Source organism: Erythrolamprus reginae, chromosome 4 (assembly GCF_031021105.1).
Source record: "Erythrolamprus reginae isolate rEryReg1 chromosome 4, rEryReg1.hap1, whole genome shotgun sequence".
NCBI lineage: Eukaryota > Metazoa > Chordata > Lepidosauria > Squamata > Dipsadidae > Erythrolamprus > Erythrolamprus reginae.
Genome location: NC_091953.1, coordinates 12,650,770 through 12,722,858, shown reverse-complemented (window position 1 = coordinate 12,722,858; position 72,089 = coordinate 12,650,770). Strand labels below are relative to the sequence as shown.

At 41.7% G+C, this 72,089-nt stretch overlaps 3 protein-coding genes across 3 annotated transcripts; all 3 read right to left on the bottom strand.

Annotated features, from left to right (window-relative positions):
• Nucleotides 1-3,578: 3,578 nt before the first annotated feature.
• Nucleotides 3,579-5,994, bottom strand: LOC139166274 (4-galactosyl-N-acetylglucosaminide 3-alpha-L-fucosyltransferase 9-like). Its single transcript, XM_070749622.1, has one exon. It carries the CDS (start codon nt 5,992-5,994, stop codon nt 4,582-4,584), a length of 1,413 nt encoding a protein of 470 aa, XP_070605723.1. The 3' UTR covers nt 3,579-4,581.
• Nucleotides 5,995-34,780: 28,786 nt separating this feature from the next.
• LOC139166287 (alpha-(1,3)-fucosyltransferase 4-like) lies at nt 34,781-36,132 on the bottom strand. The gene has a single exon (XM_070749641.1). The coding sequence runs from the start codon at nt 36,086-36,088 to the stop codon at nt 34,874-34,876; it is 1,215 nt and encodes a 404-aa protein (XP_070605742.1). The 5' UTR covers nt 36,089-36,132; the 3' UTR covers nt 34,781-34,873.
• Nucleotides 36,133-38,262: 2,130 nt separating this feature from the next.
• LOC139166289 (uncharacterized protein C11orf97 homolog) lies at nt 38,263-57,887 on the bottom strand. Its single transcript, XM_070749644.1, has 4 exons — nt 57,685-57,887; nt 51,427-51,531; nt 47,760-47,882; nt 38,263-41,069 (listed from the first exon to the last, which is right to left on the bottom strand). Exons 1-4 carry the CDS (start codon nt 57,854-57,856, stop codon nt 41,065-41,067), a joined length of 405 nt encoding a protein of 134 aa, XP_070605745.1. The 5' UTR covers nt 57,857-57,887; the 3' UTR covers nt 38,263-41,064.
• Nucleotides 57,888-72,089: the final 14,202 nt, after the last annotated feature.

Below are 72,089 nucleotides of genomic sequence, written 5' to 3'. Positions count from 1 at the left end.
TTCAAGATACAACGTTGTCTTTAGTGCAAGTTATTGCTCCTTATGATTGTAAAGAAAGAACACAAGCACAGCATTAAAACTTTTTGGCTCGCTGCCTTGATTTTCGTTTCTTTAAAAGATGTAGTGTGTGCAGTAGCATCTGGCCAGCAGGAAAGCAAACAAGCTTGACCCTGGTTAATACTTTGATGTGAAATTTCAAGGATATAAATTCGATCAGGAAGTTGCAAATCTTCCAGAAAAACGGCAGTTATTTTTTTCCCGTTAAAAAACCAGATCATGTTAAGGCTCCTGTCATATTTTTCAGCTTTTCCAGCAAATGATTTCAAATGGATTCATATTTCAATTTGCAAGCTTGTCTACTTGGTGTCCACTCTTCCCATCCCAGCATTTTAATTTCCACACAATTTCATAATCTTTGATGAATTATTGAACCGTCCGTAAAGATCTCCAACTACTAATGTAAACGCAAAAAAAGTTAAAATAAATTACAAGGAGATTCTGCCCGTCTCCAATCAGAAATCAGTTTATATGAAATTTATCAACGGTTGAGACTGTGGCATTTATGCTCCGTGAGCAAATCTTATTTAATTGAAATCATAACTAATTTTTCCCCATGACAAGTCAGGAAAATTCCAACATGTCCAAAAAACAAATAAACTACCCCACGGAAACTCTTGGTAATCTGGTGAAGTTGTTTACTTTGGGGTTGTTTTTTTCCCTACCACATCTCTCCTTACTTTTCTTCTGAGTGCAAATGCATTCATTTTTATTGAAATAAATCTTTCATATGCTCGACATAGAAGTCTTTTTATAACATTTTATTTTCTTCAATGTAATTCCTATCTACATGTGACCTAGCTGGAAAAAACGAGGGCCTGTTGCACCTTAGAAGACGCAGACAAAAAACATCTTTGAGACTGCTGGAATTAAAACTGTGAAAACACATCGCTTTTCAAAACCAGTTTATGTGCAACTAATACAAATAGCCCTTGAGTTCATAGTTCCCTCTAAGCTGAGCAGTGAGCAATCGCTCACTTAAAAATCATCATCAACTCAGAGTTTTCAAACCTGCCCAGAAGCCGAGAGGGAAAGAGTGAGAGGGAAGGAGAGAGAGAGGAAGAGAGGAAGAGAGAGAAACAGATAGAAAAAAGAGAGGAAGGAAAAGAGAAAGAAAAAGAATGGGAGTAAGGAAGACAGAAAGAAAATCAAAATCTAGTTTGAAACTAGCTCAACTATTTAAGTGGCATTTTGATATTGAAGAGTTGCTCTATTATGAGCTCACTGTTATAGACACACAGTACAGTATACAGTGATCCCCTGCGTTTCGCGATCCCGATCATTGCGAAAGGCTATATCGCGATTTTTCAACCCGGAAGTCAAAACACCATCTGCGCATGCGCGCCCTTTTTTCTATGGCCACGCATGCGTAGATGGCACCGGGCAGATCAGCTGCTGGGCGGCTTCCCTGGGTCTTCCCCCTCTTGCTGACGGGAGGGCGAGCGGCGGGCATCAGCGAGGAGTTTCCCCACCGCCCACGCAAACTCCTCGCTGCCGCCGCGCCTGCCGCTTGTCTTGTCCGCCCGCCGCTTGTCCGCCGCCTGCCTGCCCGCGCGCCCGCCGCTCGCCCGCCCTTCGCCCGCCCACGCCGTTCGCTCACGCCACTTCCCAGCTGAGTCCTGAAGCCAGAAGGCAAAGGCGAACTTCCGCGTTTGGCTTCGGGACTCAGCTGGGAAGCGGCGCTGGGGTTTCCCCACTGCCCACGCAAACTCCTCGCTGCCGCTCGCCCGCCCTTCGCCCGCCCACACCGTTCACTCGTGCCGCTTCCCAGCTGAGTCCTGAAGCCAAACGCGGAAGTTTTTGGGTGACCATTTGAGGTTGAAACTGCACTGAACAAAGTGACTTATGACTGAGCTTCACAAATAAAAGCAGCTTCCTCATAGTCATTGAGGAAAAATTAGGTATTTGGGAAGCAGAATGTATTTACAATGGCTTGTAGTGCCCTCAGGTTCTTTGATTGTCATTTGCAACCTTCATGGCCAGTTTCCAACAAGCAAAGGCAAACCAGTTTACCACAAGATTCTCTTCACATTTGCAGTTATTTCCTTAAACTCTAAAAATGGTCATAAAAGCAGCCATCTTGTTGTGCAATGGAAATTCTGGTCTCACCTGTAGTCATAAGTCAAAGACTACCTGTATAGTCCACGTCTTGCTATTTCTAATTAAAAATAATAATCACACATTCTCATTGCGAAAAAAACCTTAATTGGGTAAAGGTCCTCCAGCGTCAATTTGGCTGTTCAGTCAGTGGACAAAAAGCTACTAATACCTGCTTTGCCAATTCTCGTTGAACTGATAATACAGTACAGTGGTACCTCTACTTATGAACTTAGTTCATTCCGTGACCAGGTTCTTAAGTAGAAAAGTTTGTAAACAGCAATTTTTCCCATAGGAATCAATGTAAAAGCAAATAATGTGTGCGATTGGGGAAACCACAGGGAGGGGGGAGGCCCTGTTTCCTTCCAGGAGATTCCTAGAGAAGCCCCATGGAGGCTTCTCCCTGCCTTTTCTGGCCCTGTATTCTCCCAGGAGATTCCTAGAGAAGCCCCACGGAGGTTTCTCCCTGCCTTTTCTGGTTACAGTTTCAGAGGCTCAAATTTGTAAGTAGAAAATGGTTCTTGAGAAGAGGCAAAAAAATCTTGAACACCCAGTTCTTATCTAGAAAAGTTCATAAGTAGAGGAATTTGTACGTAGAGGTACCACTGTAATATAAAATTTCAGTGTTAAGAATGAATGTTTCATATACTGCTTTATTTCTTAGCATATTCTATTCCAGGACAAAAGTTCCTATGTATAAATTGTTTTTCAGGGGGAAAAAACCAATAAATTGATCTTCGGAAACTTTTCTCTCTAAATGAGCTATCTTTAAAACATATGGAAAGATTATCTAATAAAATATATGCCAAACCCCAAAGGATTAATTTTTTAAAAAGTGCAAACAGCAGATTAGTAATTAGTATCCCAGTGCATTTTCAATCGATTAAGAGGTGGTTTTCCCAAGAAACTAAACAAAAAAGTAATTCCTCTAGTTGTATAGTTTGTATCAGATCATCCAATGTGTGGAAATTATGCAAGCTGTCTCAATGGTGAGAGTTAGGAAGCTATCTTGCTTCCAAGTCTATCAATTTTAATAAAGTAGAGCTATAATTAGCATTAATAACCTGAGAATGCTAACATGGATCCAATGAATATAATTATTTTACTTGTAACAAAACTATTTTGTCTTGACATTCTCTGTCTTGCCAACGGGATATATTTTTCCAGCTCACCCTGGCAATAAAAGGTTTTAAAATACGTGTAAAACAAAAAGAGAATAAGTTATAAGTTTAAGTTGTCTGACAATGAAAGGCACATCATCAGCGAAGTTATCACAGATAACTTTCTTATTTTTTAAAAAAAATTCTCTATAAAACAGGCACATTAGTAAAAGTTGAGCTGAAGTACTGGTATTAATTAGAATTTCAGAATGGAGGACAAGGAGAAAGGGGAATGTCATATTATTTACAATTTCTTAAGTCTTATTCCCTGAAAAAAACCTTTACTGAATTTGACTTTCAAACAAGGCTAACAGCCTATTTGGACAGAAAATTCAGAGTATCACCAACCAGACATCTTTTACGCACTTGCAATAACTTATAAGTGGACGATTTGAGCCATTACTCTTTACATTGCAAACTTTAGCAGGAATTTGGTGTTCAATCAGGATGCCCTGCTTAATCCAATTGAAGAAGAAGAAAAATTGTTCTTGTCTGATGAAAACAAACATAACAAAACATTGCATTGCTTGCAATGGCTGCCAGAAAGCTACAAAAACACATCCTAACAAATAGCGCTTTTAATATCAGAGGGGTTGAATTCAATTGACATGATCAGTAGGATGTGTACTTTGCTTATGGCTTTGCTTATCTTGCTATGTCATGCTTGTTTGCTAAGGTTGGAAATAAATAAATCCAAATATATGGCAATCTGCACATTTTTGTGCTTGTTACGGTAGGTGAAGAACTGCATTGACCACATAGGCTAAAAGAGAGGAGGGGAAATAGTCCAGAAACACACACACAATATCTCCCCATGATTATTAAACCAAGCAGTGCTAGCTTCTCAATTAAGATATGGTAATTGGTAACTTTTTTAAAAAACCTGAAAAATCCCTGATTTATTTTCTTGTGCCTTGTGTGGAAACTCACTCTCTCACACACATACACACACATTTCCCCATGATTATTAAACCAAGCAGTGCTAGCTTCTCAATTAAGATATGGTAATTGGTAACTTTTTTAAAAAACCTGAAAAATCCCTGATTTATTTTCTTGTGCCTTGTGTGGAAACTCACTCTCTCACACACATACACACACATTTCCCCATGATTATTAAACCAAGCAGTGCTAGCTTCTCAATTAAGTTACGGTAATTGGTCACTTTTTTAAAAAACCTGAAAAATCCCTGATTTATTTTCTTGTGCCTTGGATGGGTAAATGCGTCCACCCAAACGTCCTGCGTGGAAACTCAGTCAATCCATGGAGGTCAACTTCTGAACCACTTGTCCAGATTCTGGATGGTCTTGGGCTGTCTCCCCACCTTTCTGATGACGTTACAAATTTTGCAACAATGTTCAGTCCAAAAGGACGACACCCTCACGTCGTACTGTTTCCTCCAGGCGAAATGCCTTCGGTACATGTTCTTGTTCTTATCTAGGAACTTCAGGTAAACTGCCAGCTCCATGGGGTCGGAGAAGTCATCGACGTGGATGAAGGCGTCGGAAGGGATGAACCGTTCGTAATTGGCCCTCGGGGGACCCAAGACGACGGGGACGGCCCACGATTCCAAGGCGTTCCTCCAGACTTTCTCCGTGATGTAGTCTTGATGCTGGGAGTTTTCGAAAGCCAAATAAAACTTGTATTCCGAGATAGTCTTCACCACATTGTTCTCTTTGAGCGACAGTCTGTGAGCGCCATAAACGTCAATGGGGAGGTATTTTTTCAGCTGGTGGTAATAACGGACCCTGGCATGGCCTTCATTCCAGTTGCTGACCACCCAGGCCACCAGCTTGGTCTTCTTGGGCAAAGGGAACTGGACCAGGGGCTCGGGGCGAAGCTTGAGGTACCCATAGGGTACAAAGACATCTGAGTCCGATTTGTAGGACAGCGTCCAGTTGAATAGGCCGCCCATGTTTTGCAGGCCCGTAGTGTGGGTGGGCGACTCCATGTTCATCCAGACCCAACGCTGGTCCGGAGGCCTCTGCCGGGGCAACTCCCCTAGGCCGTGCTGCTGCAGGTCCCGGTGATGGATGAGGACCGCCTGCGCCTCATGCTGGAGGCTGCGGTCGGTGGAGACGCGGCAGGCGCTGATGTTGAACTGGCCGCAGCCGCCGGAGACGTAGCCGCGGCCAAAAGGCGCCCACCACACCAGCACCGTCACCGCCTCAGTCGTCGTCGCCCCCGCCGCCGCCTTAGTAGTCGCCTCAGTCGTCGCCTCGGGGTCTATTTCGACCAGCCGGGGGTCTTCATGCGCCGCGGCTTCCCTCACGCTGCTGGCCGTGTACCAGCCGAGTAAAGTGCAGCAGGTCAAGCAGGCCACCAGGACAGGCCACTGCCGGCCGCTCGGAGCTTTCCACAAGGCTCGGCGGGCGCGCGGCTGCTCCTCCGAAGCCGGCTCGGGGGGTTCCATGAAGAGGCGGCGCCTGCGCCACGGAGGCAGCTGGGCTTGGGCCAAAGAGCCCGAGTGGCCCGCGGCCGCAGCGGCTTGAATTGAGGGGAAAAGTCTGGCGGCGGCAGCTGCGGCCCGAGTGGATGAACGCCGCGCCGGGAATGCATGCTGCTGCTGATGGGGACTGCGTGGCTGTTGGCACCGTCTCCGCCCGGCGACCTGCCCCTCAGGCGGCGGCGCCCCCGGGAGGTGCCGCTCGACCTGTTCGAAAGAGCCGTCCCGCCCCGCCATTCTGCCCACCGCCCCCCTGGAGCCGGAGCCGACCGGGCCGGCCTAGCTGTAGCCCTGCCCCTCTACGCTCAACCCACCCCCCGCTCCCTCCTGCGCGCATCCCCGACGGAGCTTTCCCTCATTTGCTCTCCTGCCCGTCAAAGGGGCTCCCGGGCAGAGATTCTTCCAGCCGGCTTCTTTTCTTTCTTCTTACCTCTCCTCAGTGGAGAAAGAGGCTGCGAGGCAGGGCGGGAAGCGAACGCCGCCTTCCCATCTAAGAAAGGCCCCCGGCTGGGATGGGGGCGCAGGCCGTCGCTAAACCTTATATCTCTTGTAACTATTCCGCTTGGTGAAGCGACTCGGGACGGGAGCGACTCTCCCGACTCCTGAGCAAAAGAAATACGTTGTTTGTTTTGTCAGGTTTGTTTTGTGCCTTTCGTCCCTGTCCAATTGTCTTTCCTTTCTTTCACCTATCATATATATTCCCTTCCTTTCATATATCCTCTCTAAGTTCACTTTTACCCTCATATATATTACCACACGTCTATTTTTCTTCCTATGTATTTGTGTATTGGACAAATGAATAAATGAATAAATGAAATGAAGTAAGCATTGGTGGTATACAAAGATATAGAGTAGAATAGAATAGAATAGAATAGAATTTTATTAGCCGAGTGTGATTGGACACACACAAGATTTTACCCTCAGACTATCCACAGTTGACCTCTCCAGATTCCTTCTTTAAATTTTTTTTTAATTTTTAATTTTTTTTAAAAAAATATAATCTTTATTACAAATAAATGGGGGAAGGGAAAAAACAAAAGGCCTATTTAGTCATTGGTATAAATTTGTGCAGTTTTAAAGTATGCAATTCTAAAATAGTATACATACTTACATCGGGAAGAAAAGGGGAAATAAAAAGTAAGAGCATGGAAAAGGAAAAAAGGGGTAGAAAGAGAAAGAGAGAAGAGAAAAGCAAAAGGCAAGAAAAGAAGAAGAGAAAGAAATAAAACAGCTAAGTAAAAGAAGAGAGAGCATATAGAGAGAAGATGGAGAATAGGGCCAGCAAACGGCTGGTGTAATATCCTTAGCACGTAAAGTTCATATTTATCGTTGGAGTGTCGTTCCCTAATTGTAAATTACTATTGGTTAGATTAGGACTATATTTTAAAAAAATTTCCCATGTTATACTGTATATCTATATATGTGTGTGTGTATGCGGCAAAGTGTCTACAGGGATTTGTATACAAAAATTAGGTTATTTTGTTGGATTACTATCATTTTGTATTAAATGAAGGATTTTCCTTTTTTTCAGCCAGTCATACCATTTGCCCCAGACTTGGTAAAATACTGTATCTTGTCTATTTTGTAATTCCATAGTTAATTTTGCCATTTCTGCGTATTCCATTATTTTAATTACAATGTTTAATATGGTATGTGTTTGCTTCTGTTTCCAGGTCTGGGCATATAAGGTTCTTGCTGCGGTTATAATTTGAATTATAATATAATAGTCATCTTTGTTGATCTTTTGTCTAATTATTCCTAGTAAAAACAACTCTGGTTTTAAGGATATAGTTGTGGAAATAATTTGTTCTATAATTTTTTTTATTTTTAGCCAATAAATATTTGCAACGTCACATGTCCACATATGATAGTAGGTGCCAATTTTTTCATCGCATTTCCAGCATTTTGGAGATATATTTGGGTAAATTTTTGCGAGTCTCGCTGGAGCAAGGTGCCATCTGTAAAACATTTTGTATTGGTTTTCTTTCTGTGTTGTGGCTATTGTATATTTATAGTTTTTTGTCCATATTCTTTCCCATTTGTTAAGTTAAATGTTATATCCAAAATTTTGTCCCCAGGCTATCATGTTTGTTTTTACAGTTTCTTCTATTGTATATTGTTGTAGAAGACTATTATATACATTGGAAATTAATTTCTTTTTTGGGCCGAAAAGAATTTTGTCTAACATTATATTTTTTTGAAATCCAAATTGTTTTTTATGTTTGTGATAAGTATTCTGTAGCTGGATATATTGATACCAATCTAGATTTATACCCTTATCTGCAAGTGTTAGTTTGGGGAATAGTTGATCATTTGAATCAAGCAGTTGTTCGTAGGTTATTATCATGTTTGTTGAAAATAAATTTGGATGGAAAAATAGTTCAATCGGTGAAATCCACTTTGGGGTCGCTAAATAATAATTCTTTTTGATAAACTGCCAGACTTGGATTAGTATGTTACGAATATAGTGATGCTTAATATAGGATGCTATTTTGTTTGTATCTGTTAATAAAATAGCATGCCATCCAGTGAGGAGGTCAAAGCCTTCTAGTGTTAATAACCTTCTGTTTTTTAGAATTATCCATTCCTTAATTAGATTAAGCATTGAAGCCTTATAACACAACTCCATATTAGGGAGACCAAATCCTCCTCTTGTACGGTGATCGTACATACACTTAATTTTTATCCTTGCTTTCTTTTTTGCCCAGATAAACTTAGAGAATTTTCTATGTAGTGATTCAAAAAATGTTTTAGTTAGTTTCACTGGAGCTGTTTGGAATAGATATAGTTATCTTGGAAGGATATTTGATTTAATTGTGGTTATCCTTCCCATTAGGGAAAGAAGGAGCTTTGTCCATTTTTTAAGATTTTTATCTACTTCATCAGAAAGTTTGTCATAGTTATCTTTCTTGATTGTTGCACAGCTCGCAGTAATCCATAAACCTAAGTATTTAGGGTTTTTTGTGGATTTAAGTGTTGCTAATTCTTCTAATTTATTTATCTGGGTTTGAGTCATATTTTTAATTATCATTTTAGTTTTTTCTTTGTTAATATTTAATCCGGAGACAGCACCAAATCTCTCCATTTCCTTGTTAAAACTTGTTATTGATTTTAATGGATCCTGCAAGATGAAAACCACGTCATCAGCGAACGCTTGTAGTTTAAAATGTTCTTTTTTTATTTTAAGGCCTTGCATTTGTGCATTTGCTCTTATATTATTTAATAAGGTTTCTAATGCCAAAATAAAAAGTAGAGGAGCTAGTGGACATCCTTGTCTGATACCTTTACCTATATATATCTTGTCTGTAGTATCGTTATTAACTAGTATCTTCGCTGTTGGTGCATTATATAAAGCTCTAATTAAATTAATAAAATGGTCCCCCATGTTCATAATTTCAAGTTGTGATATAAGAAATTGCCAATGTAAACTGTCAAAGGCCTTATATAGGTCAACAAATATAAATGCAACAGGCTTATCAATATTTTTGTTATAATATTCTATAGAATCAAGTACAATTCTAGTGTTCATTCCAATGTTTCTCGTCGGAAGGAAACCATTTTGGTCTGCGTGTATTATATTATTTAAGATCCTTTTTAGTCTATTGGCAATAATTGTAGTGAAAATTTTATAATCTGAATTTAATAGCGATATGGGGCAGGGTATGTCTGTCTATGGGACCTATTTTTGTCATCCTTTGGAACTAAGGTTATATATGCCTTGTTCCATGTGTCGGGAATTTTGGCTTGCTCTAAAACTTCATTAAATAATTCAAGAAGTATCGGGTTCAAGTTTTCTGAGGTTTGTTTGTACAGTTCTGCAGGGATACCATCCGGCCCTGGGGTTTTGTTGTTTTTTTTATTAGTAATTGCGTGTGTTATTTCCAGAGCAGTTATCTTTTTGTTCAAGACTTCTTGATATTCTTCCTTTATTTTAATTTGATTTGAATGTTGCAGTAATTCTGCAATCAATTGTTCATCAATCTCTTCTTTTTTGTATAATTTATTGAAAAACAATTGAATTATTTATTTTTCATGAGAATGAGAGGTTTTAAGGACTCCTTGTTCGTCATATAAGGCTTCAATATTTTTATCTTTCTTCTGCTGAGCAAGTTGGAATGATAACCATCTACCGGGTTTGTTAGCACTTTCAAATTGTGTTTGTCTGGACCTTCTCAATTGCTGCGATATTTCATTTTGTGATTTTATATTTATTTCGTGTTTAACCATTTTTATTTCTGCTATAATTTTATGATTATTAGGGTTTGTTTGTAATTTTTCTTCTAGGTTTTTTACTTTTGCATTTAATATATCAAATTGAATCTTATTTTGTTTTTTGTTTTTTGTTGTATAGGAAATATAGATACCTCTTATGTAAGCTTTTAGGGCGTCCCATAAGTTTTGTGGTGTTGTTGTTCCATCGTGATTTATTTCAAGAAAAATCTGGATTTCATTTTGGATTAAATTTTGAAAGTCTTTCTCATTGAGCACTGCTTGATTCATAGACCATCTACGAAAGTGGAAATTTGTTAGTGATCTTAATTTCAACAGTATGGGGTTGTGATCTGCCCATGTATTGGGAAGTATCTGAATCTGTGTAGTTTTATTAATAATTTCTGGAGTAGACCAAATTATGTCAATACGTGACCACGATTTGTGAGGATTGGAGAAAAATGTATAATCTGAACGATCTGGGTTATAATAACGCCAGATATCTTGAAGTGCAAATTCTGTGCATAAGTCTTCGAAAGTTGATGGAAATTTTTTCTAGATTTGGCTTTAGAGCCTTTGTAGTCTAGTTTTTTATTAATTATCGCGTTATAATCACCAACAATCATTATATTTAGTGAATTTTTATATGAAGATTGAGAAAAAAATTGGGTTGTCGAATCGAGGGGGCATATATTGTAATTATATTGACTGTTTTTATACCTAGAGAAATTTGTATAATTAAAATCTGTCCGATATTATCAGAATATATTAATTTTGGAGCAAGATTTGGTTTAACATAGACAACTATTCCTCTTTTTTTTACATTTGCAAGGGAGGTGAATTTTTTACCAAGTTTGGGGCAAAATAGTATCTCAGCATCTTGGAGCTTATTATGTGTTTCTTGTAAACTAATTATGTCATAATCTTGTATTTTTATTTTATGGAATGTTTTCTTTCTCTTAGAAGGGGAATTTAACCCATTAATGTTGGCTGAAAATAGTTTTATTACTTCATACTGGTCATCCGTTTTGGTAGTCTTATCACTTCTCCTTTCTTGCTTCTGACTGCGCTCGTCGTTGGACCGTCTCTGCCAGGTTGGTTTTTTTTAACAAGTTCTGTCGTGTCTTTGTCTGAGAGGGCATCCTCAGAGCTTAGATAGTCAGTACTGGCCTTTTCCTTGGATTCTTGTACTGGAGGGTAGTGCTCTTCAACTATCTTGATAACATGCTCATGAAATTCTTTTGCCTCTTCTACCGTTATAATCTTGTGTTTCTTTTCGCTGAGTGATATGAGCATGCCTTCCGGTACAAGCCATCTAAAGGATATTTTGTTTTTATTGAGTTTTTGTGCCAGGTTTCCTTTTTTCCCTTACACGTCGAGGTATTTGACGAAGTGTTATAATCTCTTTCTGGTTAAAGGAAACGGAGTTTTCTTTGGAAGCATTGTAGATTTCATCTCGAAAAGTTCTTTTAAGGAAGCGAATATGTACCTCTCTGGGCAGTCTGTTTCTTCTTGCAAATGATGTAGATATCCTATAAATCTCATCTATTTGTTGTAAAATTTCTTGAGTAGGTTTGTTTGTCATTTTAGCTAAAATTTCTGCCATAACTTGAGGTAGATCTTCTTTCGCTTCAATTATATTTTGGAATCTAAGATAAAAGGCTGCTTTTTCCAGATCAAGGTTTATTATGGCTTCTTCGAGGTCTCTATTAATGTACTCTGTTCGCTCCTCCGCGTATTGAATACGTGTTTCCATTTTTTCATTGGCTTCCTCAATTTTTTGTATTTTTTGGTCATTTTTTGTGAGGAATTCATGCACCATTTCTATTCTTCCGTCAAGGCGTCCGACCCAGTCATCAATTTTCTTTATATCGTCCTTCATTGTCCCCATGGTGTCCGTCATTGCTGAGTAGTTTCTATCTATAGATTCTTGCATCCTAAGCATTATTTCTTGGATGGCAGTTAGTGTTGTAGCTATAGCCTGGTCAGCAGGGTTTTTTTCATTTGGTGGATTTGGCGGATTAGGCGGATTGTCAGAGCCACGTTGGTTGGACGGTTTTGAGGGTTGAGGTGCAGCCTTTCTCCAAACTTTCGTTATTGTGTTGGTATTTGAGGTAGACATTTTAAATTTATTTCTGATGTATATCGAAATAGTTGTTAAAATAATCAGTAGAGTAAATAGGTATAGTATAATTCACTGCCTGGGGAGGGCAAAAACAGCTTCCCCTGTCCCCCGGAGGCCCTCTGGAGGCTGGAAATGGCCTGTTTCCCAACTAATGGTGGGTCCAGTAGGCTCATGTTTCGCCCTCCCCAGGCTCTCTGGAAGCCAAAAATGTCCTCCCAGAGCCTCTGTGTGAACCAAAAATAAGCTGGCTGGCACACACATGCACTTTGGAGCTGAGCTAGGGCAATGGCTCGCGTTTCAGCAGATATAGCTCTACGTGCCACCTGTGGCACCCGTGCCATAGGTTCGCCATCACTGTCATAGGGGTTAAATAAGCAATGAGGAAACCATCAATATTAATAAAAATCTTAACGATCCAAGCAGCAAGTTAGTGATACAGTCATAAGTGGGAAGAAATGGGTGATAGGAATGATGAGAAAAAACTAGTAATAGTAGTGCAGACAGTGAATAGTTTGACAGTGTTGAGGGAATTATTTGTTTAGCAGAGTGATGGCATTCGGGGGGGAAACTGTTCTTGTATCTAGTTGTCTTGGTGTGCAGTATTCTGTAGCGACGTTTTGAGGGTAGGAGTTGAAACAGTTTATGTCCAGGATGCAAGGGGTCAGTAAATATTTTCACTGCCCTCTTTTTGACTCGTGCAGTATACAGGTCCTCAATGGAAGGCAGGTTGACAGCAATTGCTTTTTCTGCAATTCTGATTATCCTCTGAAGTCTATGTTGGTCTTGTCAAATTGCAGAACTAAACCAGACATATAGAGGTGCAGATGACAGACTCAGTGATTCCTCTGTAGAACTATATCAGCAGCTCCTTGGGCAGTTTGAGCTTCCTGAGCTGGCACAGAAAGAACATTCTTTGTTATGCTTTTTTGATAATGTTTTTGATGTTAGGTACTATTTTAGGTCTTGAGACATGATAGAACCTAGAAATTTGAAGGTCTCTACTGTTAATCCGGTGTTGTCTAGTTTTGTGAGAGCAATATACAGTAATACCTCATGATACGAACTTAATTGGTGCAAGGAGGAGGTTCGTAAGACGAAAGGTTCGTAAGACGAAACATTGTTTCCCATAGGAAACAATGTAAAGTCAATTAATCCGTGCAACCAAAAAACCCCCCGCAAAAAAACGGCTTTCGGCGACTGCTGGGAAGCCGCGCGGCTGTTTTAAAAGGTGACAGCCGGCCTGGGGGGCTTCCCAGCACCCCCCCAAGCCGCGCCGCTTCCCATCTGTCTCCTGAAGCCGAACGCTAAAGCCTAACTTCCGCGTTCGGCTTCAGGAGACAGATGGGAAGCGGCGCGGCTCTTTTAAAAGGTCGCAACCGGCCTGGGGGGCTTGCCAGCACCCTCCCGAACCCGGGTTCTGAGTTCGGGGGGGTGCTGGCAAGCCCCCCAGGCCGGCTGCGACCTTTTAAAACACCCGCGCCGCTTCGCAGCTGTCTCCTGAAGCCGAACGCGGAAGTTCGGCTTTAGCGTTCGGCTTCAGGAGACAGATGGGAAGCGGCGCGGCTCTTTTAAAAGGTCGCAGCCGGCCTGGGGGGCTTGCCAGCACCCCCCTCCGAACCCCAAACCCGGAAGTTCGGCAAAGGTTCGGGGTTCGGGGGGTGCTGGCAAGCCCCCCAGGCCGGCTGCGACCTTTTAAAAGAGCCGCGCCACTTCCCAGCTGTCTCCTGAAGCCGAACGCTAAAGCCGAACTTCCGCGTTCGGCTTCGGGAGACAGCTGCAAAGCGGCGCGGGTGTTTTAAAAGGTCGCAGCCAGCCTGGGGGGCTTCCCAGCACCCCCCCGAACCCCGAACCCGGAAGTTTGACAAAAGTTCGGGGTTCGGGAGGGTGCTGGCAATCCCCCCAGGCCGGCTGTGACCTTTTAAAACACCGGCGCGGCTTCCCAGCTGTCTCCTGAAGCCGAACGCTAAAGCCGAACTTCCGCGTTCGGCTTCGGGAGACAGCTGTGAAGCGGCGCGGGTGTTTTAAAAGGTTGCAGCCGGCCCTGCGACCTTTTAAAACACCCGCGCCGCTTCGCAGCTGTCTCCTGAAGCCGAACGCTAAAGCCGAACTTCCACGTTCGGCTTTGGGAGACAGCTGAGAAGCGGCGTGGGTGTTTTAAAAGGTCGCAGCCGGCCCTGCGACCTTTTAAAACACCCGCGCCGCTTCGCAGCTGTCTCCTGAAGCCGAACGCTAAAGCCGAACTTCCGCGTTCGGCTTCAGGAGACAGCTGCGAAGCGGCGCAGGTGTTTTAAAAGGTCGCAGCCGGCCTGGGGGGCTTCCCAGCAACCTCCCGAACCGAACCCGGGGTTCAGCAAAATTTTGCCTTTTCTTACGAACTTTGTTCGAGTTACGAACCGGTGTTTGGGAGGCTTCTGGGAAGCCCCGCCACCCGGCTGTTACCTTTTAAAACAGCCGTGCGGCTTCCCAGCAGTCTCCGAACGCCGGTTCGTAACTCGAAAAAAGTTCGTAAGAAGAGGCAAAATTTTTCTGAACCCCGGGTTCGTATCACGAGTTGTTCGTAAGATGAGGTGTTCGTATCTTGAGGTACCACTGTATATATATAGCAGTGGTTCTCAACCTTTCTAATGCGTGACCCCTTAAGACCATTCCTCATGTTGTGGGGAACCCCAACCATAAGTCTAGCGCCAATTCTCCCAAACAGAGCTTTAAACTGATTGGCAGGAAGGTCAGAGGGACACACCCACTGTAAACACCTGTTTGGTCAGATTGTAAAGATAGGTTCCGAGGTGCCAGAATAGAAGCTTTAGTTCCTAACACCATGGGAAATTTGTCTTTTCCCATGGTCTTAGGTGGTCCTGACCCCCCAGGCTGAGAACCACTGATATATAGGTGTTCTGTTGAACTCTCTGGTAGAATCCTCCCAAAAATGCACAGATACAATTTCAGACACACACACGTTTGAAAATTCAAAACAATGTTCTTTATACCGAAAATGCAAATAAACAGAGCACTCTTTTTGTATAGCAAAGAGCACTTGTCTCCAAACAAATTGGTAATTTGTACAAGTCCCTTATCAGTTCTGTGATACTTAGCTTGCAGCTGTGAGGCAATTCACAGTCCTTCTTCTTTCACAAAGTGAAACACACTTTGCTCTGAATTAGTTTCAAAGCGGGGGAAAATCAGCACACAAAGATCAAAGTCAGCAAAGCAGTCATGAAACACAACGATCAGATAATCCTCCACAATGGCCAAACCCACAGGCTGCTATTTATAGCAGCCTCACTAATTACCACAGCCCCACCCAACCACAGGTGGCCTCACTTTCTTTGATAATAATCCCTCAGTTGTTGTTGCCTATGCATCGCTCTCCTCACGCGTGGTTATATCATTAACTCTTGTTCCGAATCCAAGGAGGAGCTAGATAATTGATCTCCTTCTGAGCTGTCTGCCACACTCTCCTCCTCCCTCATGTCACTCATGTCTTCTTGGTCAGAGGAGCCTTCATCAGCAGATTCCACCGGGGGGGGGGGCAAAACAGGCCTGCAGCATGTGGATGTCTCCCCCACATCCACAGTCCTTGTGGCAGGAGCAGGGCCAGAGCTAACCACAACATATAGGATAGTATAAACATAACTAAAAAGTAACAATAAAAGAGGATAATAGGGCAGTCGGGCAGGGACGGTAGGCACAGTGGTGCTCTTATGCACGCCCCTTACAGACCTCTTAGAAATAGGGAGCGGTCGACTGTAGACAATATGGCTCTGTGTGCTACCTAGGACATGCATGCCATAGGTTCAATATAACCGGCTTAATCACTTTGAAGAACACTCGAATCATAGAGGGTAAGATTAGAACATTAGCTTTTGTCCAAGATTTGGGCATGGATGAAAAATGTTATTAGCTTTTGGATATTTGCTTTTTCATTTTGTAGCAAAGTATATATAACAATTGATAAGGGCGCTTGGTGATTGCCTCGCCTCTTTTATCTTTCTGTTAGCTATTTCAAATGCTGTTGATAATAGGTATGTTATGTGCAAAGCGAGGTGTTTTGTGACTCCCTCCTGCTGGCACCTGGTAGAGAGCTCCATGGCTCATTGGAAAAATGTCCAATAAGGTATACTTCTGCTCTTTCTATCACCTAATGGTTTAATGTTTAGAACATAGAATAACAGAGCTGAAAGGGATCTTGGAGGGTTTCTATTCTAACCCATTTCTTGAATAAGAGATACTATTTTAAATTTAATTTTATTTTAACAGCTTCTTTCAAGTCAGCATGCTTTTTTCTCACAAAACCCATTAAATATTTTAAGGATTTTCTTAAAGAACTCATGTGCTAAAGGTAATTCTAATAAATTAGATAATTTTTTTTGTAGTTTGAACAGGTAAAAGGTGCAGATTCTTTTTTTAATTAACTGTGAAACCTCATACTTTTGTAAAATCTTGCAACTTCTTTTTATTTTAAAAAGAATGTACTGTATTGCATTTGAATGAGCCCAAATTGTATATCTTCTAAATTAATAGAATATTTCCCCCTTATCATTTACCCATGTAGCTTTATCATTCATTCATTCATTCATTCATTCATTCATAAGACAGTCACTTATCTGAAATAGTGTAGGTGAAGACAATTATGCAAACAATGATTTAAACAGTTCTGCTTTTCTCCCTGATACCGGTCACTTTCTTGCTGTCTTTTCCAATGGGATCATTTCCTTGACCTTTTTCCTTGTTTGTTTATTGTATTTATTTATTTATTGGATTTATATGCCGCCCCTCTCCGAGGACTTTGTTACTTGTTAAAATATTTGTTTAAAAAATTAGTTTTGACATTTGTTGCAAGTTATAGTTCATTCTGAGCTTTAGCTCTAACTTCATCTTTGCAAATTCCGGCTATTTTCTGGTATTCTGTTTTAGTTGTATGTCTCTTCTTCCATTTTCTCTGCTTGTCTTTTTTTTTTTTTCTCTTTCTCAGTTTATGAGAGAGTTCTTTATGCAACTATGCTGGTTTCATCTGGGGTCTCTGTTTTTCTTTCTCTGTTGGATTGTGTTAGATTGGGCTTTTTCAATCTCATTTTTCAGAGTTTTCTGTTGTGTTCTAGCCCCATACCCTCCAGAAATCAAATGCAGACTACCGGGATTAAATAATAAGGGATTTACTATTTACAAGAATTATTTGCAGTTCAAGTTTGTTGAATTAAAACTAAAGTCTTTCAACTGGCTTCACCGAAATGTTTAAAGTGTCTTATCAGCTAGCTACAGTCCCAGTAGTAGATAAGTAGGAGAATAATTACCCAGCTGAAAATAATATTCAGAAGCAGAGTCGTTTTTAGAGAATGAGCTTCAATTCTGGAGATCTTCAAAAAGCTAAAAACGCAAATTGAAATAACATGAACTAGCTGCTAGAGTGAAACACGTTGTTTTCTGCAAATAGGCAGAGCTCTGCTCACTCTTAAATACCATGAGGACATGAGCCATTACCCAGCAGTACTACTCATGAGTGAATCTTCTCTTAGCCAACCATTCCTGCCTTCTGGATGTCCTCTGAACTCTTGCATTCCTGACAGGAAGTGCGGACTCAATCATGCCAGGAATTGCAGAAGGCCCTGCTTTTTCTGACTCTGACCCCTCATCACTTTCACTGTCACTCTCAGGTGCCAGGAATACAGTACGTCCACAGTCTCTGGATCCTCTGAGTCCATAACTGTTTCCACAGGACGCAAGTGAACTATCACACCTTGAGTTGTTTTTCCCTTTAGGATTTCCATCCATGGAATCCTTCCTAAACTTAGTTTATTGAAGTCAGGTCTCATAAGACCTAAGACAGTAGTTTGACTTTGTTTGGTTACTTCTGCCTGTATTGTGTTGAATTTCAATGAGTATGTCCCCCAAAGTTCTGCAACTTCATCCTCTTCTATCATTTTATCTGTGTTAATAAGAATTAAGTCCAGTACAACTGATTATCTAGTCTCCTGTATCTTTTCAGTGACAAAATTGTCATCTAGGCTCATTGAGAACCTTTTTGATCTCTACTTGGTGCAAAGTTTGTCTCCCAGTTGATATCATAATAATTAGTCCCCCATTACTACTGTGGTGTTTCTTGTATAACTTATTCAACTAATTAGCAAAAAGTTCGTCTATTTTGTCTGCTTGGTTCAGTGGCCTGAAGTATACACGAGGTAAGATCCAACAGGTTCTGACAGGTTCTGGAGAACCAGTAGCAGAAATTTTGAGTAGTTTGGAGAACCCGCAAATACCACTTCTGGCTGGCCCCAGAGTGGGGTGGAAATGGAGATTGTGCAATATCCTTCCCCCAGGAGTGGGGTGGGAATGGAGATTTTTGCAGTATCCTTCTCCGAGGACTGGGGAGGGAAAGAAGATTTTGCAATATCCTTCCCCCAGGAGTGACCTGAGAATAAAGATTTTGCAGTATCCTTCCCCTGGAGTGGGGTGGGAATGGAGATTTTAGCAATATCCTTCCCCCAGGAGTGAGCTGAGAATGGAGATTTTGCAGTATCCTTTCCCTGGAGTGAGGTGTTAATGGAGATTTTACAGTATCCTTCTCCCAGAAATGGGGAGGGAATGGGGATTTTGTAGTATCCTTCTCCCAAGAGTGGAGAGGGAATGGAGATTTTGCAGTATGCTTCCCCTGGAGTGGAGAGGGAATGGAGATTTTGCAGTAGCCTTTCACTGGAGTGATCTGGGAATGGAGATTTTCCAATATCCTTTCCCCAGGAGTGAGGAGGGAATGGGAATTTTGCAGTATCTTTTCCCGTCTTTCCCACCAAGCCATGCCCACCGAACCGGTAGGGGAAAATTTTGCATTTCACTCCTGAGTATACTTATGGAAATGTCTTTCCCCCCCTCCTTTTATATTAACCCGTATGCATTTAAGATGACTTTCATCTCTATAGTTTTCTACATTTCTATAAAGGTATCATGATTTCTTATTATAATGCAACTCCACTTTCTCATTTGTTGAGCCTTTTTCTTTAGAACAATTCATATCGTTGCAGCTGTACATTTCAACTTTGGGCAGTATATCAGCAACTTTCAATAATGTCAATATTCTATTTGCTCTCCTAGGTTAGAAAATTGCCCTTCTTTTTTCTTCATTCTTTGAGCATTAGGCACCTGAGTTCCTTATGGCTGACTCTGCTTTCTACATCTTCACTTTGTATCTGATCTCCTCTTCCTTCACACCACTCCCTATATCATTGTTTAATTTGTTGTTTTAGGGATTATGCTCATCAGTTAAGTTAACTATGGCTTTAAGCCCTTCAGTTAAGCCAAGCCTATCAGTCACTTCCAAATTGCTCTCATTCAACCAAGTCAACAATCATCAATCAACAGACAGAATTTTTTTTAAGCCTCACCCCAGCCGCTATGCCGTCCAAGAAAAAAACCCAAGTAAATCAAGTAAATGATTCTGTTAACATTTGCTTTATATGCAACAACACTATTAATATACAAGAAGGATTTATAAAATGTAACTCTTGCAAAAAATCAGCTCAACATACCTGCCTTAACCTAAATAAACATGTCGCCACTTTTCTTCAAGATACTCCTTCATTCTACTATTTCTGACAATCCTGAACTCCCAAACCAGACTCCCTTGGCAATTTGTCCAATGTAATCCAATCAGCAGTCTCTAAAACTCAACAATCATACACAGAAAGCATGGAACCATGGCTTGCCTCCATAGAAAAAAACATCCAAGATCTGATACATGCTAAAACACCAAAACAAGTACCCTACACCACCCCACCACCACCACCACTTTATACTCCACCTAGGCCACCACAGCCTCTATCTCTAAACCCTACTACTGACATCGCCACCCTGATGCAAGATGCCATGGAACGGGGACAAAAACGCCATAACGCCATACTCTTTGGCCTAGAGGAAAATGGGGAAACCGATCTATCAAATATTCGTAGTATCATCCACAACCATCATCCTCAATCAATCGCCCCTGACGATATCTTAGCGGTTTCTAGAAGCGGCTCTGTACTAAAGTACAGTGATGGATCAATGGCACCCCGGTTGTGCAGAATAGTCTGCAAAAATGAAACTACCAAACAACAGTTCATCAAGACCATGAACTCCATCACCAGAAATAACGCAAAATACAACAAACTCAGATCCAGACCAGACCTAACACTACTCCAACGCATCCGATCTCGAGAACTATGGGCCGAACTCCGGAGACGATGTGACCAAGGTGAATCCAACTTCTACATTGACTACCGCTCTGATTGCATCAGGACCAAAGCTCAAAACCCTCCCTTCATCTCCAAACCCACTGTCCCTTCTCAACCATCCCACACTTCTCCACCCACCATCCCTCATCTACAAACGGACCCCCCCAGCACTTCAAGCAATGAATAGGATAGCACGCCTCTTACTACCTCATTTCAATCCAATTTCAACTCAACTCAATCCAATCTCACCCTTGATCACAAACTCAATCTCAAATGTAAACTACCGTATTTTTCGCTCTATAAGACGCACCTGCTGATAAGACGCACCTAGATTTTAGAGGAGGAAAATAGAAAAAAAATATTTTGAGCCAAAAAGGGGAGAGGAAGAGAGGAAGGAGTGAAAGAAGGGAGTGAAGCAAGAAATGGAGGGAGGAAAGGAAGGAAGGAAGGAAAGAAAGAAAGGGGGAAGGGACAGGAACAGAGAAAGGAAGCAAGGAAACTTATGAAAGGGGAGAGTAAGAGAGGAAGGACTGAAGGGAGGGAGGGAGGGAAGAAGGTAGGAAGGAGAAAGAAAAGAAGAAATAGAGGAAGGGAAGGTAAAAGAGAGAAGGAAAAAGAGCAAGAAAGAAAGAAAGAAAGAGAAAGAAAGAAAATGAAAGAGAAATAAAAATAGAGAGGGGGAATGAAAGAAATGGAATGAGGGAAGGAAGGAGAGAAAGCAAGAGAAAGAAAGAAAGCAAGAGAAAGAAAAAAGAATGAAAGAGCAAGAGAAAGAAAGAAAGAAAGGCAACTTCAAAGAAAGGCTCACTGAGCATCTCTCACTCTCTCTTTCTATCCCTCTTTCTTTCTTTCTCTTCCTTTCTCTCTCTCCTCTTCCTTTATTTCCTCTCTCTCCCTCCCTCTCTCTTTCTCTCCCCCCTCTCTCCCTCTTTCCCTCTCTCTTTCCCTCTCTCCCTCTCTTGCTATCTCTCCCCCCTCTCCCACTCTCTTTCTCCCTCCCCCTCTCTTTCTCTCTCTCCCCCTCTCTCTTTCTCTCTCTCTCCCCCTCTTTCTCTCTCTTCTTCTCACTTTCTCTCTCTTGTTTTCTTTCTGTCTCTTTCTGTCCCGGGCTCTCAGCAAGGGGGTTGCAGGAGAGGCGGGGCCGGCGAAGGTGATATTCAATGTCGGGGGTGCTCGGGCGGTTGCGCACGCTCCCTATCTCCCTGCTAGCCCACTCGGAATATTCAAAATAAGAAAAACCTTCGCCGGCAAAGGCTTTTCTTATTTTGAATATTCCGAGTGGGCTAGCAGGGAGATAGGGAGCGCGCGCAACCGCCCGTGCGCCCCCGACGTTGAAGACCTCCGCTGAGAAAAACCTTTGCCGGCATTTCCTCTCGGCGTCAAGGAGGCGCAGCGGCGGGCGGAGAGAGGGAGGGGGGGGCAGCGGCATCCCTCCTGGCCTTGGCGGGCCGCCCGACCCTCCCCACCTCCTGCAAATGCGGCGGGCGGCGGGGGGAGAGCGAGGAGCCGGTTCTGGCGGGTGCGGGGCTTGGCTGGCTGGCTGGCTGGCGGGGGGAGCGCCGCTGGTGGTGCGGAGGGAGACCCTCCTCTGGGAGGGAGGGGGCCAGGCAGCAGCTAGCCAGCCAGCCGGCGGGATGGCGCTTCCGAGTTTGCAGCCTCCCCCCCCCCCCTGCCTGCATCTTCGCTCCATAAGACGGGGCTGATTTTTCTTCCTACTTTGGGAGGAAAAAAACTGCGTCTTATGGAGCGAAAAATACGGTAATCAATGCAAGAAGCATAATCAACAAGTCTGAATTCCTCATCCTACTTGACACAAACATATTTGACTTAATCTTTGTTTGTGAAACATGGCTGAATTCTTCCTATCCTGACTCCATCAACACACAAAGTAACTACCTGGTCTTCCGGTCTGACCGCGAATCCCGCAGAGGGGGTGGTGTAGCCATATTCTACAAAAGCTCACTCAATCTAAAAAACATTCAAGTTGCACAAGATCTTATCCTCCCTGAAAGCCTAGTTTGTGACCTTTCCCTCAATACTACACTCCGTTTCCTACTGTGCTACAGAGCTCCAAACTACGACATTACCCATGCAACTAAACTAACCTCCCTCCTAACTTGGGCAACCTCCTGCCCCCATCCCATTATCTTCCTTGGTGACCTCAACCTACCACACATCAACTGGTCACTAAACGAATGCTCCACTGAACCTATACATACCGCCATCTATAACACCGTCACCAGCCTAGGACTAGAACAATTAGTATCAAACAACACCAGACTCAACAACTGTCTCGACCTCATATTCTGCAACAGCAAAAGTGCTATCTATGGACTGCACACAAAAGAACCCTTCTCCAACAGTGACCACAGTACGATCAACTTCAACCTCAACCTACATCATCTAAACACTCACCAGAAGAATGTGCCGCCTAAGTACAATTTCAGGAAAGCCAACTATGATCTCATAGATGCCAATCTCTCAGTCCTTAACTGGCAATCCTTGTTCTCTAACTGCATCACCACTGATGATCACTACAATATGTTTTTACTCCAAATCAAAAGGCTTATCGAACTACATGTGCCACTCACTTCTTCCAGAGGTAAACGAAAAAATAACATACCTGTCTCGATAAAGAAACTACAAACCAAAAAAAAAATCCCTCTGGCGTAGAAACAAAAAAAGCCCAGGAACCAACTTTAAAGTCCGCTACAAAAGCATATGCCAAAGAATAAGAGCAGAATGCCTCAACTATCACAGCAAACAAGAGGAAAGCCTCCTTCGCACCAAGTCTAACCGTGCTTTCTATAACTTTGTCAACAACAAACTCAATGACTCCAGACCTATTCCACCACTCGTAGGACCCAATAACAAAGAATACCATGATGACCAATCCAAAGCCAACCTCTTCAACTCTTTTTTTGGCTCTGTTTTTGTTAACAGCAATGGCTCTCCTCCCATCTTCGCAAATCGCACCTCAAACCCACTAAAAAACCTAACCCAAATCTTCTTCACTGTAGACAGTGTAGAAAAAGCAATCCGAGACCTCAAACCTTCCCTATCTACTGGACCAGACGGTCTCTGTGCATAATTCCTAAGGAAACTTTCTTCTGCTCTTGCTGAACCCCTAAGCATTATCTTCCAAAAATCCTTCAGGACCAGCACGCTCCCCAAGCTGTGGTCAAAAGCAATAATCATCCCCATCTTCAAAAAAGGAGACCCTTCACTAGTGGACAACTACAGACCAATATCTCTCTGTTGCGTCCCTTGTAAAATCATGGAATCAATTATAAATCGATCAATCACCCTCTACTTAGAATCTAATAACCTACTCTCAAACAAACAATTTGGATTCAGAAAGAAATTATCCTGCAACCTACAGCTACTTCACTGCAAAAACATTTGGACTACCCTCCTCGACCAAGGAAAATCCATTGATGCAATTTATATAGACTTTTGCAAATGGGGAAGGAATGGGGATTTTGTAGTATCCTTCTCCCAAGAATGGAGAGGGAATGGAGATTTTGCAGTATCCTTTCGCTGGAGTGATCTGGGAATGGAGATTTTCCAATATCCTTTCCCCAGGAGTGAGGAGGGAATGGGAATTTTGCAGTATCTTTTGCCCTGTCATGCCCACCAAGCCATGCCCACAGAACTGGTAGGGAAAAAATTTGAATTTCACTCCTGAGTATACTTATGGAAATGTCTTCCCCCCCCCTTTTATATTAACCCGTATGCATTAAAGATGACTTTCATCTCTATAGTTTTCTACATTTCTATAAAGGTATCATGATTTCTTATTATAATGTAACTCAAGTTCCTCATTTGCTGAGCCTTTTTCTTTCGAACAATTTATATCATTACGAAAATAGACTAACTATCCTGGATCTTGAAAGCTTAGAACTGCGACGCCTAAAACACGATTTAAGTATTGCCCACAAGATCATATGCTGCAACGTCCTTCCAGTCAATGACTACTTCAGCTTCAACAGCAACAACACAAGAGCACGCAACAGATTCAAACTTAACATCAACCGCTCCAAACTTGACTGTGAAAAATATGACTTTAACAATCGAGTTGTTGAAGCGTGGAACTCATTGCCAGACTCAGTGGTGTCAGCCCCCAGCCCCAAACACTTCTCCCTAAGACTCTCCACGATTGACCTCTCCAAGTTCCTAAGAGGCCAGTAAGGGGCGTACATAAGTGCACTGATGTGCCTATCATCCCCTGTCCAATCTTCTTTCCTTATCTCATATATCATACATTTTCTCTCCTCCAACCTCTCTTTTTTCTTACTTTCTATCATTATATATATTACTTAATGTCTATTCTCCTTCATATGTATTGTATATTGGACAAAGAATAAATAATAAATAATAATAATAATCATTGCAGCTGTACATTCCAACTGTGGGCAGTATATCAGCAACTTTCAATAATGTCAATATTCTATTTGCTCTCCTAGGTTAGAAAGTTTCCCTTCTTTTTTCTTCATACTTTGAGCATTAGGCACCTGAGTTCCTTATGGCTGACTCTGCTTTCTACATCTTCATTTTGTATCTGATCTCCTCTTTTTCACATCACTCCCTATATCATTGTTTGATTCGTTGTTTTAGGGATTATGCTCATCAGTTAAGTTAACATTGGCTTTAAGCCCTTCAGTTAAGCCAAGCCAATCATTTTCCAAACCGGTTTTCTCAATTTGCATAAGGAGAAATCTATTCTCTGCCAGAAGTCCTTCATGTACTCATTTCCAATGACCTAAGTGCCAGCATTGCAAAAAAAAGCAATAAGAGTCACAAACTTAATTCTACGCAGCTTCTTCTCTAGAAACACCGAGCTACTAACCAGAGCATAACAAAACATTTGTCAGACCAATTCTTGAATACAGCCCACCTGTATGAAATTCACACTGCATAACAGACATTAATACAATTGGAGGAGTCCAGAAATACTTCACAAGAAGAGTCCTCCACTTCTCCTCACGCAACAAACTACCTTACTCCTCCAGACTTCAATTACAGTGATACCTCGTCTTACAAACGCCTCATCATACAAACTTTTCAAGATACAAACCCGGTGTTTAAGATTTTTTTGCCTCTTCTTACAAACTATTTTCACCTTACAAACCCACCGCTGCCGCTGGGATGCCCCGCCTCCGGACTTCCATTGCCAGCGAAGCACCCATTTTTGCGCTGCTGGGATTCCCCTGAGGCTCCCCTCTATGGGAAACCCCACCTCCAGACTTCCATGTTTTTGTGATGCTGCAGGGGAATCCCAGCAGCACAAAAACGGGCGCTTCGCTGGCAATGGAAGTCCGGAGGTAGGGTTTCCCAGCGAGGGGAGTCTCAGTGAATTCGCAGCATCGCAAAAGCACAGAGGTCCGGAGGTGGGGTTTCGAAGCGCTCATTTTTGCAATGCTGGGATTCCCCTGCAGCATTGCAAAAACACAGAAGTCCGGAGGTGGGGTTTCCCATGGAGGGGAGCTTCAGGAGAATCCCAGCAGCAGAAAAACGGGCACTTCAGCTGGCAAAAGGGGTGAATTTTGAGCTTGCACGCATTAATCGCTTTTCCATTGATTCCTATGGGAAACACTGTTTCATCTTACAAACTTTTCACCTTAAGAACCTCATCCCAGAACCAATTAAGTTTGTAAGACAAGGTATCACTGTACTATGTTTAGAAAATTTACAGCTATGCCGCCTCCGAACTGATTTAACTGTTATGAACTGTTGTTCATAAAATCATACATCACAATGTACTCCCTGTTGCTGTGATATCAGTCCAGCATTTATAACCTTTATAAAAATTTACAGCATTGCTTTGTGATTAGTGGGGGGGAAATCATTGATTTTCAGTTATATTGACATTCAGACTTTGGGCCTCATAAATTTATGAACTCACTTTATAGCCAGTGTAAACAAAGATTATAATCAGAACCAAAGAATCATTCAGTTCACCAAAAGACAAATGTTATAGATACAGCCACAGAGAAGAGGGGGTCAAATTATTCTACAAAGCACCAAAGGGAATAGAATAGAATAGAATTTTTATTGGCCAAATGTGATTGGACACACAAGGAATTTGTCTTGGTGCACATGCTCTCAGTGTACATAAAAGAAAAAGATACATTTGTCAAGAATCATGTGGTACAACACTTAATGATTGTCATAGGGGTCAAATAAGCAATGAAGAAACAATCAATATTAATAAAGATCTTAGGATACAAGCAACAAGTTACAGTCATACAGTCCTAAGTGGGAGGAAAAGGATGATAGGAATGATGAGAAAAACTAGTAGTAATAGAAGTGCAGATTTAGTAAAAAAAGTCTTGACAGTGTTGAGGGAATTATTGGTTTAGTAAAGTGATGGCGTTCGGGAGAAAACTGTTCTTGTGTCTAGTTGTCTTGATGTGCAGTGCTCTGTAGTGACATTTTGAGAGCAGGAGTTGAAACAGTTTGTGTCCAGGATGCGAGGGGTCAGTAAATATTTTCCCCGCCCTCTTTTTGACTTGTGCAATATACAGGTCCTCAATGGAAAGCAGGTTGGCAGCAATTGTTTTTTCTGCAGTTCTGATTATCCTCTGAAGTCTGTGTTGGTCTTGTTGGGTTGCAGCACCAAACCAGACAGTTATAGAGGTGCAGATGACAGACTCAATGATTCCTCTGTAGAACTGTATCAGCAGCTCCTTGGGCAGTTTGAGCTTCCTGAGCTGGCTCAGAAAGAACATTCTTTGTTGTGCTTTTTTGATGATGTTTCAAAATCATACATCACAATGTACAGTACTCCCTTTTAGCGACTACTTCACCTTTAACAACAACAACACAAGAGCATGCAAGAGATACAAACTAAACGTAAATCGCTCCAAACTAGACTGCAGAAAATACGATTTCAGCAATAGAGTGGTCAACGCCTGGAATTCACTACCGGACTCTGTTGTTTCTTCCCCCAATCCCAAAATCTTCATCCTTACATTATCTACAATAGACCTCTCCCCTTTTCTAAGAGGTCTGTAAGGGGCATGCATAAGTGCACCGTTGTGCCTACTGTTCCTGTCCTAATGTCTTTTTTATCTTTTCTATCTCTATACTTATATTATGTTAAACATACAATACTATATTTGTATGGCAAATGGACCGGGACTCATTGCTCACAGTCACTCATGCCCTTATCACCTCGAGGTTCGACTACTGTAATGCTCTCTACATGGGGCTACCTTTGAAAAGTGTTCGGAAACTTCAGATCGTGCAGAACGCAGCTGCGACAGCAGTCATGGGCTTACCTAGGTATGCCCATGTTTCACCATCACTCCGCAGTCCGCATTGGCTGCCGATCAATTTCCTGTCACAATTCAAAGTGTTGGTTATGACCTTTAAAGCCCTTCATGGCATTGGGCCAGAATATCTCCGAGACCGCCTCCTGCCGCACGAATCCCAGCGACCGATTAGGTCCCACAGAGTGGGCCTTCTCTGGGTCCGGTCAACTAAACAATGTCGGTTGGCGGGCCCCAGGGGAAGAGCCTTCTCTGTGGCGGCACCGGCTCTCTGGAACCAACTCCCCCCGGAGATTAGAACTGCCCCTACTCTTCCTGCCTTCCGTAAGCTCCTCAAAACCCACCTTTGCCGTCAGGCATGGGGGAATTGAATCATCTCCCCCCAGGCATGTTTAATTTATACATGGTATGCTTGTGTGTGTGTCTGTTAGTATATGGGGGTGTTTTTTTTTAAAGCTTTAAATATTTTAACTGATTGGATTATTTATGATTTGTATTACTTGCTGTGAGCCGCCCCGACTCTTCGGAGAGGGGCGGCATACAAATCCTTGAATGAATGAATGAATGAATGAATGAATGTAGTTAATATAGACCAGTGATGGAGGACCTATGGCATGGGTGCCACAGGTGGCAAGCGGAACTGGCACACGAGCCATTGCCTTAACTCATCTCTAACCTGCATGTATGTGCCAGCCAGCTGATTTTTGGCTCACACAGAGGCTCCAGGAGGGCGTCTCTGTCTTCCAGAGAGCATCCAGAGGGATGGGGGAGAATGTTTTTACCCTCCCCCAACTCCTGGGAAGCCTTTGGAGCATGGGGAGAATGGGGGGCATGGGGAGAACAAAACATGAGCCTACTGGGCTCACCAGAAGTTGGGAAGGAGGCCGTTTCTGGCCTCCAGAGGGCCTCCAGGGGGTGGGGGAAGCTGTTTTTGCCCTCCCCAGATATTGAATTATGGGTGTGGGCACTCGCGCACGCATGATAGCGCATGCTCACTCTCTTTCGGCACCTGAGGAAAGAAAGGTTAGCCATCAGTGATATAGACTATGGTTGAGAACTTTGAGGTTCTCTGGATGGCACCATCACTAAGCTAGTGGTTTTTTTTGCCTCTGTACAAATCGATGGTGAGACCACACTTGGAGTACTGTGTACAGTTCTGGTCACCGCACATCAAGAAGGATATAATGGAACTGGAAAAGGTGCAAAAAAGGGCAACAAGAATGATCAAGGAAAGGGAGCACCTGCCTTATGATACCAGGTTGCAACGCCTTGGTCTCTTCAGCCTTGAAAGATGGCGTTTAAGAGGTGACTTGATCAAAGTGTATAAAATCATGCATGGGATAGAAAAGGTGGATAGAGAAAAAATATTGTCTCACTCACACAATACTAGGAGGAAGGAGCACTCCCTAAAGCTCATAGGTAAGAAAGTGAGGACAAATAAAAGGATATATTTCTTCACCCAGAGGGTCGTTGATTTATGGAATTTACTTCCAGAAGAGGTTGTGAACGCTGTCAGCCTTGGTAGCTTCAAAGCAGGATTAGACAGATTCATGGATGCCAAGTGTATCGGTGGTTATTGAAACGGATGTCCATGTGCCGCCTCTATGTTGGTTGAGGCAGGCAGGATTGCCTTGGGTACCATTTGTTGGGGGTCAAGGGAAAAGGGAGAGTCTTGCCTTCTCTTTCTGCTCAAGATCCCCATGGACAATTGGTGGGCCACTGTGTGACACAGAATGCTGGACTTGATGGGCTTTGGCCTGATTCAGCATGGCTCTTCTTATGTTCTTAGTTTAAGGTTCTCATGGCACCATCCCTTAAGCTAATGGCTTACTTCTAAAATCTCCTATTTCTTCATTCATACAGTTATTAATTTTTTTGGTTTTTTTATTAAAATCTTTCCAATACTGTATCCTCTGGGTTCCTTCCCTTTAAAACAATGATCCTACTCCCTCTGGTAGTTAGCATTGAAATGATACTTTAAATTTAATTTAAATTTAACACTTAGGCCCTGTCTAATGAGTAGTGCCGAAATAAGATTTAAATGCAAATCAGGTCAGCCACAGGATAAGTTTGTAATCTACACGGGGAAGACAAGAAATAGAAATCTTTTGCTCCAGAATCATACAGTCTTCTGTCAAAGATTACTCTTTTCCTCATGAGGAAACTAGCGTGAGATATACATTCATATTTAGTGCTAGCCCAAATTCTGCATTTCTTAAGCCTTGACCTATGCCCCACATATATAGTTATGCTTGACATTTAGAGTACAAAAGTACATTTTGTGTTTATAATCTATGCCTTGCATCTGGTAGAACATAGCTGTGCTACAGGAAAAGGACATGGCTTTGATAGTGCAGAGATAGATCTGACACCTGCTCTCAAGGCACATAGCTTCATGCATGAACCCACATACTAACTGCAAGTTGTACATCCTGCACCTTCTACATTGTATAACCCCTTTTTTTACTTTCTGTATAAGGAAACGTTGACAACTAGTATCTGATTGGCTGATATTGTGTGTTTTTTGTACTCCTTTGGAAATGTATAAAGAGCCCTGAAAAACAATCCACATTGTTCAGACATTGCTTTTATATCTTCTGAACCTGATGCATGCATCAAATAAACCTGAGTTAAGCAATTTCCTTGTGGTCTCCATTCCCTTGATGGCAACTGAGTTTTGCCGCAACATTTCTGGTGGCCCGTACGGGGAATCGAGGGGCCCTGAGGCCCTCTGGATGCCCACCGTGGTGTTAGTTGCCCTGTGATGTGAGAGAGGAATTGTCCAGGCGCCATCGGAGATTTTATCCGAGGACCTTCCGGCTGACACGGGGGCGGCGGCACCACCGGTTTGTATTCCAAGAACCATCGAGTGGGAGATCAAAGACCAGGACATCTGTTCGCCGGCTGGAAGAGTAACCGAGTCTCCAAGATAAAACGCAAGTCCTCAGTTATAGGCACTTTTTAGAGACTGGTGCGAGTCTATCTCTCCCTGCAGTAAGGGACAGAGGCAAAGAATGATCACCTTCGTTTTGGCTCGTTATTGGGTAAAGGGCTCCAAAGAATCATTCAGTTCTCCAAAAGAGAAATGTTATAGATACAGCCACAGAGAAGAGGGGGTCAAATTATTCTACAAAGCACCAAAGGAAAGGATGAGAAACAATGGTTAGAAAGTGTTCTTTCGAGCTCTCTGGTAGAATCCTCCCAAAAATGCACAGATACAATTTCAGACACACACACGTTTGAAAATTCAAAACAATGTTCTTTATACCGAAAATGCAAATAAACAGAGCACTCTTTTTGTATAGCAAAGAGCACTTGTCTCCAAACAAATTGGTAATTTGTACAAGTCCCTTATCAGTTCTGTGATACTTAGCTTGCAGCTGTGAGGCAATTCAAAGTCCTTCTTTCACAAAGTGAAACACACTTTGCTCTGGTTTAGTTTCAAAGTGGGAAAAAATCAGCACACAAAAGGTCAAAGTCAGTAAAGCAGTCACGAAACACAACGATCAGATAATCCTCCGCAATGGCCAAACCCACAGGCTGCTATTTATAGCAGCCTCACTAATTACCACAGCCCCACCCAACCACAGGTGGCATCATTTTCTTTGATAATAATCTCTCAGTTGTTGTTGCCTATGCATCGCTCTCCACATGCGTGGCTGTATCATTAACTCTTGTTCTGAATCCAAGGAGGAGCTAGATAATTGATCTCCTTCTGAGCTGTCTGCCACACTCTCCTCCTCCCTGTCACTCATGTCTTCTTGGTCAGAGGAGCCTTCATCAGCAGATTCCATGGGGGGGGGCAAAACAGGCCTGCAGCATGTGGATGTCTCCCCCACATCCAGTCCTTGGGGCAGGAGCTGGGCCAGAGCTAACCACAACAGAAAGTAATAAGCGAGAGAAGCAACCTTCATATCTTTACATACCTCCAATATATACTTGACAAAACAAACAAATAAATAAATTAAATAAATAAACATGTTCTGCTACTTGTGCAGTGGGCTACACCGGAAGACCTCAACGGTCCCTTCTTGTTCTGTTCTGCTCTATTCTATTAGTCTATTCTTATTATCCGCAGTTGATATAAAGAGTAGACAGTAAATTCTAACTTGTGGTCTCATAATACCACTTCACAGATTATGGTCTTCAAGTTTCTTATCTGTTATTCCCTGAGAAAAGCCTTTAAAGAATTTCACTTTCAAACAAGGCTAACAGCCTTTTTGGATGGAAAACACAAGAGGATTACCAACTACACACTTTTTACGCACTTGCAATAACTTATAGGTGGAAGATTTGACCCATTACTCATTACACATTGCAAACTTTAGGAGGAATTTGGTGTTCATTCATGATAGCCTGCTTAATCCAATTGAAACCATCTAAATTAGAAAAATTGTTTTCTATTGTTTGGCGAAGACAAACATGTAACAAAACATTTGCATTGTTTGCAATGGCTGCAAGGAAGCTACAAAACTACATCCTGACAAATAATGCAAATACAAATAATGTATTCAATTGATATGATTGCTATAATTTTATATGCCTTTTGCTAATGGTTTTGCTTATTTTGCTCTATTATGCTTGTTTGCTAAGGCTGCAAATAAACATTTAAATACAAATATGTAGCAGCCTGCACATTTCTGTGCTTGTTTGATAAACTATCGATCAAAGAGGCCAAAAGAGAGGAGGGAATATAGTCTATAAATACACACACACACACGAACACACACACTGGTGAATCTCCCCATGATTATTTGTGCTACAGTTTGGTGCGACTACCATGATCACTGGGGAACAATTTGTAACACAATTTCTGTAGAGTTTGATTTTTGAGCTTTTTAATAGTTAATTAGGCATGCTAGTTTCAAAACTGTAATTAGTTTTCTTCTACCATGTCAAGTTTTTTCTCTACCCCTTATATATATATAATATAGTTAATTAGGCGACATGAGCATCAAATTGCATAGCCATCTTGCTAACTTTCCAGAAAATCTGGGTGCAGTCAGTGATGAGCAGAATGAGCGATTCTACCAAGGTTTGAAGGTCATGGAGGCACAGTATCAAAGTAGATGGGATGTACATAGGATGGCTGCCTATTGTAGCATCAAGCGAGAATGTCCACAGACTAAACAGTCCAGAAAAAGCTAAAAGTGAAAAAAATTACCTTAATATGTATAATTGTTTGATTTAAAAAAATTGTATGAACACAATTTAACTTGTAGTAACTATTGTAGCCTTTGTATGAATAAAATTATTCTTTGTAAACAGTATATTCGTAAAGTTTTTACACTTTACTTTCCCTTATATCAGTGTTTTTCAACCAGTGTGCCGCGGCACACTAGTGTGCCGCGAGACATGGTCAGGTGTGCCGCGAAGCTCAGAAAGAAAGCAAGAGAGAGAGAAAGCAAGAGAGAAAGAAAGCAAGAGAGAGAGAAAGCAAGAGAGAAAGAAAGCAAGGGAGAGAAAGAAAGAAAGAGAGAGAAAGAGCGCGAGAGAAAGAGAACAAGAGAGAGAGCAAGAGAGAGCAAGAAAACAAGAGAGAGAGAGAAAGAGAGGGAGGTAAGGAGGGAGAGAGAAAGATATAGAGGGAGGGAGGGAGGAAGAGAGAAAGAGCAAAATAGGAAGGAAGGAAGATAAAGAAAGAGGGATGGAGAGAAAGAAAGAGGGAGGAAGGGAGAGAAAGAGGGAGGGAGAAAGAAACAGCAAAGGGGAGGAAGAGAGAGAGATAATTTTTTTGCCCAAACTTTTTTTAGCCCCCCCCCCCCCCCGCTCAATGTGCCCCAGAGTTTCATAAATGTAAAAAATGTGCCGCGGCTCAAAAAAGGTTGAAAATCACTGCCTTATATGCACAATTTGTATGACTTTTGAGGGTATCCTGTAGCTTAAAAAGTTGACGTGATAGACAAAACCAGAATATCTCCGAGACCGCCTTTTGCTGCACGAATCCCAGCGACCAATTAAGTCCCACAGAGTGGGCCTTCTCCGGGTCCCGTCAACTAAACAATGTCGGTTGGCAGGCCCCAGGGAAAGAGCCTTCTCTGTGGTGGCCCCGACTCTCTGGAACCTGCTCCCCCCAGAGATTAGAACTGCCCCTACCCTCCTTACCTTTCGTAAACTCCTCAAAACCCACCTTTGTCGTCAGGCATGGGGGAATTGAAATATCTCACCCGGGCCTATACAATTTATGTATGGTATGTTTGTATGTATGTCTGCTTAATAATGGGGTTTTTAAAAATATTTTAAATTGTAAATCATTAGATTTGTTATGAACTGTTTTATTGTGTTGTGAGCCGCCCCGAGTCTACCGAGAGGGGCGGCATACAAATCTAATAAATAATAATATAATAATAATAATAATTTTTGGATCCAGAGGCCAAAAGTTAATTGAAATCCAGTCACAGATTTAAGACAATGAAATTGCTCTTCCCCAGTGATTTGTGCTTCAGTTTGCTGAACAATTGTATTGACCTGAGACTTTAGAAAAAGTGCAAAGAGCAACAAAGATGATTAGGGGACTGGAGGCTAAAACATATGTAGAACACTTGCAGGAACTGGGCATGGCTAGTTTAATGAAAAGAAGAATCAGGGGAGACATGATAGCAGTATTCCAATATCTCAGTGGTAGCCACACAGAAGAGGGAGTCAACCTATTCTCTAGAGCAGTGTTTCCCAACCTTGGCCACTTGAAGATATCTGGATTTCAAATCCCAGAATTCCCCAGCCAGCATTCGCTGGACCCTGTCCTACCAGACGGACTCGGATGTCTTCGTCCCCTATAGGTACCTCAGGATAGAACAATAAACAATGGGTGCAAACTAAACAAGGAGAGAAGTAAATTAGAACTAAGGAGAAATTTCCTGAGGGTCAGAATGGTTGATCAGTGGAACAGCTTGCCTCCAGAAGTTGTGTATGCTCTAACACTGGAAGTTTTTAAGCAGATGTTGGCTAACCATCTGTCTGAAGTGGTGCAGGTTTCCTGCCTAAGCAGAGGGTCGTCGTCTTCTTCTTCTTCTTCTTCCTCCTCCTCCTCTTCTCCTCCTTCTATTTCTCCTCCTCACCATCATCATCATTATTTCTGTGACCAGAGGCCAAAAGAGAGAAAAAATAGTCCATACATAACACACACATACACACACACACCACCCCATGATTATTAAACCAAGCAATGTTAACTTATCAATTAAATTAATTGATAACTATTTTTAAAAACCCTCTGAAATACCCCTGATTTATTTTTCTTGTGCCTTGGTTGTGTAAATGTGACAACCCAACCATGCTGCGTGGAAACTCAAGTCAATCCGTGGAAGTCAACTTCTAAACCACTTGTCCAGATTCTGGATGGTCTTGGGCTGTCTCCCCACCTTTCTGATGACCTTACAAAGCTCGCAACAATGTTCGGTCCAAAAGGACGACCTCCTCACATCATACTGTTTCCTCCAGGTGAAATGCCTTCGGTACAGGTTCTTGTTCTTATCTAGGAATTTCAGGTAAATGGCCAACTCCATGGGGTCAGAGAAGTCATCGACGTGGACGAAGGCGTCGGAAGGGATGAACCGTTCGTAGTTGGCCCTTGGGGGACCCAAGACGACGGGGACAGCCCATGACTCCAAGGCATTCCTCCACAATTTCTCCGTGATGTAGTCCTGATGCTGGGAGTTTTCGAAAGCCAAATAAAACTTGTATTCCGAGACGGTCTTCACCACTTTGTCCTCTTTGAGCGACAGTCCACAAGCACCATAAACGTCAATGGGGAGGTATTTTTTCAGCTGGTGGTAATAACGGACCCTGGCGTGGCCTTCATCCCAGTTGCTGATCACCCAGGCCACCAGCTTGGTCTTCTTGGGCAAAGGGAGATGGACCAGGGGCTCAGGGCGAAGCCTGAGGTACCCATAGGGGACGAAGACATCCGAGTCCGTCCGGTAGGACAAGGTCCAGTTGAATAGGCCGGCCAGGCCTCGCAGGCCTTTGATATAGCTGGGCGACTCCATGTTCATCCAGATCCAACGCTGGTCCGGAGGCCAATGCCGGAGCTGCCGGCCGAGGCGATAACCCTGCAGTTCCCGCTGATGGAAGACGACGGCGTGCGCCTCAGACTGTAGGCCTCGGTCGGTGGAGACGCGGCAGGCGCTGACGTTGAATTGCCCGCAGCCGCCGGAGTGGCCGGGGAGGCCAAAGGGCTCCCACCACATCAGCACCGTCACCGCCTCGGGGCCTTTCTCCTCCCGCGGGACGTCTTCAAGCGCCGCAGATTCCCTCACGCTGCCGGCTATCTTCCCGCCGAGCAAGGCGCAGCAGGCCAAGCAGGCCGCCAGGACGGCCCACTGCCGCCCGCCCGGGGCTTCCCACGAGCCTCGGCGGGCGCGCGGCTGCTCCGAAGCCGGCTTGGGGGCTTCCATGAATTGGCAGCTGGTCTTCGGCTCAAAGAGCCCAAGCCATAGTTTGGTGGCCCGCGACAGCGGTGGCGACTGAGGGGGAAAGCCTCGCGCGGGGGGGCCCAGGCCAGAGTCCCCCGTCCAAGTCATAAAGGGGTAAGGTTATAACATCAACTATTGTCACAGGGGTGCCTGACTTTATTTGGGGACGGAAGAAAAAAAAATGCAACAGCTTTTGGATATCTGCTTTTTTCATTTTGCCATATTTTTAATTGATTTAAAAAAACAACAACAATTGCTGCCAACCTGCCTTCCATTGAGGCGTTGTATACTGCACGAGTCAAAAAGAGGCCTGTGAAAATACACTGTTCAAAAAAAAAATAAAGAGAACACTTAAACAACAGAATATAACTACAAGTAAATCAAATTTCTTGATTGACAATTAATTTCACATGCTACTATGCAAATGGAATAGTTGTGCAAATGAAATATTCAACGAGAATATTTCATTCATTCAGATATAGATTATTATTTGAGTGTTCCTTTTATTTATTTTTAACAATATATTTTGAGCAATACCCTTGCATTCTGGACATAAACTGTTTCAATGCCTACCCTCAAACATCAAGACTACTAGACACAAGAACAGTTTCCCCCCCCTCTGAACGCCATCACTCTGCTAACAAATAATTCCCTCAACGCTGTCAAACTGTTTACTAAGTCTGCACTACTATTACTACTAAGTTTTTCTCATCATTCCTATCACCCATTTCCTCCCACTTATGACTGCATGACTGTAACTTTGTATTGTATCCTTAATATTTTTATTAATATTGTTTCTTCATTGCTGTTTTACCCCTATGACAAATGAATGTCATGATTCATGATTCTTGACAAATGTATATTTTCTTCTATGCACACTGAGGGCATATGTACCAATGACAAATTCCTTGTGTGTCCAATCACACTTGGCCAATAAAGAATTCTATTTTATTCTATTCCATTCCATTCCAATATTTACATCTTAATATTTTCAGGTGGGTCGACATCCACCTGGTCGATATCTGCTTTTTCATTAGGTACCAAAAGTCAAAAAGTACCAAAAAGTGCCAAAAGTAAATATTTGATAAGGGTGATTAGGTGATTCATTAGGTATCAAAAGTAAAAAAGTACCAAAAAGGGCCAAAAGTAAATAAGGATGATTAGATAATTCATTAGGTACCAAAAGTAAAAAAGTACCAAAAAGGGCCAAAAGTAAATAATAAGGATGATTAGATAATTCATTAGGTATCAAAAGTAAAAAAGTACCAAAAAGGGCCAAACCCTCTGGAACAGCTCCCCCCAGAGATCAGAATTGCCCCCACCCTCGTTGCCTTTCATAAGCTCCTTAAAACCCACCTCTGTCGTCAGGCATGGGGGAATTGAGATATTCCTTTCCCCCTAGGCCTATACAATATATGCATGGTATATTTGTGTGTATGTCTGGTTTTTTAATTATTTTAAAAATTAGATCTGTCATATGCTGTTTTATTATTGTTGCTAGCTGCCCGAGTCTATGGAGAGGGGCGGCATACAAATCTGATAGATAGATAGATAGATAGATAGATAGATAGATAGATAGATAGATAGATAGATAACACTGATTGACAATAAGTGCATAAGTACAGCAGAGTGCCTCCAGTCCCCTGTCCAAATGTCACTTTATGTTTTACTTGCATCATGGTTACGGTATGTATTCCATTATTTTAATGTTCATTCTCTTCTCTATTATCCCATTATATTATTATGCTTTTCTATTGCTATTTCTACTCATTATGTACTAGACAAAACAAATTAAAAAAAAAATCACATGCTGTTGTGCACATTCAACTTTGTACAGAACAAAGTATTCAATGAGAATATTTCATTCAGATCTAGGATGTGTCATTTGAGTGTTCCCTTTATTTTTTTGAGCAGCATAGTTAGTGCTCTGGGGTAGAAGCTGTTTTTCAGCCTATTTGTCCTTGTCTTCATTTTCCTGTACTGGCTGCCAAAGTGATAGTTCAAAAAAAGGGTGCCCAGGATGAGATAGATCTTTAAGAATGTTTTGAACTTTCTTAAGGCAGTGGGAACTATAAAGCCCTTTCAAGTAGTGGGAGGGCAACCATTGATCCTCTGGGCAATGATGTTAACCCTCTGGAAGTCTGTCCCATCTGCCACTGTGCAATTGGCAAACTAGGCACAGGTGCAGTAAGTTTAGATTAGGTTGAATGTGCTGTTTTAATACTGTTTTAATCTACTGCTTTTTGGCATAAGCATTAGATTCTCCCATAATAGTCAGCATATCAGGCAGCAAAACAATTGTTTATTTACAATATTTTTATTTACATTCACTTATTGTACCCTGCTTCAATATTTCTAATAATAGAAAGTGGTGTAGCATACAGTCATATGAAAGAAATAACGAATGTTTGTATGTTGAAATATTTCAGTACTTGCCACAGAATTTGAATTTCTGTAGAACATTTGTGTTGATTTTTTAGCAATTGTTTTCGCCAATTCCAACCCTTCCATTTATAAGTATGAATTGTTGGCAAGTCCTGTACCAAACTATGAGTTGGGGACAAAATCTCTTTTGTAGTAATTTGAAGACCAAAAAATGTGTCATGAAGCAATCACAAAGAAATAAGGAATTATTTACTATTTGTTGTTTTGTGTGTGTGCATATATATAGATATATATACACAAATATATATGACAGTCTTGGCATATTCGGGTTTCTTCCCGTGTAGGATTTGGAAATTTCTGGCGACGTTTCGACAAGGTCTGCGGAGAGGGGCAGCATACAAATCCAATAAATAAATAAATAAAATAAAATAAGGTCCCACTCATCATCTTCAGGCTGGTGCTTCTGTCCTTGTTCTAGGGCAAACACGGACAGAAGCACCAGCCTGAAGATGACGAGTGGGACCTCGTCGAAACGTCGCCAGAAATTTCCAAATCCTACATGGGAAGAAACCCAAATATGCCAAGACCATCATACCTGTACCTGTGAAAATCTACGAAAACAAATATATATATACCGGTATATATATATATCTTTTGTTCTAATATGAGGACAAAAATATGTAGTAAAGCACTCATGAAGAAATAAGGGATTATTTACTGTTTGTTTTTATGTATGTGCATATGTATACATTATACACACACATATATATATATATGCTTGCCCTTTTAGAATAATTGTCTCCCCACCCACAAAACAGTTTCTAAGTTATTATATTTCAAGACACATCAAAATACATACAAAATTATAAACTTGGTTTAGAAAGATAACAATAAATACAACATGCATTGCTACTCTGGGTTTGTTAAAAACACAGTTGTGAGATGTTATGAATAAATGAAATACATACCTATAAAAGTAATAGTAACAGATGGAAGATATATTCAGATAAACAAAATTAACTTATAAACAGGGATAGACGTAGGAGATATTTTGATCTTTTCTACATGGTAACAGACATGTGAAATATATATTTTTTAAAACCACAATTAGTTTTGCTGCTCAAAAAGGAAAATTTGTTCCATTCCCCCAAATTTATTTATTTGAAAAGGGACAGCCATCACAAATATGAAAGTACAATAATAAAAGTGTTACCTTTTTCCATCTGTCTTTTGCAAGGTGCATTCAACTGAAGGATATCGCCCTTTGAATAAATAGGGCTGTGTATATCTATGGTATCCACTCATTTATTTTTCTAAGTGTGGCAGGGATTTAATATGTCCTCTTCTGCAAGCAGTTGTTCTATGCCAGAGATTTTTCATTTCCATATTTTTTAAAAAACGTGATGTGAAAAAAAAATCCCCTTTCTCTTAATAGAATGCTTTTTGGAATGTTATTGAATTTTTTCACCAGCAAGGGGAAAATTGTGATTGGGAAAGTCTACTATCCATTCTCAGACTGGAGTGGAATTAAACATTCCTCTGACATGGAGCCAAAAATGAGATCTAGTAAAAGGGACAATTTTCATTCTGTTGTAATGGTGGATATTATGAGGCAGAAGTAAACCAATTCTAGAATTTCAGTCAGACTTTGAGATGGCCCTACAAAATCTATTCTTTTTAGAAATAGATATTGATTTCCAATCCCTTATAGGCAGGGATTGTAACCACAATTAGGGAGCAGAATTTCAGTTACTAAGCTAGGCAGTCGTTCAGCGAGACATGCATTTTCCATCACAGTTGTTAAATGAATGGCTACAGTTGTTAAGCAAACAACATGGTCATTATGTCCAGCTGACTTCTTCCCCCATTGATTTCGCTTGTTAAAAACCAGCTGGGAAAGTTGCAAATGTCAATTAAATGAACGCTGCAATTTGTCCTTGCCTGAAATTTGATCATGTGACCATGTGATCATGTGACCATGCAAAGGTCATAAGTGGAAGGACCAGTTGTAAGTCACTTTTTCCTGTGCTGTTGTAACTTCAGACAGTTGCTAAATAAATGATTGTAGGTCAAACACTACCAGTGCTACTGATTGCTACTATCTAAGAAATCTTTTGCCTCAAATGGCCTGGAGGACTGAGTGTCTTTTTACACCCAGGATGGAAAATACACAACAGGATGGAAAAAACCATTGATTTCCCCTCTCCTATCTCTATGGCCTTAAGCAATTTCTTCTTTCTCACCCCTGCACAGTTTAATCAATCAATAGTGTTTGAAAAAGCAGCAGGATTGTTCTCAGATCAAAACTGGATTCAATGAAGGCCAGTCACACAAAAAAATAGGACCATGAGAATTGAGCTCAAAGCTGACTTGTCTTTTTACCATTTGTTCAAGCTCCCAGAGCGGTTTAACAACTTTTGAGGACCTTACAAATATAAAACATCAACTTCAAATTCACTCTGAATGATCTAGATGGGACTTTTTGTTGTTGTTACAAAGTAGTGAATTATTTAGTAGTGAGCTAAGTCATAGATGATCACCTTAGATACAGTGGTTGGCAGGTGCATAGCTTCAAACTTTATTTTATAAGCAACTTTATAAATACTAAAATATAGTTGTCTATGTTCAGATAAATGTGACAGCCATAGTTTTGCTTTTCTTCTGTGACTTCCATCAGAGCAGATATTTTTTCAGAATGACTATCCTAGAAAAGAGAAAGTATCAAAATGGAGATATAAATATAAATTTAATAAATAAAATTTAATATAAATTTGTTAAATAATAATAATAATAATAATTCATAAGTATTGTATTTGTGGAACAGTTCTGTGCCTTGTTTTAAACAAATAAATTTCATCAGGAGTGGAAGGCAATCAAGTAATTCTTCTTAAATGTAAAGTGGAAATCTGCTTAAGTTGTCATAGACATTCCTACTCAACCAGAGTCTTTTCCGTCAAGGAGATAATTTTAAGTCATAGAACCTGTTAGCAAAAACTTCAGAAGAGAAGGATTTAGGGGTAGTGATTTCTGACAGTCTCAAAATGGGTGAGCAGTGCAGTCAGGCGGTAGGGAAAGCAAGTAGGATGCTTGGCTGCATAGCTAGAGGTATAACAAGCAGGAAGAGGGAGATTGTGATCCCCTTATATAGAGCGCTGGTGAGACCACATTTGGAGTACTGTGTTCAGTTCTGGAAACCTCACCTACAAAAAAATATTGACAAAATTGAACGGGTCCAAAGATGGGCTACAAGAATGGTGGAAGGTCTTAAGTATAAAACGTATCAGGAAAGACTTAATGAACTCCATCTGTATAGTCTGGAGGACAGAAGGAAAAGGGGAGACATGATCGAAACATTTAAATATGTTAAAGGGTTAAATAAGGTTCAGGAGGGAAGTGTTTTTAATAGGAAAGTGAACACAAGAACAAGGGGACACAATCTGAAGTTAGTTGGGGGAAAGATCAAAAGCAACATGAGAAAATATTCTTTTACTAAAAGAATAGTAGATCCTTGGAACAAACTTCCAGCAGACGTGGTTGGTAAATCCACAGTAACTGAATTTAAACATGCCTGGGATAAACATATATCCATCCTAAGATAAAATACAGGAAATAGTAGAAGGACAGACTAGATGGACCATGAGGTCTTTTTCTGGTCAGTCTTCTATGTTTCTATGTTTCTAACCTCAGTGGTTCAGTGGTTAGAGAGTGTAGTACTGCAAGCTACTTCTGCTAATCACCACCTGCCAGCAGTTTGGCAGATTGAATCTCAGTAGGCTCAAGGTTGACTCAGCCTTCCTTCTTTTCAAGGTTGGTAAAATGAGGACCCAGATTGTTGGGGGAAATATGCTTACTCTCTGTAAACTATTTAGAGAGGGCTGTAAAGCACTGTGAAGCGGTATATAAGTTTAAATGCTATTCAATGAAATATATATTAGGGTCCCAACAACGTATATTTTTGGTAAATAAAATATGCAGTTGTTCCCTTCATAAATCTGAGAAAACTGAACATGATTGTGCAAAGCAGAATTGCCCAAATTGAAAACTCATAAACCTGATGCAATGAAAAAGTAAGCGCCCCTAAACATAAATACTTCAAAGTAAGTTGCAGGGAGCTTTATTCCAAGATATGTCAGTTAAATTATTCAATTAAAAGTGGGAAGACTAGGCCCAAAGGTGTTTTCTTTTAAAGGGCAACTGGACTTCCTTTTTTGCTTAAAATTGTTTTATACCTTATCCAAGAAGCTTCTTCAGTTCCGACTGAGAAGGGAAGGATTTATATTCCTTGCAACATGTGGTCATTAGCCCTCATTCTGAGAGTCCTTGGGGCCATTGGGAGCTTTATCTGTGCCCTCTTGGTCACCTGAAAGTTTGAAATTTTGTTTCTGGAAATCCTGTTGCACAATTTGAAGGGTATTCATCCCAAACAGCATAGCTAAATTTCTACAGATTCTTAGTCATCCAGGTCATGTTAAATTATTCAATGATGTGCCGGTGCCTGGAGGCTGTTGGGGCCTGGATGGGTGTCAACAAACTCAAACTCAATCCAGACAAGACGGAGTGGCTGTGGGTCTTGCCTCCCAAGGACAATTCTATCTGTCCATCCATTACCCTGGGGGGGGGGAATTATTGACCCCCTCAGAGAGGGTCCGCAACTTGGGCGTCCTCCTCGATCCACAGCTCACATTAGAGAAACATCTTTCAGCTGTGGCGAGGGGGGCGTTTGCCCAAGTTCACCTGGTGCGCCAGTTGCGGCCCTATTTGGACCGGGAGTCATTGCTCACAGTCACTCATGTCCTCATCACCTCAAGGCTCGACTACTGTAACGCTCTCTACACGGGGCTACCTTTGAAAAGTGTTCGGAAACTTCAGATCGTGCAGAATGCAGCTGCGAGAGCAATTATGGGCTTCTCTAAGTATGCCCATATTACTCCAACACTCCGCAGTCTACATTGGTTGCCGATCAGTTTCCAGTCACAATTCAAAGTGTTGGGTATGACCTATAAAGCCCTTCATGGCACCGGACCAGAATACCTTCGGGACCGCCTTCTGCGGCACGAATCCCAGCGACCGGTTCGGTCCCACAGAGTTGGCCTTCTTCAGGTCCCGTCGACTAAACAATGGTCATCTGGCGGGACCCAGGGGAAGAGCTTTCTCTGTGGCGGCTCCGACCCTCTGGAACCAGCTCCCCCTGGAGATTAGGATTGCCCCCACCCTCCTTGCCTTTCGCAAACTCCTTAAAACCCACCTCTGTTGTCAGGCATGGGGGAACTGAAACATCTCCCCCTTGCTCATGTTGTTTTGGTGTTTGATTGATTGTGTGCTTGTTTTTTATATATTCTGGGGTTGTTTTTATGAATTTTTAGCTTAAAATTGTAATTGGATTGGTGGGTATTGGATTTGTCACTATGTACTGTTTTGCCATTGTTGTGAGTCGCCCCGAGTCTGCGGAGAGGGGCAGTATATAAATCCAATAAATCTAATCTAATCTAATCTAATTATAAGTGGGAAGAGTAGTCCCAAAGGTGTTTTTCTTTCAAAAGGTAACCGGATTTTCTTCAAGCAAAACAAGAAATCCGGGTTGTGTTTTAAAAGGAAACACCTATAAGACACCATGACTTGGACAACTGAGAATCTCAATAGACATTGGGAAGAGTAGTGCTCATATCTCAGCTCAACCTTGAAGGTCACTGAATGGAAAGGTCAGCTGGATCAGCTACTGTACATCAACCCTGAATATCAATGGGGAGATAGATGTGGGAATCAGGATTGGTCTAACATCTTATAGGACAATATTTCTGTGGGCTATAATCAGTGATGGTCTCCTACGGGTAAGGTCAGGTATACAGAATTTTGGTCAGGTACACAGAACTGGTAGAAAATTTTTTCCTTTTTTCCTTTTTTCCCATTTTAGGCTCTGGGTATATTTTTCCTATCACAGTAAATGTGTGCAATTTTAGAAAAGCTGTGTGTATGTGTGTATCTACACATACAGTTTATATAGTAGATAATATATATTTTTGCATGCCTGTATTTAATATGTATGTACACACATGGCATATATACATAGAATTAAATAGTATATTTTGGATGTTCAGTAATAGTAAGGGAAATTGTATCTCTTTGAGGCGAGGAAAGGCCAGGCACCCTAACCCATGAGTGACGTCAATGTGGCCTTTTTTAAACCAGTCGCATGACCTTTAAGCCACTGTTTCCCAACCTTGGCAACTTGAAGTCCAGATATCTTCAGGTTGCCAAGGTTGGGAAACACTGCTTTAAGCCACCCCGTCACATGATTGTCAAGCCACTCCCACCTGTTCACATGGCTAGCAAGCCACACCCACAAATATAAGCCATGCCATAATGTAGCAGTAAAAATTTTTTGCAGTCCTTCACTGGCTATAATCTTCCATTAGCAGAGTTCACACATGAACTGGCTTCTAGTAATCAGGAATTAAAACTTCTAAAGGTCTCTATCAAAAGGAAATGTTTCCCTAAACCACACAAGACAATCTAAAACTAGCCATGAATCTCTTTATAAGGCATTCAAAATAATTTGTATGATATAATTGGGAAACGTGAATTAAACAGTCTTTCTGTTCCAGCTAATCCACCTTCAAAAAATTATTCAGAATTATTTAAATTCTTAAAACAGATGTAATCCATTGGGGTGATAATAGAAGGCAAAACCCAGTTGTGAATATAGGCCACAGGTCTAACTTTTAAAAAAAAATTGAATATAACATAAGTTGGAAAACTATCTTTGGTATCTGGAATTTCTGAATGCTGCTTTGTGATTCAAAATTGCAGGCAACTATTCTAAGTAGACATTGCATGGGGGAAAATGTATTAAGCCAAAACCCAGAAACAATGTAATAACAATTTTTAGATTAACATTTTTTTTAAAAAAATAACCACTATCCTGAGTTATATAGAAATAGGGTTTTCCTCCTATCTCTTTATGGCTATCTGGTAGCTTTTTAAATTTATGTACAGTAGTTTAGAGAAAGTAGCTCTCTTCTACTCATTTATCTAGTGTATGGAATAGAAAATATGGATAACAGTAGTAAAAATACATAAAAGGAACATATGATACAATGATATACATATAATGCAAATATGTAGTCAATTTTGTAAGGTATGAGGAATTCAAGAAATGAATCAATGTAATTCAAAATGTAACTTGTAACATATATAAGTTATAGGTTACATTTTGAAATACATTGTACATTTTGAAATATATTGGGTTTTTAAAAATATTTTTTATTAATTTTTAACAAGTTTAATACACACAATATAAAACAGTGCATAGTGAACTGTGCCCACCACCCAGATACACACACATACTCCACCACCCATCGGGGGTGTTTCTTATATAATCCACTTTGACCCAATTCCAATTTATTTCTTATAGCTTGGTCTCGGATTCTACTCATCATATATCGTCTTACCTTGTCCCACCGTCCCATCAGTTGTCTCAATTCAGTTTCATTATCCAAATTTATCCTTTTATCCATAATTTCAAATTGAATATGGTCTACCATGTACCTATACCATACCATACAATATACCTATATTGTTGGTTCATAACAGTACAATAAATGTTCTATATAACTAGGTCATTTATCCAATTTCGCACAAAATTTGTTAGTTGGAGAAAATATTTTTTCTCCCAGATAAGCTGTCAAATTGCAGTTAGTCCCTATATCAGTGATGGCGAACCCTTTTTTTCCTTGGATGCCGAAAAAGTGTATGCACATGCTATCACTCAGGCAGGAGTGCCCACACCCATAATTCAATGCCTGGGGAGGGCAAAAAATGCTTCTCCCACTCCTTGGAGGCCCTCTGGAGGTTGGAAACGGACTGTTTCCCAACTTCTAGTGTGCCCAGTGGGCTCCTGTTTCGCCCTCCCCAGGCTCCAAAGGCTTCTTTGAATCAGGGAAGGTAAAACACCCTCCCCCATCCCTCTGGAGGCTATTTGGAAGCCAAAAACGCCTTCCCAGAGCCTCTGTGCAGGCCAAAAATAAGCTGGCTGGCACACACATGCACGCTGGAGCTGAGCTGGGGCAACGCCTCTTGTGCCAGGAGATAATGGCTCCGCATGCCATATTTTCAGCTTCAGCCACAACAACACACGTACACATAACAGATACAAACTTAATGTAGATTTGTTCTTACATTGTCTTTGTTATTGTTGTGAGCTGCCCCGAGTCTACGGAGAGGGGCGGCATACAAATCTAATTAATAATAATAATAATAATAATAATAATAATAATAATAATAATAATGTAAACCACTCCAAAACTTGACTGCAGGAAATACGATTTTAGTATCCGAGTAGTTGATGCATGGAACTCACTACCTGACTCTGTAGTATCATCTCCTAACCCCCAAAACTTTATCCTTAGACCAGTGTTTCCCAACCTTGGCAACTTGAAAGATATCTGGACTTCAACTCCCAGAATTCCCCAGCCAGCATTCGCTGGCTGGGGGATTCTGGGAGTTGAAGTCCAAATATCTCCAAGTTGCCAAGGTTGGGAAACACTGCCTTAGACTATCCACTGTTGACCTCTCCCTATTCCTAAGAGGTCAGTAAGGGGTGTGTATAAGTGCACCAGCGTGCCTTCCGTCCCCTGTCCTAATATTTATTTTTATTTTTTCTAGTACAAGATCAGTAAGGGGCGTGTATAAGTGCACTAGAGTGCCATCTGACCCCTGTCCTATTGTCTCTCTTATATCCCATATATCTTCTCTTCTATCCCTTTATCTTTCTTCTATTCTCTCATTGATTTATTTTATCCTATACTCTCTCTTCTATTCCTTCTCTAATTTTATTTCCTGGAAGGTGTCCTCTACTACCTTCATTGTGTATTATTGTCTATTGGACAAAATTAAATAAATTAAATAAAAAATAAATACCATGCATATGAATACTTTTATATCTAATGTTTCTTATTTTTTTTCTTATTACTGGTATCATGTATATGAATATTATTATATCTTTACATACCTCCAATATGTACTTGACAAAATAAATAAATAAATAAATGCCACCTCTATTTTTTTATTCTATTTTTTATTCTATTTTTAAATTTACCTATTCTAATTTCTATGTATGGTTGGACTGGTCTCTGGGTGTCACATGACTTTCGTTGCCAATGACAATTCGTTGTTTTGACAATGACAATATTATTATTATTATTATTATTATTATTATTATTATTATTATTATTATTATTATTGGTTCGCCATCACTGCCCTATATGATCCAGTGTCTCTCTTCTATGTAAAGTAAATGAATGCAACAAATGTTAGCAATCACAATGTCATTTTGCTGTTTTACATGCGCACTTTTGATTTTGGGGAGCAGAAATGAAAAGAGATACTACATTCTTACTTCTTATGACTGCATGCCTGGAATAATAAGGTTGAGGAAGGAAGCAGCTTTGATTCTGTGATGCTGGGTTGAAGGCTCCCACGGGAAAATTTCTTTTCAAGCTCCAAATTCTTTCCAGAGCCACTGTCCATAAGATACAGAAGAGCATTATTATAATTGTGTTGCAACCACAGCGGAGACCTGGAATTTAATCGACGCAATCGCTAAGTGGAACATCACAATTTTATGATCTTACTTCAGACTTTTTAATTTTTTATTTTACAGAGCCATAAACAAATGGATTGCTTTGAAATTTACTGGAACACTGTAGGCAATAAGGAAAAGCTGAAGGGTCCCATTTAGGAACTATAATGTTTCATTGCTCAGGGACAGGAAGTGGTTTATTTATTTATTCAACTTCTGTGCTGCCCAATCCCAAAGGACTCAGGGCGGCTTACAATAATAATATAAATAGAATACAAATAGATACAAAAAATTAAAAAGAAGTCAAATATACAGTGGTACCTCTACTTAAGAACTTAATTAGTTCCTTGACCAGGTTCTTAAGTAAAAAAGTTTGTAAGTAGAAGCAATTGTTCCCATAGGAATCAATGTAAAAGCAAATAATGCGTGCAAACCCATTAGGAAAGAAATAAAAGCTTGGAATTTTTGTGGGAGGAGGAGGAGGAAGAAGAGGAGTAGGACAGTCGCAGCCCAGAGCAAAAGAAGCGTTTCTTTTCTTTGGACGCTGGCAGAGGTCTATTCCCTCTCCAAGCGCCCAGAGAAAGGAAACTCTTTGTTCACTCTGGACTGCCAAAGCCTCTTTGAGCACCACCTTAAGCACCACCGAAAGGCTCCTCTGGCAGCCCAGAAAAGCCCGAGATGGCCGGGATTAAAGGGGGAATGGCGGGAAACTGGCTGGGCCTTCGTGCCGCTATCAAAGTTCCTGGGAAATTTTTCCATTCTTAAGTCGAAAATGGTTCTTAAGAAGAGGCAAAAAAAATCTTGAACACCTGGTTCTTATCTAGAAAAGTTCTTAAGTAGAGGAGTTCTTAAGTAGAGATGCCACTGTAATCTAAAACTATAAAACCCCGTATTAAAAAAAGAAACCCATTAATTATAAAGCAGTCATAATCCCATACATACATACCATTCATACAGCGTGGCCTTGTCAGTTGTTAGTTCATGGCCCCCCCAGGCCTGCTGGCAAAGCCAGGTCTTCATGGCCTTAAGGAAGGCCAGTAGGGTGGGAGCAGTATGGACATCCCGGGGGAGTTGGTTCCATAGAACTATAGGTAGTTGGTTCCATGTAGATTGTAGTCCATGATTTAAGTAAATGTGCAGTGATGGCAAACCTGTGGCACGAGGAGCCATTACCTGTCAGCATGCAAGCCCTTGCCCTAGCTTGGCACCAACACGCATGTGTGCACCAGGTAGCTGATTTTCAGCTCATGTGGAGGCTCTGGGAGTGTGTTTTCAGCTTCTGGAGGGCCTTTGGCGTTTTCTCTCTCCCCAGGCACTAGGGAAGCCTACTTGGCCTACCAGAAGTTGGGAAATGGGGCATTTCCGGTTTCCAAAGGATCTCCAGAGGGGTGGGGAGGCCGCAGGGGCCTTCTCTGTGGCTGCCCCGGCTCTATGAAACCAACTCCCCTCCCCCAATGTCTGTACTGCTCTCACCCTACTGGCCTTCCAAAAAGCTACAAAGACCTGGCTTTGCTGGCAGGCCTGGGGGCCATGAAACTGACATCTGTGTGTTGTTGTTGTTGTTGTTGTTGTTGTTATTATTATTATTATTATTATTATTATTATTATTATTATGTCAATACAACACAGCAAACGAGATCACTAGGCTGGATTTCGTATTTCATCACCAGTCGGGCACTTCCCAAGCACCTAGGACTGCGTGATGTAGCAGTGAATTATGTTTGCCGATCCCAGTAAAGCGGCCTTTTGCAATTGACAGATGGAGATTTTGTCAATTCCGATGGTTTTCAAATGTCCGCTGAGATCCTTTGGCACTGCGCCCAGCGTGCCAAGTACCACTGGGACCACTTTCACTGGCTTATGCCAGAGTCGTTGCAGCTCGATTTTTAGATCTTCATATTTTTATTGCATTATTATTATTATTATTATTATTATTATTATTATTATTATTACTAATTATTATTATTTAGATTTGTATGCCGCCCTTCTCCGAAAACCCAGGGTGGCTCACAGAGTAAATATAAAAATACAACATGCAATACAAATCTAATACGTTAAAAAAACTATAGCTAAAAACCCTATGTATTACTCAATCAAACGGTACAATCACACCATGTTACCTGGATTGACTGAGTTATGGGTTTTTAACTAGGGTTTCTAGTGTTAGATTTTCATATTTGACTTCTTTTTTATTGTACAGTACTGTATTTGTGTTTTTTATATTGTTGTAAGCCACCCTGAGTCCTTCGGCGTTGAGCGGCATAGAAGTGGAATAAAATAAATGTTGCCACGGTTCTGCTCAATCAGGAACCCCTGTGCCAAAGGTTTTCCTTCAAAACTTTGGAGCAGCCACAACATCTGGAGGCCAGCTGTTCCACTGATTGATTGCTTCAACTTTTTTTTCCTTTTGGATTGATGTTTGGAATATAAACATTGTACTCCAAAGTACAAAGGTTTCAAATCTTTCCACTGTAAGCACTTCCAAATTTGAATTTCATAGAAACATAGAAACATAGAAGGCTGACGGCAGAAAAAGACCTCATGGTCCATGTAGTCTGCCCTTATGCTATTTCCTGTATTTTATCTTAGGATGGGTCTATGTTTATTCCAGGCATGTTTAAATTCAGTTACTGTGGATTTACCTACCACGTCTGCTGGAAGTTTGTTCCAAGGATCTACTACTCTTTCAGTGAAATAATATTTTCTCACGTTGCTTTTGATCTTTCCCCCAACTAACTTCAGATTGTGTCCCCTTGTTTTTTGTGTTCACTTTCCTATTAAAAACACTTCCCTCCTGGACCTTATTTAACCCTTTAACATATTTAAATGTTTCGATCATGTCCCCCCTTTTCCTTCTGTCCTCCAGACTATACAGATTGAGTTCATTAAGTCTTTGGATTTACCAACTACATCTGCTGGAAGTTTGTTCCAAGCATCTACTACTCTTTCAGTGAAATAATATTTTCTCACATTGCTTTTGATCATTCCCCCAACTAACTTCAGATTGTGTCCCCTTGTTCTTGTGTTCACTTTCCTATTAAAAACACTTCCCTCCTGAACCTTATTTAACCCTTTAACATATTTAAATGTTTCGATCATGTCCCCCCTTTTCCTTCTGTCCTCCAGACTATACAGATTGAGTTCATTAAGTCTTTGGATTTACCAACTACGTCTGCTGGAAGTTTGTTCCAAGCATCTACTACTCTTTCAGTGAAATAATATTTTCTCACATTGCTTTTGATCATTCCCCCAACTAACTTCAGATTGTGTCCCCTTGTTCTTGTGTTCACTTTCCTATTAAAAACACTTCCCTCCTGAACCTTATTTAACCCTTTAACATATTTAAATGTTTCGATCATGTCCCCCCTTTTCCTTCTGTCCTCCAGATGATACAGATTGAGTTCATTAAGTCTTTCCTGATAGGTTTTATGCTTAAGACCTTCCACCATTTCCTCCCAGTCATCTCATTTTTTGCAAAGCTTACCTTCTGAAGGGTGTCTGATTCTGCACTCGTCTCTCTGGAAATACAGCTCTTCCTCCAGGACTTCCCTAACTCTCCTTGGTGGTTCAACATACACAAACTTCTTCCCTGTTTTAGAAAAAGACCATTTCAATTGATGAGCTGATAAATTTGCAAATGGTATGCCATGTTATATCAAAATAAAATATTCAATAAACCATATTCTGAGGCCAGACTAGGAATAATGGATGGAAGCTGACCAAAAAGAGATTCAATCTTTTCCAGTCAACAATGCAGTGTAGGTGATGTGCCGGTGTCTGGAGGCTGTTGGGGTCTGGATGGGTGTCAACAGACTCAAACTCAACCCTGATAAGACGGAGTGGCTGTGGGTTTTGCCTCCCAAGGACAATTCTATCTGTCTGCCCATCACCCTGGGGGGGGGGGGGATTTATTGACCCCCTCAGAGAGGGTCCGCAACTTGGGCGTCCTCCTCGATCCACAGCTCACATTAGAGAAACATCTTTCAGCTGTGGAGAGGGGGGCGTTTGCCCAGGTTCGCCTGGTGCACCAGTTGCGGCCTTATCGGGACTCACTGCTCACAGTCACTAATGCCCTCATCACCTCGAGGTTCGACTACTGCAATGCTCTCTACATAGGGCTACCTTTGAAAAGTGTTCGGAAACTTCAGATCGTGCAGAATGCAGCTGCGAGAGCAATCATGGGCTTCCCAAGGTATGCCCATGTTACACCAACACTCCGCAGTCTGCATTGGTTGCCGATCAGTTTCCGCTGTTGGTTATGACCTATAAAGCCCTTCATGGCACCGGACCAGATTATCTCAGGGATCGCCTTCTGCTGCACGAATCCCAGCGACCAGTTAGGTCCCACAGAGTGGGTCTTCTCCGGGTCCCGTCAACTAAACAATGCCGCTTGGTGGGACCCAGGGGAAGAGCCTTCTCTGTGGCGGCCCCAGCCCTCTGGAACCAACTCCCCCCAGAAATTGGAATTGCCCCCACCCTCCTTGCCTTTCGTAAGCTACTTAAAACCCACCTCTGCCACCAGGCATGGGGGAATTGAGATACTCTTTCCCCCTTGGCTTTTACAATTTTATGCATGGTATGTCTGTATGTATGTTTGGTTTTTATATTAATGGGTTTTTAATCATTTTTAATATTGGATTATTATTGTACGCTGTCTTGTTATTGCTGTTATAGCCACAAAGAAGAGGGGGTCAAATTATTCTCCAAAGCACCAGAGGTAACGACAAGAAACAATGGTCGGAAACTAATAAAAGAGAGAAGTAACCTGGATTAAAGACAACCTTCCTAACATTGAGGACAATTAACTAGTAGAACAGCTTGCCTTCAGAAATTGTGGGGCGCTCCATCCCTGGAGGTTTTTATGAAGAGATGTATCTCAAATGGTACAGTCAGTAATGGCGAACCTTTTTTGGGTGTGCGTGTGTGTGTGCTAGCATGCGTGCATGTGCCCACCCCACTTCCCTTCCCCCCACGCATGTGCACCCCCCACGCATGGACACAACCCCCCCTCGTCCCCGTACATGCGCACAGGCCTCACTGAAGCCTGGGCTGTGAACAAAATGGCCGAACAAGCAAACAGGAAGTTCAGAAAAACGTACTTCCTGTTTGCTCATTGTGCCTTTTTTTTTGCACTCCGAGGCTTCCGGAAGCTTTCCTGAACCCTCTGGAGTGGAAAAAACAGCACAACAGCAAACCAGAAGTGTGTTTTTCGGAACTTCCAATTTGTCTGTTGGATTGGGGGTGGGGTTTGCCTCCAGGACTTCAGGGGAAGCTTCTCTGAAGAGTCCAGAGGGCGAAATGGTCTCTCCCAAGGTCGAAAATCAGCTGGCGGGTTTAAATATGTGGAGAGGGGTGGCATACAAATCTAAATAATAAAAATAAATAAATAAATAAATAAATAAACAAATAAGGTTCAGGAGGGAAGTGTTTTTAATAGGGAAGTGAACACAAGAACAAGGGGGCACAATCTGAGGTTAGTTGGGGGAAAGATCAGAAGCAACATGAGAACATATTATTTGACCGAAAGAGAAGTAGATGCTTGGAATAAACTGCCAGCAGACGTGGTTGGTAAATCCACAGTAACTGAATTTAAACATGCCTGGGATAAACATATATCCACCCTAAGATAAAATACAAAAAATAGTATAAGGGCGGACTAGATGGATCATGAGGTTTTTTTCTGCCGTCAGTCTTCTATGTTTCTATGTTCTGGAGACCTCACCTACAAAAAGATATTGACAAAATTGAACGGGTCCAAAGACAGGCTACAAGAATGGTGGAAGGTCTTAAGCATAAAACGTATCAGGAAAGACTTAATGAACTCAATCTGTATAGTTTGGAGGACAGAATGAAAAGGGGGGACATGATCAAAACATTTAAATATGTGAAAGGGTTAAATAAGGTTCAGGAGGGAAGTGTTTTTAATAGGAAAGTGAACACAAGAACAAGGGGACACAATCTGAAGTTAGTTGGGGGAAAAGATCAGAAGCAACATGAGAAAATATTATTTGACCGAAAGAGTAGTAGATGCTTGGAACAAACTTCCAGCAGACGTGGTTGGTCAATCCACAGTAACTGAATTTAAACATGTCTGGGATAAACATAGCCACCCTAAGATAAAATACAGGAAATGGTATAAGGGCAGACTAGATAGACCATGAGGTCTTTTTCTGCCTTCCGTCTTCTATATTTCTATGTTTCTCTGACTAGACGATCTCCAAGGTCCCTTCCAGCTCTATTCTATTTTATTTTATTTTACTCTGCCGCCCACTTCCCCTACAAGGAAACTCTGGGCAGCATGTGTGTCTTTACCACCTTGAGTTGCTTATAAAAGTAAGGTGTGGTTCACGATAAAACATTAACCTAACATCATATATAGTTCTTGGGTAACCTTGGCTGATCTCAAAAAGCTCGGAAGAATAGATCTTAATATTGGGAAATCTGAGGGATATTGGTTGGGAAGTGGGGAAAAATAAAAACCGTAAAGCATGTCATTAAATGGATTTGACCTAGGTTCACTGTAGCCCTGAAACGATAGATGATGAATCAGAGAATTCACCAGGTAAACCTAGATTATTCCATGTTCTGTTGCTAGTCAGCAAAGGGCTTACTAAAATGTTGATTGGAATCCATGGTCCCTACAGTGGACATGATGATAAATCACGCGAAGCGACTTTTTCACACAGAATGACTGGAAGCAGAAAGATCCAAGAGTAAATTTACAGTCCCCTTCTTTGGAAAACGGAGACGGGTTTTGAAGATACTCTTTACTCAAGCAGAACTAGACACTGTGATGGGCGCATTCACATTGACAGAATGGTATTTGCTAGAGAAGCTAAAAGGTTCCTTGGGGGTGCTACAAATCGACTAAAGTGCAGTTAGAAAGGAGGAAGACAAAGATGAATCATATTACTACGATATTTAGAAAGAATTTTACATATGGGTTGATAATAGGAGAAAGAATAGCTGTAAATACTGTAATATATACTATGTGTTGTGGTTAGCTCTGGCCCAGCTCCTGCCCCAAGGACTGTGGATGTGGGGGAGACATCCACATGCTGCAGGCCTGTTTTGCCCCCCACCCCGGTGGAATCTGCTGATGAAGGCTCCTCTGACCAAGAAGACATAAGTGACAGGGAGGAGGAGAGTGTGGCAGAGAAGCTCAGAAGGAGATCAATTATCTAGCTCCTCCTTGGATTCAGAACAAGAGTTAATGATACAGCCACGCATGCGGAGAGCAATGCATAGGCAACAACAACTGAGAGATTATTATCAAAGAAAACGAGGCCACCTGTGGTTGGGTGGGGCTGTGGTAATTAGTGAGGCTGCTATAAATAGCAGCCTGTGGATTTGGCCATTGTGGAGGATTATCTGATCTTTGTGTTTCGTGACTGCTTTACTGACTTTGACCTTTTGTGTGCTGATTTTCCCCCGCTTTGCAACTAAACCAGAGCAAAGTGTGTTTTACTTTGTGAAAGAAGAAGGACTGTGAATTGCCTCACAGCTGCAAGCTAAGTATCACAGAACTGATAAGGGACTTGTATAAATTACCAGTTTGTTTGGAGACAAATGGTCTTTGCTATACCAAAAGAGGGCTTAGTTTAAGTGAATTTTCATTATAAAGAACATTGTTTTGAATTTTCAAACATGTGTGTGTCTGAAATTTGTACCTGTGAATTTTTGGGAGAAGTCTACCAGAGAGCCCGACAGAACACTATGGTATTAAATCTTAGAATTTCTATATAAAATAAGATTCAGAATTGATTATAATTTTAATTATCATTGTACTGCTTATATAGAAAAACAGAACCTAACCGCAGTTGCTACAGGCCGTAAAAACATACAAAGAAAGAACTGATTTGATTTACAGTTCGGGTGGTGGGAGGGTTAGGGTTATGTTATGTTGTTTTGTGTTGTTTTGTAGTTTAAGACATAAGTATATTCAAAATATGTAAACACACAACAAAGTCTGTAATGTCTTTTTTAATAGTTACATACTCAATAAAAATTATTTAAAAAAAAAGAAAGGAGGAAGACAACATAGTAGATTAGTTGAGCAGAGTTAAAGTTTATATTTATTTTATATATTTTGTATGCTCACATAAATATGTGAATGTCCATTCCGGATATGGATAAGAATATTTTATAAGGGCCTGTGCTCTTGTTTACTCTTCATAGATTAAATGGCATACGAAACAAAAAACCATCGACGGAATAATGAAGTAGTGAAATGTATGTTTGCTGTCTTAATGTTCTGTCATATTTCTTGTTTTTTGTATTACAAAACTTGAAAATACATTTAAAAAATTGAAAAAAACACCACATCCAGGTGTAAGTGAATGAGCAAACTGCTTCTGTGCTGTTGCCAAGGCAACGATAGGGGCATGCCCATGATGTCACCAGCAGTCCCATTTAAAGAAGCAGGAGGGAATTTTCCAATCACTGGCCACAGCCCTGCTGGGTGCATGGGTGCAACGGATCCATAGCAGAATGGGATGTATCACAGCAGACTGCATTTATCCCTGAATTCTGCAAACCGATCAGGGAGTGGTTTCCACCCAACCGCTCTCACCAGAAAGGGGTATTCCAGAGCCCATCACCCACAGAGACAAACTTTACTCCCATTCGGTTTACACCCAACCTGGGTTACCTATTAACTTCCAGTTGCTGGAGTGGAAGCCATACCTCCTCACCACCACCATCACCCACCAAAATAAAACCTGGAGAATTTCTGCTCTCGGTGGATAAAAACAGAGTGGGAAAGAAAGCCTGGGTTGATCATTAACTCCCATTAACGGCCTCTGACGTCCCTCCCCCCCAAAAAACCTGAAGATCTCAGAGCCAGCATGGTGCAGTGGTTAGAGCACAGCACTGCAGGCTACTTCAGCTAATTGCTAGCTGTAGTTCAGCAGTTCAAATCTCACCACCGGCTCAAGGTTGACTCAGCCTTATATCCTTCCGAAGTGGGTAGAATGGATGGATGGATGGTTGGATGGATGTCTAAATGCTAACTTCCAATTTCTGCTCCAGAAACCCTCAGCCCCCCCAGCCCCACCCGCTCATAAAAACCCCTGGAGATATTCTCCACTCCATTAACTTGCATTTTCTGGAGCTGAAGCCCTCAGCCCCCAACCTGCCCCCCAACCAACCAAAAAGCCCCCTGAAGATATTCTCCACTCCATTAACTTGCATTTTCTGGAGCTGAAGTCCTCAGTCTCCCCCCGCCCCCCACCCAAAAAACCCCTGAAGATCTCCTCCACTCCATTAACTTCCAATCTCTGGAGCTGAAGCCCTCAGCGCCCAACCTGCCCCCAACACAACCAAAAAAACCCCTGAAGATCTCCACTCCATTAACTTGCAATTTCTGGTGCTGAAGCCCTCAGCCCCCCACCCGCCCCCCACCCAAAAACCCCCTGAAGATCTCCTCCACTCCATTCACTTTCAATTTCTGGAGCTCAAATCCTCAGCACCCAACCTGCCCTCCCCACCCCAAAACCTCCCAAAGATCTTCTCCACTCCATTAACTTCCAATCTCTGGAGCTGAAGCCCCCTCCCCAATAAACGCCCCCCCCCAACAACCCTGAAAAATCTCTCCCCTCATTCCGTGGATAAAAAGCAACCTGGAGGGGAAAGTATCGCTGCTCCAGGCATTTCGGCGGGGGACTCCCTGGTTGCAACCTGGCCGGGGTGGGTGGGGAACCTTCCACCCTCGCCGCTCCCCCCCCCCCCCACTCTCACTCACGGGGTTGACCCCCATCGTTGCTCTCGCCGTAGATCCGGCTCCCGGCGGAGTCGCCCGCCTTGGTCTCCGGCGGTTCCCCGGCGGACGCCCGCATGTCTCGTCCTCGGCGGCCGCCCCGGCTTGCTCCTGCCAGCCGCGCCCAGGCGAGCGGCACGCGCAGGCTGGTTGCCATAGGAGCCTAAGGTTGCTGCTGCTGCTGAAGGGAGGAGTGGCGGAGGAGGAGGAGGAGGAAGAGGATGGCGAAGCTGGGGGCTTTTTTGGAGGGCCGCGCACCCGGCAGAGCGATGGGGCACAAGCCGGCCGGAGCTAAGAGGGAAGCGCCCTGGTCCCTTCGGAGTCGCGGGATAACCGAGCGCAGCCGCTTCTAGCGGGGGCGATGGCAGGTTGTCTTGGCGACGCCCGAAGCCCACCTGAGTGGTTTGACCCAAGGTCTTCCTCCCCCGCCCCTAAGCTGGCTCCCTCTGATTCTGGGGATGACCACCGTCCTCTGCTTCCACCCAGCAGCTCCTCTTAGATGGGTGTGTGTGTGTGTGTGTGTGGAGAGACCAGGCTTGCTGAAAAGATTATAGATAGATTAGGGTGATGTTAGATTAGGGTAGTGTTAGAAGAGAGAGGGAGGGAGACAGAAAGGGATGAAGGGAGGGAAGAGGAGACAGACAGACAGACGGGTAGGTAGGTAGATGATGGATGGAAGGATGGTAAATGATATACTGTACATATAGAGATGGATAGATGGATGGATGGATGATGAGTACATAATATGCATATAGAGATAGATAGGTAGATAGATAGATAGGTAGGTGGATAGATGGGCAGGTGGGCAGGGCAGGTAGATGGATGGATGATAGGTAGAGATGACATAGAGATGGATGGATGGATGGATGGATGGACCAATGAATGATAGGTAGATGATATACATATAGAGAGATACATGGATGGATGGATGGATGGATGGATGGATGGATGGATGGATGGATGGATGGACGATAGGTAGAAACATAGAAACATAGAAGTCTGACGGCAGAAAAAGACCCCATGGTCCATCTAGTCTGCCCTTATACTATTTTCTGTATTTTATCTTAGGATGGATATATGTTTATCCCAGGCATGTTTACATTCAGTTACTGTGGATTTATCTACCACGTCTGCTGGAAGTTTGTTCCAAGGATCTACTACTCTTTCAGTAAAATAATATTTTCTCATGTTGCTTTTGATTTCCCCCCCAACTAACCTCAGATTGTGTCCCCTTGTTCTTGTGTTCACTTTCCTATTAAAAACACTTCCCTCCTGGACCTTATTTAACCCTTTAATATATTTAAATGTTTCGATCATGTCCCCCCTTTTCCTTCTGTCCTCCAGACTATACAGATTGAGTTCATTAAGTCTTTCCTGATACGTTTTATACTTAAGACCTTCCACCATTCTTGTAGCCCGTCTTTGGACCCGTTCAATTTTGTCAATATCTTTTTGTAGGTGAGGTCTCCAGAACTGAACACAGTATTCCAAATGTGGTCTCACCAGCATTCTATATAGCGGGATCATAATCTCCCTCTTCCTGCTTGTTATACCTCTAGCTATGCAGCCAAGCATCCTACTTGCTTTCCCTACTGCCTGACTGCACTGTTCACCCATTTTGAGACTGTCAGAAATCACTACGCCTAAATCCTTTTCTTTTGAAGTATTTGCTAACACAGAACTGCCAATACAATAGTCAGATTGAGGATTCCTTTTCCCCAAGTGCATTATTTTACATTTGGAAACATTAAACTGCAGTTTCCATTGCTTTGACCATTTATCTAGTAAAGCTAAATCATTTACCATATTGCCGACGCCTCCAGGAATATCAACCCTATTGCATACTTTAGAGTCATCGGCAAATAGGCAAACCTTCCCTACCAGACCTTCCCCTATGTCACTCACAAACATATTAAAAAGAATAGGACCCAGAACAGACCCTTGTGGCACACCGCTTGTAACCTGACTCTGCTCAGAATACTCGCCATTCACAACAACCCTCTGGTGTCTATGCTTCAGCCAGCTGCAAATCCATTGAACTATCCAGGGATTAAGTCCAATCTTCACTAATTTATCTATCAGCTCTTTATGTGGAACCGTATCAAAGGCTTTGCTGAAGTCCAGGTAGGCAATATCCACGGCACCACCTTCATCCAACACCTTTGTGACATAGTCAAAGAAATCAATGAGATTAGTCTGACACGATTTGCCTTCAGTAAAGCCATGCTGATTTGGGTCCAATAAGTTATTGTTTTTTAGGTGCTGATTTATCTTCTTTTTCAGTAGAGTCTCCATCATTTTAACGACAACTGATGTCAAGCTAACTGGCCTGTAGTTACCAGCTTCTTCTCTACTGCCCTTCTTGTGGATAAGCACAACACTTGCCATTCTCCAATCCTCAGGAACATCTCCTGTTAACAAGGATTGGTTAAACAAATCAGTCAGGGGGGTAGCAATGACAGATCTGAGTTCTTTAAGAACTCTGGGGTGGATGCCATCTGGACCCATTGCCTTATTTATCTTTAATCGTTCAAGTTCTTCTAAGACATCGGCTTCTAAGATCACTGGAGCTGAATCCGTACAGTTGGAGGCAATGCTATATCCCTCTATAGTATTATTTTGTAAGGTGTCTTTTGAGAAAACTGAACAGAAGTAGCTATTGAAATGGTCAGCGATCTCCTTATTCCCATTAATGCATGTATTTTTCCCGGTACTAAGCTTCGTGATGCCGCAGTTTTTCTTCTTCTTATCACTAATATATCTGAAGAAGGTTTTATCCCCCTTCTTTAGAGATTTGGCAATTTCTTCCTCTTTTGAGGCTTTAGCAGCATATATTATCTGTTTCGCCTCCTTCTGTACATGATATACATTTAGAAATAACATGGATGGATGATAAAATGCATATATAGATAGATAGATCGATAGATAGATGGAGAGAGGGAGGGATGATAGTGGTTATTGGTAGTGATAGGTGTCCAGAATTAATTTGTTGTACAGTCAACTATGAAACCCCTTGATAATTTTCTGACTACATTAGAAATAATGTAAATAAATACATAGTTCTGCTCATTGTGACAAATTCCACAATTCTTATCTATACAATAATGAAACAAAGTGCTGCTCATTTTTGTATTCCACTATGATTCTATACATGTTTATCCAAAATATGTGTTGCTGATATTGTTATTAAGTGAATATTATCCCATTTTACTGCCTTTCTTGCTACGGTTGTTAAGTTAATCGCTACAGTTAGTTTATGCATTTGTAAAATCAATCTGGCTTTCCTGTTGACTTCGCTGGTCAGGTGGTCACAAAAAGTTATCACATGACCCCAGGACCCCGCAAATCATAAATATGAGTGTGTCAATGGCCAAATGTCTGAAGTTAGAATAGGATCATCTTTGGCCTGCAGGTAGTTTTAAAGTTAATGGTTGGAGAAGATAATTGCCAGATTGTGTGTTCATCGTTCGATCTCTTCATCAACCAAGCTGGTTGGGTACCCAGAAAATGTGTTTGGAGGTCTTGAAGCCTCATCGGCCTGAAGTTTATTTTAGGCGATATTAGAATAGTTTGCAGACATAAACATTTTGTTCTGCCAGGCAGGGACAAAGGGAGCATCACCTGCAGAATACGGATGAGAATATTAGGGAGCTAACTGTGCTTGAAGGAAAAGTATTTGGTCACAGGCCAATGAAGTAAAAAGTATTTTGGGAAGAATGAGCCAATGAGATAGAAAACAAGCTATATTTCTGCTCCAGACAATGTGCACTGGAAGCCAGCCAGAAGGTGACATCAAAAGAAGGATCGTGGGTTTTTTGCTTGATTCCTCTTAGATAGGGAGATCTCTATAAATAATAAATTGATTACAGTGATCCCTCTATTATCGCGAGGGTTCCGTTCCAAGACCCCTCGCGATAATCGATTTTTCGCGATGTAGGGTTGCGGAAGTAAAAACACCATCTGCGCATGCGCGCCCTTTTTTCTATGGCCGCGCATGCGTAGATGGTGGAGTTTGCGTTCCCCGCTGCTCACGCAAAGGGGAAACCCCGATTCGGCTCCTCGCTGCTGTCTTCCCCCTCTTGCTGGCGGGCGGGCGAGCGGCGGGCATCAGTGAGGAGCCAGGGTTTCCCCTTTACGTGGGCGGCCAGGAAGACCCAGGTTGGGGGTTCGGGGGGGTGCTGGGAAGCCCCCCAGTCCGGCTGCAACCTCTTAAAACAGCCGCGCCGCTTCCCAGCTGAGTCCTGAAGCCAAACATGGAAGTTCGCCTTTGGCGTTTGGCTTCAGGACTCAGCTGGGAAGCGGCACGGCTGTTTTAAAAGGTCGCAGCCGGACTGGGGGGCTTCCCAGCACCCCCCCGAACCCGGGGTTTGGGGGGGTGCTGGGAAGCCCCCCAGTCCAGCTGCGACCTTTTAAAACAGCCGCGCCGCTTCCCAGCTGAGTCCTGAAGCCAAACGCGGAAGTTCGCCTTTGGCGTTTGGCTTCAGGACTCAGCTGGGAAGCGGTGCGGCTGTTTTAAAAGGTCGCAGCCGGCCTGGGGGGCTTCCCAGCACCCCCCCGAACCCGGGTTGGGGGTTCGGGGGGGTGCTGGGAAGCCCCCCAGGCCGGCTGCAACCTTTTAAAACAGCCGCGCCGCTTCCCAGCTGACTCCCGAAGCCAAACCATGAAGTGGGGTTTTTTTTAATTAATATTTTTTTAAAAATCACGATATAGCGTTTCGCGAAGATCGAGATCGCGAAACTCGAGGGATCACTGTAATGTATTTTTCAAAGACACATCTTTTCCTCCCTAAAAGAGGCTGAAAATTTGGATGTATCTTATACATTGAAGGTAACTTTTTTGAAGCTTTTTTTCCAGCCTTAAATTTTTGCAGGCTTGTTTTCATTCCTTTTTTCCCCCCAGTTATTTTTATTTTTTCCCAACAAACATACAAACAACATAAAACATTTATACATACATGATAATTTACTTATTAATGAGTGTTTTACAATTCTGTTTTTGTTACTTAATTTTTTCTTTAATACTAATTCCCTTTATTTATTTTATTCATTTTTTTATTTTTTTTATTTTTGTCCAATACACAATAAGGGTTTTAGTGGGTATATATCTTTATACACATAGTAAAATACATGATGAAGGTTATAGAGGAGATACTCATAGTAAAATATACCTAAGAAATAATAGAAAAGAAGATATAGTAATAGAACACATCAATGAAAGAATAGAAGAAGAGATATAGGAATAGAAGAAAGGTATAGGAGACATAGGAGAGACAATAGGACAGGGGACGGAAGGAACTCTAGTGCACTTATACTCACCCCTTCCTGACCTCTTAGGAATCTGGATAGGTCAACCGTAGATAATCTAAGGGTAAAGTGTTGGGGGTTTGGGGATGACACTATGGAGTCCGGTAATGAGTTCCACGCTTCGACAACTCGGTTACTGAAGTCATATTTTTTACAGTCAAGTTTGGAGTTGTTAATATTAAGTTTAAATCTGTTGTGTGCTCTTGTGTTGTTGTGGTTGAAGGTGAAGTAGTCGCCGACAGGCAGGACGTTGCAGCATATGATCTTGTGGGCAATACTTAGATCTTGTTTAAGGTGTCTTAGTTCTAAACTTTCTAGGCCTAGTATTGACAGTCTAGTCTCGTAGGGTCTTCTGTTTCGAGTGGAGGACTGAAGGGCTCTTCTGGTGAAGTATCTTTGGACATTTTCAAGGGTGTTAATGTCTGAGATGCGATATGGGTTCCAAACAGATGAGCTGTATTCGAGGATGGGTCTGGCAAAAGTTTCTTATTATTTTTTTTCTATCCAATTGTACAGTTTCTCCCACACTTTGTAGTAGTTCTTGTTTTGTTTATTCTGTCATTCATAAGTTAATTTGCTTAATTTAGCGCAGTCTAACATTTTCCTAATCACCATCTCTTCATTTGGTATCATTTCTTGTTTCCAGGTTTGTGCGAACACCAATCTTGCTGATGTTAGTATGTGAGTTATTAAATAATAATCTTCTTTGCTGTGTCGACCTCTAATTATTCCTAATAGATACATTTCTGGTTTTGTTTCTAGTTTATATTTCAATATTTCTTCCAGCCAATTCTGAGTTCTGATCCAAATTTTTTTCACTTCCGGACATAACCACCAAATGTGATAATATGTTCCTATGGCCGTTTTACATTTCCAGCATTTATTACTTATACTCGGGTGGATTTTAGCTAAGCGTGCTGGGATTTCATTCCTATTCCCTCTGAAAAAAGGCTTTTTCAGCCCTAACCAAGGGGTAAAATAATGTGATAATGCTGACCAGACTAAAGACATTAGCCGGATGAATACCTGGTAGGTAGATCCACCACCACCTTGATTTTCCTCCCCCCAAAGTAAGGTGGATCTTATACTCTGGTGTGTCTTATACTCCAAAAAATATGGTATAGTTAGAGTGCCACCCTCTGGCTGTCCCTATTTAAATCTGAATTAAACCCTGAAGTCACAAATTTGGTTCTTCCCACAGAGATTGGGTCTCAAAGTGTAGAGTGAATCACAGAGCTATTTTAAAGAGGTGTTTTATTTATTTATTTATTTTTATTTTTATTTATTTTGTCCAATACATAATACACATCGAAGAGAAAGATATGTAATAATATAAGTAAACAAAAAAATAGAATAGAAGAAAATATGTAAAAGTATAGGTGAACATATTTGAAAGGAAGAAAAGATAAATGAGATAAGGAGAGACAATTGGACAGGGGATGGAAGGCACACTGGTGCACTTATTCACACCCCTTACTGACCTCTAAGGAACCTGGAGAGGTCAATCGTGGATGTTGGGGGTTAGGGGTTGACACTACTGAGTCAGGTAATGAGTTCCACGCTTCGAGAACTCGGTTGTGGAAGTCATATTTTTTACAGTCAAGTTTGGAGCGGTTAATATTAAGCTTGAATCTGTTGCGTGCTCTTGTGTTGTTGCGATTGAAGCTGAAGTAGTCATTGACAGGTAGAACGTTGCAGCATATGATCTTGTGGGCAATACTTAGATCGTGTTTTAGGCGATGTAGTTCTAAGTTTTCTAGACCTAGGATTGATAGTCTGCTTTCGTAGGGTATTCTGTTTCGAGTGGAGGAGTGAAGGGCTCTTCTGGTGAAATATCTTTGGACCTTTTCAAGGGTGTTGATGTCTGAGATGTGGTATGGGTTCCAGACAGATGAACTGTATTCAAGGATGGGTCTGGCAAAAGTTTTATAGGCTCTGGTGAGTAGCGTGAGATTGCCAGAGCAGAAGCTGCGTAGGATCAGGCTAACAACTCTGGAAGCCTTTTTGGTGATATTGTTGCAGTGGGCTTTGGCGCTTAGATAATTTGATAATAGTATTCCAAGGTCTTTTACTGAGTGGGGGTTGGCTGTGAGATTTTGTTTATTCAGTTTATATATGAGGTTCGGATTCTTTTTGCCGATGTGGAGTTTGAGGAGTTGAACACCTTCTTCGTCCACTATGAGGTGGAAAGACCGGACCCTGTAGCCTCTGCCTGCGGGCCACCTGATTCCCAGCCACTCATCCTATATAAACACCAAGTGAGAGCTGTATTGAAGGCTGTGAATGCCAGGTGCAGGTTCAGATAGGATGCTGTGGATACTGGTAAAGCCCTTTGCCAACAAATTAGCAGGAGTCCTGACAAGGATCTTTAACATCTCCCTGCAAACGGCCAATGTTCCATCATGCTTGAAAGCAGCCACTATTGTCCCAGTCCCAAAGAAAACAGCAATTAGCTGCCTAAATGACTACAGACCTATCACACTAGCAATAACATCTCTAGTGATAAAATGCTTCAAGAGATTGGTTCTCCAATACCTTCGGGCAGTGATGGCGAACCTTTTCTTCCCTCGGGTGAAAAGGTCCTTTTGAAGGATAGCAGCGTTGTCGGTGGTATTAAATAGTTTAACATCGTCGGCAAAGAGAACACAGTTGCATAATTTAATTTAATTTAATTTAATTTAATTTAATTTAATTTAATTTAATTTAATTTAATTTAATTTAATTTAATTTAATTTAATTTAATTTAATTTAATTTAATTTAATTTAATTTAATTTAATTTAATTTAATTTAATTTAATTTAATTTAATTTAATTTAATTTAATTTAATTTAATTTAATTTAATTTAATTTAATTTATACTTATACTTATACTTATACTTATACTTATATTTTTGTTTGTTTGTTTGTTTGTTTGTTTGTTTGTTTGTTTGTTTGTTTGTATGCCGCCCCCTCCACAGACTCGGGGTGGCTAACAACAGCAATAAAAACAGCATATAACAATCCAATATTAAAACAGTTAAAAACCCTTATTATAAAACCAAACATACATACAGACATACCATGCATAAAATTGTAAAGGCCTAGGGGGAAAGAGTATCTCAGTTCCCCCATGCCTGGCTGCAGAGGTGGGTTTTAAGAAGCTTATAAAAGGCAAGGAGTAGGGGCAATTCTAATCTCTGGGGGGAGTTGGTTCCAGAGGGCTGGAACCGCCACAGAGAAGGCTCTTCCCCTGGGTCCCGCCAAGCGACATTGTTTAGTTGACGGGACCCGGAGAAGACCCACTCTGTGGGACCTAACTGGTCGCTGGGATTCGTGCAGCAGAAGGCGGTCCCTGAGATAATCTGGTCCGGTGCCATGAAGGGCTTTATAGGTCATAACCAACACTTTGAATTGTGACCGGAAACTGATCGGCAACCAATGCAGACTGTGGAGTGTTGGTGAAACATGGGCATACCTAGGGAAGCCCATGATTGCTCTCGCAGCTGCATTCTGCACGACCTGAAGTTTCCGAACTCTTTTCAAAGGTAGTCCCATGTAGAGAGCATTACAGTAGTTGAGCCTCAAGGTGATAAGGGCATGAGTGACTGTGAGCAGTGACTCCCGGTCCAAATAGGGCTGCAACTGGTGCACCAGGCAAACCTGGGCAAATGCCCCCCTCGCCACAGCCGAAAGTTTTTTCTCTAATGTGAGCTGTGGATGGTCACAATTTATGTAGAGTATGAAGAGTGTGGGTCCTAAAACACTGCCTTGAGGGACACCACTGATGACGGGAGCAGGATTAGATATGGCACTTCCTATTTTGACTACTTGGAGACAAACAGCATGAGGTATCAACAACTATCTACATGGTGCTTACAAAACAACCTGACCTGAACATCAGCAAGACAAAGGAGATGGTGATAGACTTCTGGGTCCCGTCAACTAAACAATGTCGGTTGGCGGGCCCCAGGGGAAGAGTCTTCTCTGTGGCAGCCCCGACTCTCTGGAAACAGCTCCCCCCAGAGATTAGAACTGCCCCTACCCTCGTTGCCTTTCGTCATCAGGCATGGGGGAATTGAGATATCTCCCCCGGGCCTATATAATTTATGTATGGTATGTTTGTAGGTATGTCTGCTTAAAAATGGGGTTTTCTTAACTACTTTAAATTTTAAATTGTAAATTATTACATTTGTTATGAATTGTTTTATTATGTTGTGAGCCGCCCTGAGTCTACAGAAAGGGGCGGCATACAAATCAAATCAAATCAAATCAAAACAAAACAAAACAAAACAAATCAATAAATTAAATAAATTAAATCAATCAATCAATCAATAAAGACAGAGGAACCAGCCCCACTTTACATCGAGGAAGGCTGTGTGAGGAGACATTTTTCCTTTAAATTCCTGGGAGTCTACCTCAGTGAAGATCTCACCTGGAAAATCAACAGAGCTAGTTGGCCCCAAAGGCCCAAGAGAGACTCCATTTCCTCAGAGTCTTGTAAAAACAACAACAAAGCAACTGATGATCTCCTTTTACTGGTCCACAATAGAAAGCGTTCTTACACCTTGCATTACGGTGTGGTGTAAATGGCTTTAGAATAGAATAGAATTCTTTATCGGCAAAGTGTGATTGGACACACAAGGAATTTGTCTTGGTGCACATGCTCTCAGTGTACATAAAAGAAAAAGATTAGATTAGATTAGATTAAATTTATTGGATTTATATGCCGCCCCTCTCCGCAAACTTGGGGCGGCTCACAACAATAATAAAAAACAGTACATAATAACAAATCCAATGCCCACCAATCTAATTACAATTTAAAATTAATAAATTCATAAAACAGTCCCAATATATATAAAAAACAGGCACACAGTCAATCAATCAAATGGCAAAACAACATGGGCAAGGGGGAGAAGTTTTAGTTCCCCCATGCCTGACGGCAGAGGTGGGTCTTAAGGAGTTTACGAAAGGCAGGGAGGGTGGGGGCAATCCTAATCTCGGGGGGGAGCTGGTTCCAGAGGATACATTTGTCAAGAATCATGTGGTACAACACTTAATGATTGTCATAGGGGTCAAATAAGGAATGAAGAAACAATATTAATAAAAAATCTTAAGGATACAAGCAGCAAGTTACAGTCATACAGTCCTAAGTGGAAGGAAATGGGTGATAGGAATGATGAGAAAAAACTAGTAAGAAATAGAAGTGCAGACTTAGTAAAAAGTTTGATAGTGTTGAGGGAATTATTTGTTTAGCAGAGTGATGGCATTCGGGGGAAAACTGTTCTTGTGTCTAGTTGTCTTGGTGTGCAGTGCTCTGTAGTGACGTTTTGAAGGTAGGAGTTGAAACAGTTTGTGTCCAGGATGCAAGGGGTCAGTAAATATTTTCACTGCTCTCTGCAGTATACCTGTCCTCAATGGAAGGCAGGTTGGCAGCAATTGGTGGGACCCAGGGGGAGAGCCTTCTCTGTGGCGGCCCCGACCCTTTGGAACCAACTCCCCCCCAGATATCAGAGTTGCCCCCACCCTCCTTGCCTTTCGTAAACTCCTTAAAACTCACCTCTGTCGTCAGGCATGGGGGAATTGAGACTTTCCCTTCCCCCTAGGCTTATAAAATTTATGCATGGTATGTCAGTATGTATGATTGGTTTCTTAAATTGGGGTTTTTAAAATTAACTTAAATATTAGATTTGTTTACATTGTATTATTATTGTTGTTAGCCGCCCCGTGTCTACGGAGAGGGGTGGCATACAAATCTGATTAATAAATAAATAAATTTTTTTTTTCTGCAGTTCTGATTATCCTCTGAAGTCTGTGTTGGCCTTGTTGGGTTGCAGCACCAAACCAGACAGTTATAGAGGTGCAGGTGACGGACTCAATGATTCCTCAGCAGCTCCTTGGGCAATTTGAGCTTCCTGAGCTGGCACAGAAAGCACTTTCTTTGTTGTGCTTTTTTTGATGATGTTTTTGATGTTAGGTGACCATTTTAGGCCTTGAGATATGATAGAACCTAGAAATTGACAGGCGTGGATAGAAAAACATTACCAAGTGTGGTGAGCCCAGCACAAAACAGTACAGGCTGTCCCCGGATACTGCTAGACAACATCGCTAGGGCTTGCTGCCTTAGAAAGAGTGAGAAAAATCCTCAGGGATGACTCACACCCGGTCTAGCACTTATTTTATTCTCCTACCATCCGGAAAGAGCTATAGAACAGTGATTTTCAACCTTTTTTGAGCCGTGGCACATTTTTTACATTTACAAAATCTTGGAGCACACCACCAACCAAAAGGACACAAAACGACACTCTAAGACACTCTCCTCTCTTTTTCCATCCCTTTCTCCTCCCCCTTTTGTGTGTGTGTATATAAACACTCTTGAACCATTTCCAAAAACAGGTGAGGGCTGGGGGTTTTTCTCTCTTATTTTTGGGGTGCTTTTTATCATATGTTTTAAATCAAGAGTCACTTCTCTCTCTTTTGTTTCTCTTTCCTCTCATTCTCTGTCTCAATCATTTCGTCATTTCTTTTTTCCTCCCCTTTGCTAATTTCTCTCTCTCTCTCTCCCTTCCTCTCCTTTTTTCTCTCTCTTGCTTTCTTTCTATCTCTCTCTCTCTTGCTCTTTCTCTCTCTCCCGCTTTCTCTTTCTTGCTTTCTCTCTCTCTCTTTCTCTCTCTCTTTCTTTTTTGCTCTTTCTCTCTCTTCTCTTTCTTGCTTTCTTTCTCTCTTTCTCTCACTGTTTCTTTCTCTCTCTCACTCTCTTGCTCTCTCTCTCAGGAAAAAGTTGTGAGACCAGAACCTGAGCTTCCTTCTTCGCAGCACACCTGACCGTGTCTCGCGGCACACTAGTGTGCCACAGCACACTGGTTGAAAAACACTGCTATAGAAGCATAGGCAGCTGCACAACCAAGCTGCAGAACAATTTTTACAGTATCCATGGGCTGTCAGACTCCTGAATGAAAACTACTACAACATAGTACGATTGACTTTCTAATGAAACAAAAATGAAGATGATTAAAGGGGAGAAAACAGAGAGCTCCGTTTCATCATCTTCAATTATCTTCATTAGAAAGGACAAGTTATTTTTTCTATTGCTCTCTGTTTTCTCATATTCAATCATCTTCATTTTTGTTTCATTAAAAAGAGGATTTCCCCCCTATCATATATGCTGTTTTTGTGATGGTTTCTTTTCAAATAAGACTTCAATTTCACCTGGTCCACTTGACAAAGAATGACCCTTATTTTAAACTTCATGTATTCATCACTTGCAATCACAGAATTCTGGGAGTCATCTTATAACTAGCAGTTTTTTATGCAGAAATAGCATTCTGACAACACATTAACAATTAACAATTTTCTTTTGGAAAAGTTAAGGGACCTCAATGGGTTTTGTACTGATTTAAATTTGTAGTGTAATCTTAGTTAGTGGTCTGATGATCCTCTTAATTCGGTGTGCAGATATAAAATGTGGTAAGAATGTCCAAGTTGGAAACATGTATTTACAATTTAAAATATTAAGTTGCAGTGCCTTCTTCTTCATTTAAGCCTCAACTATTAGCATTATTCTTTAATTTTAACAAATGATATGTTACCAATTCTGGCACACAGTACAGTGGTACTTCTACTTACGAACGTAATTCATTCCGTGACCAGGTTCTTAAGTAGAAAAGTTTGGAAGAAGAAGCGATTTTCCCCATAGGAATCAATGTAAAAGCAAATAATGTGTGCAATTGGGGAAACCACAGGGAGGGTGGAGGCCCTGTTTCCTCCCAGGAGTTTCCTAGAGAGGCCCCATGGAGGCTTCTCCCTGCCTTTTCAGGTTACAGTTTCAAAGGCTCAGGTTTGTAAGTGGAAAATAGTTCTTGAGAAGAGGCAAAAAAATCTTGAATATCTGGTTCTTATCTAGAAAAGTTCGTAAGTAGAGGCGTTTGTAGGCAGAGGTACCACTGTACTTGGAAATCCAAGGAATTAAATCAGAGTGATGTATTAGCATTCAGTTCTAATAAACTATTGATTATGTTACAATATCTTATATCTAATCACATTTCTTCTAATGCAGGGGTAAAATTCAGCAGGTTCTGGAGAACCGGTAGCGGAAATTTTGAGTAGTTTGGGTAACTGGCAAATACCATCTCTGACTGTCCCCCAGAGTGGGATGGGAATAGAGATTTTATTATTATTATTATGTATTAGATTTGTATGCCGCCCTTCTCCGAAGACCCGGTGCGCCTCACAACAGCAATAAAAAACAAAATAGTAATGGAACAAATCTAATATTAAAAAACATATAAAACCCTATCATTATTTAAAAAACCAAACAGCACATTCATACCAAACATAAAACAAAGTATAAGAAAGCCTGGGGAAAGGTGTCTCAACTCCCCCATGGTTGGCGGTATAAGTGAGTCTTGAGTAGTTTACGAAAGACAAGTAGGGTGGGGGCAGTTCTAATCTCCGGGGGGAGTTGGTTCCAGAGGGCCGGGGCCGCCACAGAGAAGGCTCTTCCCCTGGGGCCCGCCAAACGACATTGTTTAGTTGACAGGACCCGGAGAAGGCCAACTCTGTGGGACCTTATCGGTCGCTGGGATTCGTGCGGTAGCAGGCGGTTCCAAAGGTACTCTGGTCCACTGCCATGTAGGGCTTTAAAGGTCATAACCAACACTTTGAATTGTGACCGGAAACTGATCAGCTAATGCAAGCCACGGAGTGTTGAAGAAATGTGGGCGAATCTTGGAAGCCCCACGATGGCTCTCGCGGCTGCGTTCTGCACGATCTTGCAGTATCCTTCCCCTGCCACACCCACAAAGCCACGCCCAAAGAGCCGGAGGGAAAAATTTGGAATTTCACCCCTGCTCTAAAGCCAATAAAACTTTCATGATTGTAACAGAACTGGAACTTCATACTGCAATATCGATGGGCATGAACAGTTTGTTTTTGCATCCATCAAATCACTTATTCAGAAATAACTTTAATGAATCAAAACAACTAATTTTACAGCGCAAGTACATCATGCTACAGCAAACCACACAAATCCCACATTTACAGGGATTTTATTTATTTTTAGGTCAGGGCTGGTTCACACAAGGCATTCAAAGTAGCAGGCGGCGTGCATAG

Coding starts and splice junctions, on each gene's coding strand:
- LOC139166274 (XM_070749622.1), bottom strand. CDS start 5,994: ATGGCGGGGCGGGACGGCTCTTTCGAACAGGTCGAGCGGCACCTCCCG.
- LOC139166287 (XM_070749641.1), bottom strand. CDS start 36,088: ATGACTTGGACGGGGGACTCTGGCCTGGGCCCCCCCGCGCGAGGCTTT.
- LOC139166289 (XM_070749644.1), bottom strand. CDS start 57,856: ATGGCAACCAGCCTGCGCGTGCCGCTCGCCTGGGCGCGGCTGGCAGGA. Junction 51,532..57,684: donor CAACGATGGGGGTCAACCCC/GTGAGTGAGAGT, acceptor TTTCTAAAACAG/GGAAGAAGTTTGTGTATGTT. Junction 47,883..51,426: donor AATCAGACACCCTTCAGAAG/GTAAGCTTTGCA, acceptor TCTTATGGACAG/TGGCTCTGGAAAGAATTTGG.